Below are 72,089 nucleotides of genomic sequence, written 5' to 3' on the forward strand. Positions count from 1 at the left end.
TGCCAGTATTTTATTGAGGATTATGGTATTGATATTCATCAAGGATATTGGCTTCAAGTTTTCTTTTCTTGTTGTGTCTCTGCTATGTTTTGATATCAGGATGATCCTGACCTCATAAAATGAGTTAGAGAGGAGTCCCTCTTTTTCTATTGTTTGGAATAGTTTCAGAAGGAATGGTACCAGCTCCTCTTTGTACCTCTGGTAGAATTCGGCTGTGAATCTGTCTAGTCTTGGACTTTTTTTGGTTGGTAGGCTATTAATTACTGCCTCAATTTACTGGTGTATTCAGGGATTTGACTTCTTCCTGGTTTAGTCTTGGGAGGGTGTATGTGTCTGGGAATTTATCCATTTCTTCTAAATTTTCTTGTTTATTTGCCTAGAGGTGTTTATAGTATTCTCTGATGGTAGTTTGCATTTTTGTGGGATCAGTGGTGATATCCCCTTTATCATTTTTTATGTGTCTATTTGATTCTTCTCTATTTTCTCCATTATTAGTCTGGCTAGTGGTCTATTTTGTTGATCTTTTCAAAAAACCAGCTCAAGGATTCATTGATTTTTTGAAGGGCTTTTTTGTGTCTCTATCTCCTTCAGTTCTGCTCTGATCTTAGTTATTTCTTGTCTTCTCCTAGCTTTTGAATTTGTTTGTTCTTGCTTGTCTAGTTCTTTTAATTGTGGTGTTAGGGTGTTGATTTTAGATCTTTCCCACTTTCTCCTGTGGGCTTTTAGTGCTATAAATTTCCCTCTAAACACTGCTTTTGCTGTGTCCTAGAGATTCTGGTATGTTGTGTCTTTGTTCTTATTGATTTCAAAGAACTTATTTATTTCTGCCTTAATTTTGTTATTTACCCAGCAGTCATTCAGGAGAAGGTTGTTCAGTTTCCATGTAGTTGTGCGGTTTTGAATAAATTTCTTTTTTTTATAGTTTAATATATTTTAATAGCATACTTCCAGGAACAGCACAGCAGATAGACAACATTAAAAACATGTACTTGCCTGGGTACAGTGGCTCAGGCCTGTAATCCAACCACTTTGGGAGGCTGAGGCAGGCGGATCATGAGGTCAGGAGATGGAGATCATCCTGGCTAACACGGTGAAACTCCATTTGTACTAAAAATACAAAAAATTATCCGGTGTGGTGGCACATGCCTTTAGTCCCAGCTACTTAGGAGGCTGAGGCAGGAGAATCGCTTGAACCCAGGAGGTGGAGGTTGCAGTGAGCCAAGATCTTGCCACTGTACTCCAGCCTGGGCGATAGAGCAAGACTCCATCTCCAAAAAAAAAAAAAGGAAAACAAACAAACATGTACTTGCATAAGACAACTCAGAAAAATATAGTAAATGGATGGAATCTACTGTATGATAAAAATGCTGCAAATACCATTTAGTTGCTGTCACTAAGAAATTTACTTGTTTTAAAAAAATGCTAATGCTGGCATTGTCTAGAAAAATTTAACAGATTTGTTCATAATTATTATAAAATTGAACCACTGAAACGTGTTCACTGAAACATTTTAACTTGCATTAATGCTTTACATCTCCACATTTATATTAAAAATTTACACACAAATGAAAATTGAAAAACCACCATTACCTGATTTCTGTCCCCTATTTTTCCACTTACAATCATATGCTTCAGTATCTTTTTACCCCATGGAAAAAGATCTAACCTTCAGAACTACCAATAACAGGAAGAAGATAATTGTTTTCTTTTTGAGAATTAAATGTTTCCCATCGTAGTGGATTCTTAGGCACGTTTTCCATTTATGTGGCCTGCTAGCTGGATGTCTTTTGGCATAATCGTTACACGATTGGCATGGATAGCACACAGATTGCTGTCTTCAAAAAGGCCAACCAGATAGGCCTCACTTGCCTCCTGCAAAGCGCCGAAAGCTGCACTCTGGAAGCCCAGATCTGTTTTCAAGTCCTGAGCAATTTCTCGCACCAGACGCAGGAGGCGAAGTGTGCGAATCAGAAGTTCGGTAGACTTCTGGTAATGTCTGATTTCCCGGAGTGCCACACTACCAGGCCTGTAACGATGAGGTTTCCTCACCCCTCCAGTAGAGGGCGTACTCTTGCCAGCGGTTTTTGTAGCCAGTTACTTCCTGGCTGCTTTACCGGTCCATTTGCAGGCAGTCCGCTTTGTAGGAGCCCTGGTATAGAGACCTCCTTACTTACCTCCCTTATCCTTCAGCTGGAGCTCTGCGAGCCAGAGGCGGCGCTGGCCTTGGAGAGTGAGGGCAGCATGGCGGCGCGGCGGCGGCTGCGAATACCTTTGAGTGAGTTCTTAATCCTCAGTTCTAATTTTATTGCAATATGGTCTGAGAAACTTTGTTATGATTTCTGTTCTTTTGCATTTGAGGAGCGTTTTACTTCCAATTATGTGGTCGATTTTAGAATAAGTTCTATGTGGTGCTGAGAAGAATGTGTATTCTGTTGATTTGGCGTGGAGAGTTCTGTAGCTGTATATTAGGTCTGCTTGGTCCAGAGCTGAGTTCAAGTCCTGAATATCCTTGTTAATTTTCTGTCTCCTTGATCTGTCTAACATTGACAGTGGGGTGTTAAAGTCTTCCATTATTATTGTGTGGGAGTCTAAGTCTCTTTGTAGGTCTCAAAGACCTTGCTTGATGAATCTGGGTGCTCTTGTATTATTTTATTTTGTTTATTTATTTTTTGAGACGGAGTCTTGCTCTGTCGCCCAGACTGAAGTGCAATGGCAGGATCCTGACTCACTGCAATCTGTGCCTACCGGTTGCGAGCGATTCTTCCACCTCAGCCTCCCAAGTAGCTGTGACTACAGACGTGCACCACTATGCTGGCTAATTTTTTTTTTTTTTTTTTTTTAGAGACAGGGTTTCATCATGTTGGCCAGGCTGCTCTTGAACTCCTGACCTCAAGTGATTCGCCCACCTCAGCCTCCCAAAATGCTAGGATTACAGGCGTGAGCCACTGCGCTCAGCCTAATTTTTATATTTTTTGTAGAGGTGGGGTTTCACTATGTTGTCCAGGCTGAGGACTCATCTTTTAAGGAAGTATAGCTATTTGTTTCTGACTAAATATTTTGAATTAAAAGATTACTTTTTTTTTATATCAATGGCTTTTTGTAAATCCATGCCTCTATTTAACCAAGAGGACAGTACTAAGAGTTCATACTAAGTTATAAATGGGCCGGGTGCAGTGGCTAACACCTGTACTCCCAGCACTTTGGAAGGCCGAGAGGGGAGGATTGCTTGAGTCAAGCAGTTTGAAACCAATTTGGACAACATAGGGAGACCTCCATCTCTACAAAAAATAAAAAGAAAATTAGCTGGGCTTGTTGGCATGTGCCTGTGATCCCAGCTACTCAGGAGGCTGAGCTGGGAGGATCACTTGAGCCCAGGAAGTTGAGGCTTCTATGAGCTGTGATCAAGCCACTGCACTCCAGCCTGCGTGACAGAGTGAGACCCTGTCTCAAAAAATTGTATATATTAATTAATATATAATAATATATTAAATATTATAATATATAATACCTTATATATAATATGTATATTTATATATAATATATAAAGGAAGGAAAAAAGACTATACAGGTCCAATTTCCTGACACATACCTCACTCTGGGTCACGTTTAGATAGCTTTGGATGGTCTCAGGGGTTAGGCATTTCTGGGATTCAAAAAGATCACTTTTTTCTGTTATTTGTCATATTTACAATTTTAATAGCAACATGATCATTACTACCGTTTTCCACATGTTAGATTCTAGGTTCTGATTTCCAGGTTATAAGCGACCTAGAAAATGATAATATTTAGAGTCGATGTGATAATCAGCTTTTGTGTATTTTGTATATTGGGGAGTAAAATCTTGAGTTAGCCATAACGTACAGTCTAGGACTACCGTTTTGTTATCATTTTCTGATCCTTCTCAGTTCTCTTTGTTTTGCTACACTAGTGTCAATGTATTCCCTTGTTTCAATATAATAACCCCACATGGCCATAGGCCCCTGAAAACACACAACAAACAACAATACAGAGTTTACTATTCTAAAGTGTTTAAGATTTCTACTCAGATGCTTTGATTTGCTTCCACAATCAGATACTGAATGTATCCCCTGTTTAAAGAATAGAGATGAGGAAAACAGCACTCTGTGTGTGTGTGTGTGTGAAATAGACTGATGTGATGGATTGGGACAACAGGTTGGGTTAATGACATCCTCTTTTTATAAGGACACCAGTCATATTGAATTAAGGCCCATTCTAATGACATTGTTTTAACTTACTTCTGAAAAACCCAATCTCCAAATACAGTTACTTTGTGAAGTACTGGGGGTTAGAACTTAAGTGTATGAATTTTGAGGGAACACAATTCAGCCCATGACACATCCATAAAAGTGGAGAAACAAAAGGAATAATTTGAAATTACCAACCATTAAAGGCTTACAATAAGGGCCCTGCAGATCTAACACTCAGACCTTTGAGAAAAAAGGGGAGTTGGTCTGGTGCTTATATCTCAGCGTTTAAAAACCACAGCACAAATTTAAGATACAAATATCTTACTACCAAGATGGAATCAGAAGTACTGGAGTTTACTGTCTTCTATGAAACACCAAAGGAAAAAAACCCAAATAATAGACAAAAATATATAAAACCAGTTTTTAAGACATCAAGCAATGAAGGGCAGTAATCTTGGAGAATGGGAAACAAATGAGCCCTGCGATTACACAGCCTCCTGAACTGAGAGAGATCCCAGGCTGTGACAAAGAGAGGGGGAACCCAGGTGGGTCTGGTAGACTGTGTATGTTGAGGAGACGGAGTTGAGAGTCTGGGGAAAAGCAGGCAGCTAGCATTCTCAGGACAGAGTGCCGCAAGTGAAGGAGCTGTCCCAGAGAGGACTCTGGAGATCTGTAGAGGGTGTCCCTTAGTATTCAGGAGAAAGCTGGTCAGCACATCCATGAGAGGAAATGACTCAAAGCTGGGGGAAAACCGTTGAGAGGATTAGAGAGAAGAGCATATAACACTCACACAAGGCCAGGGAAACTGCTCTCTTACTAGCTAGACTGGAGAAGCTCACAATTCATAGGATGCTGAGGACAATACTGAGAAGGGCCTTGACTCAGTAGTGCGGAATAGTTAAGTTAACCCAAGACTAATCATGGCTCTGGTCATTCCTAATTTTTTTTTTTTTGGAGTCTTATTCTGTTGCCCAGGCTTGTGTGCAGTGGTGTGATCTCAGCTCACTGCAGCCTCCACCTCCTAGGTTCAAGTGATTCTTGTGCCTCAGCCTCCCCAGTAGCTGGGATTACAGGCATGCACCACCATGCCTGGCTAATTATTGTATTTTTAGTAGAGATAGGATTTCATCATGTTGGCCAGTCTGGTCTTGAACCCTTGACCTCAAGTGATCTGCCTGCCTTGTCCTCCCAAAGTGCCGGTATTACAGACATGAACCCACACACCCGGCCCATTCCTAATAAGTCTTAAAAGCAAGACCAAAAGAGGATCCAACCATTTCCAAGTAACTTAGCTATATCTGAAAACAAAGCTTAAGAATATTTAGAAAATATTCTAAATATTTTCAGAAAAGATGCAGAACTCATCAAGATGAAATTCACAATTTTACTAGGCATGAAAAGAGGCAAAAAAACCCCAAAAAACAAAAACCTGATGCATGATGAAGAGAAAATCAATCCATTGAGTTGGAATAAGAAGTGATACAGAGGCCGGGCACGGTGGTTCACGCCTATAGTCCCAGCACTTTGGGAGGCGAGGTAGGTGGATCACCTGAAGTCAGGAGTTTGAGACCAGCCTGGCCAACATGGTGAAACCCCGTCTCTACTAAAAACACAAAAATTAGTACCGGGTGTGGTGGTGGGTGCCTGTAATCCCAGCAACTTGGGAGACTGAGGCAGGAGGATCACTTGAACCTGGGGGGTGGAGGTTCAAGTGAGTGGGGAGATCACGCCATTGCACTCCAGTCTGGTGACAAGAGTGAAACTCTGTCAGAAAAAAAAAAAAAACAACAAAAAAAATTCAGATGTTGGAAGTAAAAGTAAAGAACATTGAAGCCAGTTATTATAACTCTATTTCATATGCTCAAAAAGATATTTTTTTGTAAAGACCTAAAGTGAGTTTCTACAGGTAAAAATGACAATGCCATCACAACAGCTTTATTTGTAATTACCAAATAAAGGGGAAATAATCCATATGCCACGAACAGGTGAATGGTAAACTGTGGTATAACTGTACAATGAAATACTGCTCAGCAATAAAAGGGGCAAACTATTGATACATACAACAACATGGATGAGTCTCAAAATAATTATGCTAAGTGAAAGAAACTGGGCAAAAGGAGAACACACAAAATGTGAATTTACCTACAGTGATAGAAAGTAGATTAGTAGTTGCCTGGAGATGGGAGTGGGTAGGGATTAAAAAAGGTTATGAGAAACTTTCAGGGGATGGTTGGATTTGTTCATTATCTGGATTATGATGATGGTTTCATGAATATACATACATCTGTCAAAACTTATAAAATTGTATACTTCGAATATGTGATGTGCAGCTTTTGGCATGTCAGTTGGTAAAGCTGTGTGTGTGTTTTTTTTAAAATAATGATTGACATGAATATTTAAGGTCTGTCTTAAAACTGATCTCTTCTGGAGGTTGCTACACACCAACCTGTGACTTGTACTTTATACTCGGAAGCACTAATGTGCAGTTGCCCTATCAGTAACTTGCTTTGATGGGTAGTTCTACCCACAGACTCTTAGTAGGAACGTTAGCTAGCCTTTGCCTTCAGCTTTGCTTCCAGTGACTCTTCTCTTCCTGACAGGATTTTTGCAGCCCCAATAACCTCATATGATATTTACAGGGTGAGACATTTAATATTAACTCACAGCATTCTCACTAACTGGGTCAATGGAAAGAAGTATGGACAAGGAATAGAGTCTTGCTGAAATTATGCTGCCACTAAGCAGACACACATACAGGTAAAGTGTTCACTGCATGGTGATGGTCTGTTCTCAGCTTTCTAGTATTGTATTGTCTTCTGCAATTGTGCAGTGTCTTCTGCCTGGAAATCTTCCAGCTGTCCCACAAGATATTTGATTTTACAAGATCCATGTGAAGAAAAGTTACAATAATCAAGACTTGCTAACCTCAACAAGGTCAACAACAGGTTTTTAAAATCTTTCTTTCTCTTTCCTTATCTCCGCTGTTGTTAAATAATTCAGGAAATACCTAGTAAGGGCTTAGTGCAGGGCACGCTTAGCTGTCATGTACGTCTACAGTCTTGTTATTCAAAGGGTATTTAATGGAGGACAGTCTCCGCATCAGCTGGGAACTGATTAGAAATGCAGAGTCTTAGTCCTCCTCCAGACATACAGGATCAGTTTGTGCATTTTAACAAGATCCCTCGGTGATTTGTATGTACATTTAAGAAGCTGTGTGCTGGAGAATTCTCCTTAGCTCTGCCACTTAAATTCTGCCATGACTTTGAGAAAGAGGCTTCACTTCTTTAAGTCATTAACAAATGAGGGGTGTGGGAATAATAGTAGAACCCACCTCATATTTGTTGGGAGGATTTAGTGAGACAAACCTTCTAAAACTCTTAACATACTAGCTGCTAAGTGCTTTTAAAAAATTACCCTTTATTGTTATTACTATTATTATTTTGTAGTTGAAAGAAAAAACACTTTTTAAATAAAACATCTGTCATAGGTACTTACTCCCTAGTTCATTTATGTGTTCATAATGATGACAGAGAGACATTATTGCAACAAACATGAAAAATAAATATGACACTTGATCCTGAATTAGAACTGGAAGAAGAAAGGAAATGAGGGAAAGGGAATGTCTTAGCTTGAACTCTCATAACAAAATACCACACACTGGGTGGCTTAAACAACAGATGTGTATTTTATTTATTTATTTATTTTTTTGAGGCGGAGTCTCGCTCTGTCGCCCAGGCTGGAGTGCAGTGGCCGGATCTCGGCTCACTGCAAGCTCCGCCTCCCGGATTTACGCCATTCTCCTGCCTCAGCCTCCCGAGTAGCTGGGAGTACAGGCGTCCGCCACCTCGCCCGGCTAGTTTTTTGTATTTTTTAGTAGAGACGGGGTTTCACCGTGTTAGCCAGGATGGTCTCGATCTCCTGACCTCGTGATCCGCCCGTCTCGGCCTCCCAAAGTGCTGGGATTACAGGCTTGAGCCACCGCGCCCGGCCATATTTATTTTTTTTGAGATGGAGTCTCACTCTGTCGCTCAGGCTGGAGTGCAGTGACGTGATCTCGGCTCACTGCAACCTCCAGCTCCCTGGTTCTAGTGATTCCAGAGTAGCTGGGACTATAGGCATGTGCCACCATGGCTGGCTAAATTTTGTATTTTTAGTAGAGATGGGGTTTCATCATATTGTCAGGCTGGTCTCAAACTCCTGACCTCAAGTGATCCGCCCTCCTTGGCCTCCCAAAGTCCTGGGATTACAGGCATGAGCCTCAGTGCCTGGTCTCTTCCTCGTATAAAGCACTAAGCCCATCAGGAGGGCCCCACCCTCAACCATAATTGCCCTCAGAGGCCTCATCTCCAAACACCATTACGTTGGGAGTTAGAATTTCAACATATAAATTTTGGAGGGACACAAACATTCTGTCCATAGCTGAATGTTATTCTCTAATTCTTTTTTTCCCTTTTTTGAGATGGAGTCTCACTGTGTTGCCGAGGGTGGAGTGCAGTGGCACAATCTCAGCTCACTGCAACCTCCGCCTCCTGGGTTCAAGTGATTCTCCTGCCTCAGCCTCCTGAATAGCTGGGATTACAGGCACCTGTCACCATGCCTGGCTAATTTTTGTTTTTTTAGTAGAGATGGGGTTTCAGCATGTTGACCAGGCTTGTCTCAAACTCCTGGCCTTAAGTGATCTGCCCGTCTCAGCCACCCAAAGTGCTGGGATTACAGGTGTGAGCCACCACGCCTGGCCTTGTTATTTTCTAATTCGGCCATTTCTTGTACATTTAGTAGTTGGCATTGTACCGTAAGATAGATCTTTTTTTTGAATATCAGTTTGGTCTCATGGATTCTTATTTTGTTGAATCAGTTATACTCTATTATTATCCTTAACTATTATCTTATTACAGCTTTATTGACATATATTTGACATACAAGAAATTGCATATACATAAAATACACAGTTTGAAGAATTTTCTGTACTTATAGAGTGAGTAAACCACCACTGTAATCAATAAAGTAAACATTTTCATTAATCTCCAAAAGTTTCTTTGTCCTTCTTAGTAATCCAATCTCCTTTCCTCTCTCTCCATCCTCTGGAAAGCACTAATTTGATTTCTGACACTGTAGATTAATTTCCATTTTCTCTAGAATTTCATGTAAATGGAATTCTACAGTATGCATTTTTGGAGTGAGGGTTCCGGCTTCTTTCACATGGTGTAATTATTTTGAGATTAATCCATGTCGTTGAATCTATCAGTGGTTTGTTATTTTTATTGGTGAGGAGTATTCCATTGTATTGATTTACCACGGTATGTTCACCCATTCACTTATTGTTGGGTATTTTTTTTTTTTCTAGTTTGTGACTCTTACTAATGAAATTGCTATGAGCAAGTAGAAGTCTCTGTACAAGTCTATGTCTGTGTCTTTGTATGGATATATTCTTTGATTCTCTTGGTAAAACATCTGGAGTTGGAATGGCTGTTATACAGTAGATCTATGTTGAACTTCTATGAAGCTGCTAAGTTATCAAAGTGTTTGTACCACTTTACAGTCTCCCCAGCAATATATGAACATGTTCATTGTTTGATGTCTGCACTAGTGCTTGGTATGGTCATTCTCTTTAATTTTACCCATTACACGATGGGTGTACTGGTACTACTTCATCGTTTTGATTTTCATTTTCCCAATAACTAATGATGTTAAACATTTTTAAATGTACTTATTTACCATTCATGTATCTTCTTCAGTGAAGTGTCTGTTCAAAGCTTCTGCCCATTTTTACTGGGTCATTTGTCTTCTTATTGAGTTGTAAGAATTTTTATTTTTTATTTTTATTTATTTATTTTTTTTGAGAGGCAGTCTCGCTGGGTCGCCCAGGCTGGAGTGCAGTGGCGCAATCTCAGCTCACTGCAAGCTCTGCCTCCCGAGTTCTCGCTATTCTCCTGCCTCAGCCTCCCGAGTAGCTGGGACTACAGGCGCCCACCACCACGCCCGGCAAATTTTTTTGTATTTTTAGTAGAGACGGGTTTCACCATGTTGGCCAGGATGGTCTCAATCTGCCAACCTTGTGATCCACCCGCCTCGGCCTCCCAAAGTGTTGGGATTACAGCCATGAGCCACTGCGCCCAGCCTGAGTTGTAAGAATTTTTCTTACATTCTAGAAGTAAGTAATATATCAGATTGTATGTTTTGCAAATATTTTCTCCACTCCTGCCTTTTCATTTTCTTTTCTTTCTTTCTTTCTTTCTTTTTTTTTTTGGAAACAGAATTTCACTCTTGTTGCCCAGGCTGGAGTGCAATGGCATGATCTCAGCTCACTACAACCTCCACCTCCCGGGTTCAAGCAATTCTCCTGCCTCAGCGTCCCGAGTAGCTGGGATTACAGGCGTGCGCCACCACACCCGGCTAATTGTGTATTTTTAGTAGAGATGGGGTTTCTTAATAGTGTTATTGGAAGAGCAAAGGTTTTTTGATTTTGATGAAGTCAGCTTGGAAGTAGATCCTCCAGTCGCAGATGACTACATCCCAGGCCAATAGTTTGCCTGAAACCCTGTGAGAAACCCTGAGCCAAAACCACCCAACTAAGCCACTCCTGGCTTTCTGACTCTCAGAAACTATGTGGAATCATAAATATTTGTTGTTTTTAGCTACTGAGTTTTGGATAAAATGATATGCTGTGATAGATAACTAATATACACTGGTTTAAAGTGAATATGCCTTGTAATTTTCTTCATATAGAAATTTTTAATAATTTCAACTATTATTTTATATTCAGAGGGTGCATGTGTAGGTTTGTTAGCTGGGTATATTGCATGACGCTGAGGTCTGAGGCATGTATGATTGATTCCATCACCCAGGTACTGAGCATAGTACCCAATAATTAATTTTTCAACCCTCCCTTCCAATAGTCCCTAGTGTATATTGTTACCATCTTTATGTCCATGAGTACCCATCATTTAGCACACACAAGTGATAACATGCTGTATTTGGCTTTCTGTTTCTGTGTTAATTTACTTAGTGTAAAGCCTCCAGATGCATCCATGTTGCTGCAAGGGAAATGATTTTATTCTTTTTTATGGCTGTGTAGTATTCCATGGTATATGTATAGCACATTTTCTTATTCCAATCCATCGCTGATGAGAACCTAGGTTGATTCCATGTCTTCACTATTGTGGATAGTGCTGCAATTAACATACAAGTGCATATGTCTTTTTGGTAGAATGAGTTACTTTCTTTTGGATACATACTTAGTAATGGGATTGCTGGGTTGGCTGGTATAGTTCTAAGTTCTTTGAGAAATCTACAAACTGCTTTCCACAGTGGCTGAACTAGTTTATATTCCCACCAACAGTGCATAAGCATTCTCTTCACTGTAGGCTCACCAGCATCTGTTATTTTTTGATATTTTAGTAATAGCCATTCTGACTGGTATAAGATGGTATCTGGTGTGGTTTTGATTTGTATTGATTTGTATTTCTCTGATGTCTAGTGATGTCGATCATTTTTCATTAGTGACAGTGAGCATTTTTAATTATTTCAGTATATATGTTATATAAAATACATATTTTTTGTTTGCTGTTCATTGAGCTCCTTTGATCTGTGGGTCTTTTTCTTTTTTCCATTGCTTTCTTCAAGTTCACTAACTTTTTCTTCTGCAGTGTCTGGTGTTAATTTAATCTGGAACATTTTTTCCAGATACTGCATTTATTATCTCCTGAAATCAGTTTGTGCCTTTTAAGTATTTTAGCATGCTTACCATTTACCATGCTCTTTACCATACTTACCATTTACATTCTTTTATATGGAGTATGTTTACAGTAGCTGTTTTAATAACTCTATTAATTTTATTATCTGTGTCATTTCTGTGTCCCTTTCCAATCATTAATTTAATCTTTATTATAAATTATATTTTCTTGCTTTTTGCATGCCTTTTAAATTTTATTGGATGCCAGATATTTTGAATTTTATGTTGGTTGCTGGGGTTGTTTGCATTCCTTTAAATAGTTTTGGTCTTTTTTTTTTTTTCTGGCAGGCAGATATCTGGAAACCATTTTATTTTTTTAAGGTTTGCTTTTAAATTTGTTAGGTGCGTCCTAGGGCTAATTCGGCTCTAATACTGAGGCAACACCTTCTGAAAATTCTGCTTGATGCACCTTGTGTTAACAGGCCTTCCCACACTGGCCAGTGGCCATATGAACTCTTGACCTGTGTGAGCTCTGGTGATCGTTCCACTTGTTTCTTTCTGAAGTTCTTTCCCTGGCCCTGGGACGTTTCCTCAGACACATGTGCTAATCAATGGGCAGCTGAAGAATCAAGGGCAATTGTCTATAGATCTCTGGAGCTTTTGCTCTATCAGCCCTCTCTTCTCTGGTCATCTGGTCTGTAAATTCTAGCTGTCTTGGAGTCCCCAAGCTCTAAACTTTGTTTCCTCACCTCAGGGAACCCTCATGAATTCCCTTTAGGGGCTTCCTTCCTGAGCTGCACCTTGTAAACTCTCTCTAGGCAGTGAAGCAATTTTAGGGCTCATATTGTTTGCTTTCTTTCAAGAATCGTGTCCCTGTGCTGTTTTGACATATCTGAAAACCATTGTTTCATATATTTCTCATTTTAAAATACTATATATAATATATATACACACACATATAACATGTGTGTATGTATATATATGTGTGTGTGTATATATATATATTTTAAGACAGAGTCTCACTCTGTTGCCCAGGCTGGAGTGCAGTGGTGCGATCTCGGCTCACTGCATCCACAGCCTCCCGGGTTCAAGCGATTCTCCTGCCTCAGCCTCCTGAGTAGCTGGGATTACAGGCGCCCGCTACTACACCTGGCTGGTTTTTGTACTTTTAGTAGAGACGGGGTTTTACCATGTTGGCTAGGCTGGTCTCGAACTCCTGGCCTCTAGTGATCCACCCTCCTTGGCCTTCCAAAGTGCTGGGATTACAGGTGTGAGCCACTGTGCCTGGCTCAGATTTTAATTTTCATAGCAGTTTTAGATTTTCAGAACAATTAAGAAAGTAGTACAGAGTTCCTATATACCCCACATCCAGTTTTCCCTCTTATTGTCTTACATTTGTATGATACATGTCATAATTAATGAACCAATATTGACACATTATTATTAACTAAAGTCCATAGTTCTTTTTATTTCCCTAGTTTTTACCTTTTTTTTTCTTCTTTTCTTTCTTTTATTTTTTTGAGACGGGTCTTGTTCTGTCACCCAGGCTGGAGTGCAGTGGCGTGATGATGGCTCACTGCAACCTCGACCTCCCAGGTTCAAGTGATCCTCCCACCTCATCCTCCTGAGTAGCTGGGACCATAGGCACACACCACCACACCTAGCTAATTTTTAAATTTTGAGTAGGGACAGGGTTTTGCCATATTGTACAGGCCAGTCTTGAACCCCTGGGCTCAAGCGATCCACCCACCTTGGGTTCCTAAAGTGCTGGAGTTACAAGCGTGAGCCACCACGCCCAGCCCCTAATGCTCCTTTTCTATTTTAGAATCCCATCCAGGATACTGCTTCACTTTTAGTTGTATCTCTCTAGGCTTCTCCTGGCTGTGACAGTTTTTCAGACTTTCCTGTGGTTCTGATGACCTTTACAGTTTTAAGAAATACTAGTCAGGTGTTTTACAGGATGTCCTGCTATTTGACATACAGACCAATGGAATAAAATGGAGAATGCAGAAATTAATTCACATATTTATAGCTAACTATTTTTTTTTTTTAATTTCCATAGGTTATGGGGAACAGGTGGTGTTTGGTTACCTGAGTAAGTTCTTTAGTGGTGATTTGTGAAGCTTTGGTGCATCCATCACCCAAGCAGTACACACTCTACCCTATTTGTAGTCTTTTATCCCTCACCCCCTACTTCTACTCCTTCCCCCAGAGTCCCCAAAGTCCATTATGTAATTCTTATGCCTTTGCATCCTCATGGCTTAGCTTCCACTTATAAATGAGAAGATACAATGTTTGATTTTCCATTCTTGAGTTACTTCACTTAGAATAATTGTCTCCAGTCTTATCCAGGTTGCTGCAAATGCCATCAACTCATTCTTTTTTATGGCTGAGTAGTATTCCATCATATATATATATACACACACACACACACTATATATATACACACCACAATTCTTTCTATATATATATACCACAATTATATATACACACACACACACACACACACACGCGCGCCACAATTTCTTTATCCACTCGTCGTTTGATGGCCATTTGGGTTGGTTCCACATTTTTGCAATTGCAAATTGTGCTGCTATAAATGTGTGTGCAAGTATCATTTTTGTATAATGACTTTTTTTCCTCTGGGTAGATACCCAGTAATGGGGTTGCTGGATCAAATGATGGTTCTACTTTTAGTTCTTTAAGGAATCTCCACACTGTTTTCCATAGTGGTTGTACTAGCTTACATTACAATTAGCAGTGTAGAGGTGTTCCCCGTTCACCACATCCACACCAACATCTATTATTTTTTAATTTTTTTGATTATGACCATTATTGCAGGAGTAAGGTGGAATTGCATTGTGGTTTTGATTTGCATTTCCTTAATAACTAATGATATTGAGCATTTTTTCATATGTTTCTTGGCCATTTGGATATCTTTTTTTGAGCATTGTCTATTTCTGTCCTTGGCCCACTTTTTGATGGGATCATTTGATTTTTTTTAATTGCTAATTTGTTTGAGTTTGTTGTAGATTCTGGATATTAGTCCTTTGTCAGATGTATAGATTGTGAAGATTTTCTCCCACTCTGTGGGTTGTCTGTTTACTCTGCTGACCGTTCCATTTGCTGTGCAAAAGCTCTTTAGTTTAATTAAGTCCCAGCAATTTATCTTTGATTTATTGCATTTGCTTTTGTGTTCTTGGTCATGAAATCCTTGCCTAAGCCAATGCCTGGAGGGATTTTTCTGTTGCTATCTTCTATAATTTTTATAGGTTGAGGTCTTAGATTTAAGTCCTTGATCCATCTTGAGTTAGTTTTTGTATAAAGTGAGAGACGAGGATCCAGTTTCAGTCTCCTACATGTGGCTTGCCAATTATCCCAGCACCACTTGTTGAATACGGTGTCATTTCCGCATTTTATGTTTTTGTTTACTTTGTTGAAAGTCAGTTGGCTGTAAGTATTTGGCTTTATTTCTGGGTTCTCTATTCTGTTCCATTGGTCTATGTGCCTATTTTTATACCAGTACCATGATGTTTTGGTGACTATGTCTTTATAGTGTAGTTTGAAATCAGGTAATGTGATGCCTCCAGATTTGTTCTTTTTGCTTAGTCTTACTTTGGCTATGTGGGCTTGTTTTTTGTTCCAAATGAATTTTAGGATTGTTTTTTTCTAGTTCTGTGAAGAATGATGGTGGTGTTTGCAATGGAAATTGCATTGAATATGTAGATTGCTTTTGGCAGTATGGTTATTTTCATAATATTGATTCTACCCATCCATGAGCATGGCCTGTGTTTCCATTTGTTCATGTTGTCTATGATTTCTTTCAACGGTGTTTTGTAATTTTCCTTGCACAGGATGTCTTTTACCTCCTTGGTTAGGTATGTTCCTGAGTATTGTATTGTATGGTATTGTATTATATTGTATTATTACAGCTATTTTAAAAGGGGTTGAGTTCTTGATTTGATTCTCAGCTTTGTTGCTGTTGGTGTACAGCAGAGCTACTGATTTGTGTGCATTAATTTTATATTCGTATATTTTGCTGAATTCTTTTAACAGTTCTAGGAGCTTTTTTGAGGAGTCTTTAGGGTTTTCTAGATGTACAATCATATAAGCAGCAAACAGTGACAGTTTGACTTCTTCTTTACCGATTTGGATGCTCTTTATTTCTTTCTCTTGTCTGATTGCTCTGGCTAGGATTTCCAGTATTATGTTGAAGAGGAGTGGTGAGAGTTGGCATCCTTGTCTTGTTCCAGTTCTCAGAGGGAATGCTTTCAACTTTTCCCCATTCAGTATTATGTTGGCGGTGGGTTTGTTATCGATGGCTTTTATTATATTGAGGTATGTCCCTTTTTTTTTTTTATTATTATACTTTAAGTTCTAGGGTACATGTGCACAACGTGCAGGTTTGTTACATATGTGTACATGTGCCATGTTGGTGTGCTGCACCCATTAACTCGTCAGTTACATTAAGTATATCTCCTAATGCTATCCTTCCCCCGTCCCCCCTCCCCACAATAGGCCCTGGTGTGTGATGTTCCCCTTCCTGTGTCCAAGTGATCTCGTTGTTCAATTCCCACCTATGAGTGAGAACATGCGGTGTTTGGTTTTCTGTTCTTGCGATAGTTTGCTGAGAATGATGGTTTCCAGCTGCATCCATGTCGCTACAAAGGACACGAACTCATCCTTTTTTATGGCTGCATAGTATCCCATGGTGTATATGTGCCACATTTTCTTAATCCAGTCTGTCACTGATGGACATTTGGGTTGATTCCAAGTCTTTGCTATTGTGAATAGTGCCGCAATAAACATATGTGTGCATGTGTCTTTATTAGCAGCATGATTTATAATCCTTTGGCTATATAACCAGTAATGGGATGGCTGGGTCAAATGATATTTCTAGTTCTAGATTCTTGAGGAATTGCTACACTGTCTTCCACAATGGTTGAACTAGTTTACAGTTCCACCAACAGTGTAAAAGTGTTCCTATTTCTCCACATCCTCTCTAGCACCTGTTGTTTCCTGATTCTTTAATGATTGCCATTCTAATTGGTGTGAGATGGTATCTCATTGTGGTTTTGATTTGCCTTTCTCTGATGGCGAGTGATGATGAGCATTTTTTCATGTGTCTGTTGACTTTATGAATGTCTTCTTTTGAGAAGTGTCTGTTCATATCCTTTGCTCACTTTTTGATGGAGTTGTTTGTTTTTTTCTTGTAAATTTGTTTGAGTTCTTTGTAGGTTCTGGATATTAGCCCTTTGTCAGATGAGTAGATTGCAAAAATTTTCTCCCATTCTGTAGGTTGCCTGTTCACTCTGATGGTAGTTTCTTTTGCTGTGCAGAAGCTCTTTAGTTTAATGAGATCCCATTTGTCAATTTTGGCTTTTGTTGCCATTGCTATTGGTGTTTTAGACATGAAGTCCTTGCCCATGCCTATGTCCTGAATGGTATTGCCTAGGTTTTTTTCTAGGGTTTTTATGGTATTAGGTCTAACATTTAAGTCTCTAATCCATCTTGAATTAATTTTCGTATAAGGAGTAAGGAAAGGATCCAGTTTCACCTTTCTACTTAGGCTAGCCAATTTTTCCAGCACCATTTATTAAATAGGGAATCCTTTGCTTTTGTCAGGTTTGTCAAAGATCAGATGCCTGTAGATGTGTGGTATTATTTCTGAGGGCTCTGTTCTGTTCCATTGGTCTATATCTCTGTTTTGGTACCAGTACCATGCTGTTTTGGTTACTGTAGCCTTGTAGTATAGTTTGAAGTCAGGTAGCATGATACCTCCAGCTTTTTTCTTTGTTAGGATTGTCTTGGCAATGCGGGGTCTTTTTTGGTTCCATATGAACTTTAAAGCAGTTTTTTCCAATTCTGTGAAGAAAGTCATTGGTAGCTTAATGGGGATGGCATTGAATCTATAAATTACCTTGGGCAGTATGGCCATTTTCACAATATTGATTCTTCCTATCCATGAGCATGGTATTTTCTTCCATTTGTTTGTGTCCTCTTTTATTTCACTGAGCAGTGGTTTGTAGTTCTCCTTGAAGAGGTCCTTTACATCCCTTGTCAGTTGGATTCCTAGGTATTTTATTCTCTTTGAAGCTATTGTGAATGGGAGTTCATTCATGATTTGGCGCTCTGTCTGTTACTGGTATATAAGAATGCTTGTGATTTTTGCACATTGATTTTGTATCCTGAGACACTGCTGAAGTTACTTATCAGCTTAAGGATATTTTGGCCTGAGACGATGGGGTTTTCTAAATATACAATCATGTCATCTGCAAACAGGGACAATTTGATTTCTTCTTTTCCTAACTGAATGCCCTTTATTTCTTTCTCTTGCCTGATTGCCCTGGCCAGAACTTCCAACACTATGTTGAATAAGGGTGGTGAGAGAGTGCATCCCTGTCTTGTGCCAGTTTTCAAAGGAAATGTTTCCAGTTTTTGCCCATTCAGTATGATATTGGCTGTGGATTTGTCATAAATAGCTCTTATGATTTTGAGATATGTTCCATCAATACCGAATTTATTGAGAGTTTTTAGCATGAAGGGCTGTTGAATTTTGTCAAAGGCTTTTCCTGTATCTATTGAGATAATCATGTGGTTTTGTCTTTGGTTCTGTTTATATGCTGGATTATGTTTATTGATTTGCATATGTTGAACCAGCCTTGCATCCCAGGAATGAAGCCCACTTGATCATGGTGGATAAGCTTTTTGATGTGCCGCTGGATTCGGTTTGCCAGTATTTTGTTGAGGATTTTTGCATCTATGTTCATCAGGGATATTGGTCTAAAATTCCCTTTTTCTGTTGTGTCTCTGACAGGTTTTGGTATCAGGATGATGTTGACCTCATAAAATAAGTTAGGGAGGGTTCCCTCTTTTTCTATTGATTGGAATAATTTCAGAAGGCATAGTACCAGCTCCTCCTTGTACCTCGTAGAATTTGGCTGTGAATCCGTCTGGTCCTGGACTTTTTTTGGTTGGTAGGCTATAAATTATTGCCTCAATTTCAGAGCCTGCTATTGGTCTATTCAGGGATTCAAGTTCTTCCTGGTTTAGTCTTGGGAGAGTGTAAGTGTCCAGGAAATTATCCATTTCTTCTAGATTTTCTAGTTTATTTGCATAGAGGTGTTTATAGTATTCTCTGATGGTAGTTTGTATTTCTGTGGGGTCAGTGGTGATATCCCCTTTACCATTTTTTATTGCATCTATTTGATTCTTCTCTCTTTTCTTCTTTATTAGTCTTGCTAGCAGTCTATCAATATTGTTGATGTTTTCAAAAAACCAGCTCCGGGATTCATTGATGTTTTGGAGGGCTTTTTATGTCTCTATCTCCTTCAGTTCTGCTCTGATCTTAGTTATTTCTTGCCTTCTGCTAGCTTTTGAATGTGTTTGCTCTTGCTTCTCTAGTTCTTTTAACTGTGATGTTAGGGTGTCAATTTTAGATCTTTCCTGCTTTTTCTTGTGGGCATTTAGTGCTATAAATTTCCCTCTACACACTGCTTTAAATGTGTCCCAGAGATTCTGGTATGTTGTATTTTTGTTCTCATTGGTTTCAGAGAACATCTTTATTTCTGCCTTCATTTCGTTATGTACCCGGTAGTCATTCAGGAGCATGTTGTTCAGTGTCCATGTAGTCGAGTGGTTTTGATTGATTTTCTTAGTCCTGAATTCTAGTTTGATTGCACTGTGGTCTGAGAGACAGTTTGTTATAATTTCTGTTCATTTACATTTACTGAGGAGTGCTTTACTTCCAACTATGTGGTCAATTTTGGAATAAGTGCAATGTGGTGCTGAGAAGAATGCATATTCTGTTGATTTGGGGTGGAGAGTTCTGTAGATGTCTGTTAGGTCTGCTTGGTGCAGAGTTAAGTTCAATTCCTGGATATCCTTGTTAACTTTCTGTCTCGTTGATCTGTCTGATATTGACAGTGGGGTGGTAAAGTCTCCCATTATTATTGTATGGGAGTCTAAGTCTCTTTGTAAGTCTCTAAGGACTTGCTTTATGAATCTGGGTGCTCCTGTATTGGGTGCTTATATATTTAGGATAGTTAGCTCTTCCTGATGAATTGATCCCTTTACCATTATGTAATGGCCTTCTTTGTCTCTTTTGATCTTTGATGGTTTAAAGTCTGTTTTATCAGAGACTAGGATTGCAACCCCTGCTTTTTTTTGTTTTCCATTTGCTTGGTAGATCTTCCTCCATTCCTTTATTTTGAGCCTATGTATGTCTCTGCATGTGAAATGGGTCTCCTGAATACAGCAAACTGATGCGTCTTGACTCTTTATCCAATTTGCCAGTCTGTGTCTTTTAATTGGACCATTTAGTCCATTTACATTTAAGATTAATATTGTTATGTGTGAACTTGATCCTGTCATTATGATATTAGCTGGTTATTTTGCTCGTTAGTTGATGCAGTTTCTTCCTAGCTTCGATGGTCTTTACATTTTGGCATGTTTTTGCAATGGCTGGTACCTGTTGTTCCTTTCCATGTTTAGTGCTTCCTTCAGGATCTCTTGTAGGGCAGGCCTGGTGGTGACAAAATCTCTAAGCATTTGCTTGTCTGTAAAGGATTTTATTTCTCCTTCACTTATGAAACTTAGTTTGGTTGGATATGAAATTCTGGGCTGAAAATTCTTTTCTTAAGAATGTTGATTAGTGGCCCCCACTCTCTTCTGGCTTGGAGAGTTTCTGCGGAGAGATCTGCTGTTAGCCTGATGGACTTCCCTTTGTGGGTAACCCGACCTTTCTCTCTGGCTGCCCTTAAGATTTTTTCCTTCATTTAAACTTTGGTGAATCTGACAATTAAGTGTCTTGGAGTTGTTCTTCTCGAGGAGTATCTTTGTGGCGTTCTCTGTATTTCCTGAATTTGAATGTTGGCCTGCCTTACTAGGTTGGGGTAGTTCTCCCGGATAGTACCCTGCAGAGTGTTTTCCCACTTGGTTCCATTTTCTCCATCACTTTCAGGCACAGCCATCAGTCGTAGATGTGGTCTTTTCACATAATCCCATATTTCTTGGAGGCTTTGTTCATTTCTTTTTACTCTTTTTTCTCTACACTTCTCTTGTCACTTCATTTCATTCATTTGATCTTCAATCATTGATACTCTTTCTTCCAGTTGATCGAGTCGGTTACTGAAGCTTGTGCATTTGTCACATAGTTCTCGTGTCATGGTTTTCATCTCTATCAGTTCTTTTATGGTCTTCTCTGCATTGATTATTCTAGTTATCCGTTCATCCATTCTTTTTTCAAGGTTTTTAGTTTCTTTGCACTGGGTATGTAGTTCCTCCTTTAGCTCTGCGAAGTTTGATTGACTGAAGCCTTCTTCTCTCAACTCGTCAAAGTCATTCTCCGTCCAGCTTTGTTCCGTTGCTGGTGACGAGCTGCGCTCCTTTGGAGGTGGAGATGCGCTCTGCTTTTTTGAATTTCCAGCTTTTCTGCCCTGCTTTTCCCCCATATTTGTGGTTTTATCTGCCTTTGGTCTTTGATGATGGTGATGTACTGATGGGGTTTTGTTGTGGGTATCCTTTCTGTTTGTTAGTTTTCCTTGTAACAGTCAGGACCCTCAGCTGCAAGTCTGTTGGAGTTTGCTTGAGGTCCACTCCAGACCCTCTTTGCCTGGGTATCAGCAGCAGAGGCCGCAGAAGATAGAATATTGCTGAACAGTGAGTGTTGCTGTCTGATTCTTGCTCTGTAAGCTTCGTGTCAGAGGTGTACCCAGCCATGTGATGTATGAGGTGTTGGTCTGCACCTAGTGGAGGATGTCTCCCATTTAGGCTACTCAGCAGTCAGGGAACCACTTGAGCAGGCAGTCTGTCTGTTCTCAGATCTCAACCTTCATGCTGGGAGAACCACTGCTGCCTTCAAAACTGCCAGACAGTGACGTTTACATCTGCAGAGGTTTCTGCTGCTTTTTGTTTAGCTATGCCCTGTCCCAGAGGTGGAGTCTACAGAGGCAGGCAGGCCTTCTTGAGCTGCGGTGGGCTCCACTCAATTCGAGCTTCCCGTCGGCTTTGTTTACCTACTTAATCCTCAGCAATGGCGGGCGCCCCTCCCCCAGCCTTGCTGCTGCCTTGCGGTTAGATCTCAGACTGCTGTGCTATCAATGAGGGAGGCTGCATGGGTGTGGGACCCTCCGGGGCAGGTGTAGGATATAATCTCCTGGTGTGCCGTTTGCTAAGACCCTTGGTAAATCACAGTATTACAGTGGGAGTTACCAGATTTTCCAGGTGTTGTGTGTCTCAGTTTCCCTTGGCTAAGGAAAGGAATTCCCTTCCCCTTTGCGCTTCCCAGGTGAGGCAATGCCTTGCCCTGCTTCAGCTCTTGCTGGTTGGGCTGCACCTGCTGATCAGCACTGACTGTCCTACATGCCCCAGTGAGATGAACCTGGTACCTCATTTGAAAATGCGGAAATCACCAGTCTTCCGTGTCGCTCGCGCTGGGAGCTGGAGGCTGGAGCTGTTCCTATTTGGCCATCTTGGGCGCCCCCCTTGAGGTATGTCCCTTGTATGTTGATTTTGCTGAGAGTTTTAATCATAAAGGGAAGCTGGATTTTGTCGAATGCTTTTTCTGCATCTACTGAGATGATCATGTGATTTTTTGTTTTTAATTCAGTTTATGTGGTGTATCACATTTACTGATTTGCATATGTTAATCTTACATCCCTGGTATGAAACTCACTTGATCTTGGTGTATTACATTTGATATCTTATTGGATTATGGTTAGCTAGTATTTTGTTAAGGATTTTAGCATCTATGTTCATCAGGGATATTGGTCTGTAGTTTTCTTTTTTAGTTATGTCCTTTCCTGGTTTGGTATTAGGGTGATACTGGCTTCATAGAATGATTTAGAAAGGGTTCCTTCTTTCTCTATCTCATGGAATAGTGTCAAAAGGATTGGTACAAATTCTTCTTTGGATGTCTGGTAGAATTCAGCTGTGAATTTATCTGGTCCTGGCCTTTTTTTCCTTGGTAATTTAAAAATTACTATTTCAATTTTGCTGCTTGTTATTTGCCTGTTCAGGGTATCTAATTCTTCCTGATTTAAGCTAGGAGGGTTGTATCTTTCCAGGAATTTATCCATCTCCTCTAGGTTTTGTTGTTTGTGTGCATAAAAGTGTTCATAGTAGTCTTGAATAATCTTTTTTGTTTATATGTTCTTAGTTGCAATATCTCCCATTTCATATCTAATTGAGCTTATTTGGATTTTCTCTCTTCTTGGTTAACCTTGCTAATGGTCTATCAATTTTATTTATCTTTTCAAAGAATCAGCTTTTTGTTTCATTTATCTTTTGTATTTTTTTTTTGTTTCAATTTCATTTAGTTCTGCTCTGATGTTGGTTATTTCCTTTCTTCTGCTAGGGTTGGGTTTGGTTTGTTCTTGTTTCTCTAGTTCCTTGAGGTGTGACTTTAGATTGTCTGTGGTCTTTCAGATTTTTCAATGTAGGCATTTAGAGTTATAAACTTTCCTCTTAGCATCACCTTTGTGGTATCCTAGAGGTTTTGATAGGTTATGTGACTATTGTCATTCAGTTCAAAGAGTTTTTAAATTTCCTGCCGGGCGCAGTGGCTCACGCCTGTAATCCCAGCACTCTGGGAGGCCAAGGCAGGCAGATCAACTGAGGTCAGGAGTTCAAGATCAGCCTGGCCAACATGACGAAACCCTGTCTCTACTAAAACTACAAAAATTAGCCAGGCATGGTGGCGGGCGCCTGTAATCCCAGCTACCCAGGAGGCTGAGGCAGGGAGAATTGCTTGAATCTGGGAGGTGGAGGTTCCAGGTAGCCAAGATTATGCCACTGCTTGGGCAACAGAGTGAGACTCCATCTCAAAAAAGAACGAATTTTAAAATTTCCATCCTGATTTCATTGTTGAACCAATGATTGTTCAAAAGCAGGTTATTTGATTTCCATGTATTTGCATGGTTTTGAAGGTTCCTTGCGGTGTTGATTTCCAGTTTTATTCCCCTGTGGTGTGACAGAGTGCTTGATATAATTTCAGTTTTCTTAAATTTATTGAGGCTTGTTTTGTGGCCTATCATATGGTCTATCTTGGAGAAAGTTCCATGAGCTGATGAATAGAATGTATATTCTGTGGTTGTTGGCTAGAATGTTCTGTTAATATCTGTTAAGTCCATTTGTTCTAGGGTATAGTTTAAATCCATTGTTTCTTTGTTGACTTCCTGTCTTGATGACCTGTCTAGAGCTGTCAGTGAAGTATTGAAGTCCCCCACTATTATTGTGTTGTTGTCTATCTCATTTCTTAGGTCTAGTAGTAATTGTTTTATAAATTTGGGAGTTCCAGTGTTAGGTGCATATATATTTAGGATAGTGATATTTTCATGTTGGACAGGGCCTTTTATCATTATATAGTGCCCCTCTTTGTCTTTCTTAACTGCTGTTGCTTTAAAGTTTATGTCTGATATAAAAATAGTGAATCCTGCTTGCTTTTGGTGTCCATTGGCATGGAATATCTTTTTCCACCCTTTTACCTTAAGTTTATGTGAGTCCTTATGTGTTAGATTAGTCTCTTGGGGGAAGCAGATGGTTAGTGAATTCTTACCCATTCTGCAATTCTGTATCTTTTAAGTGTAGCATTAAGGCTATTTACGTTCAATGTTAGTATTAAGATATGAGGTAGTATTCCATTCATCATGCTATTAGTTGCCCGTATACCTTTTTTTTTATTGTTTTTTTTTGTTTTGTTTTGTAGGTCCTGGGAGGTTTATGCTTAAAGAGGTTCTGTTTCCATATGTTTCAGGATTCATTTCAAGATTTAGAACTTCTTTTAGTAGTTCTTGTAGTGTTGGCTTGCAATTCTTTTAGCATTTGTTTGTCTGAAAAAGATTGTATCTTTCCTTCATTTATTAAGCTTTGTTTAGCTGGATATGAAATTCTTGACTGATAATTGTTTTGTTTGAGAAGGCTGAAGATAGGGCCCCAATCCCTTCTAGCTTGCAGGGTTTCTGCTGAGAAATCTGCTGTTAATCTGATAGGTTTTCCTTTATAGGTTACCTGGTGCTATTGACTCACAGTTTCTAAGATTCTTTCCTTCATCTTAACTTTAGATAACCTGATGACAATGTGCCTAGGCGATGATTTTTTTGAGATGAATTTCCCAGGTGTTCTTTGTGCCTCTTGTATTTGGATGTCTACGTCTCTAGCAAGGCTCGGAAAGTTCTCCTTGATTATTCCCCCAAATACGTTTTCCAGACTTTTAGATTTTTCTTCTTTTTTGGGAACTCTGATTATTCTCAGGTTTGGTTGTTTAACATAATCCCAGACTTCTTGGAGGCTTTGTTCATATTTTCTTTCTTTCTTTGTCTTTGTTAGATTAATTTGAAAACCTTGTCTTCAAGCTCTGAAGTTCTTTCTTCTGCTTGTTTGATTGTATTGCTGAGACTTTACAGGGCATTTTGCATTTCTATAAGTGTGTCTGTTGTTTCCTGAAGCTTTGATTGTTTTTTATTTATGCTATCTATTTCATTGAAGATTTCCCCTCTCATTTCTTGTATCATTTAAAAAAATTTCCTTATATTGGGCTTTTCCTTTCTCTGGTGTCTCCTTGATTAGCTTAATAGTTGCCCTTCTGAATTTTTTTTTTGGGTAAATCAGGGATTTCTTCTTGGTTTGGATCCATTGTTGGTGAGCTAGTGTGATTTTTTTGGGGTGTTAATGAACCTTGTTTTGTTATATTGCCAGAGTTGGTTTTCTGGTTTCTTCTCATTTTGGTAGGCTCTGTCAGATGACTGAAGGCTGTTGTTCAGATTCTTTTGTCCCACAGGTGTTCCCTTGATGTAGTACTCTTCCTCTTTTCCTAGGGATGAGGCTTCCTGGGATCCAAGCTATAGTGATCGTCATCTCTCTTCTGGATCTAGCCACCCAGCAGGTCTACCAGGCTCTGGGCTGGGACTGGGGGTTGCCTGTACAGAGTCCTGTGATGTGAACCATCTGTGGATCTCTCAGCTGTGGATACCAGCACCTGCTCTGGTGGAAGTGACAGGGAGGTGAAACGGACTCTGTGAGGGTCCTTAGTTTTGGCTGTTTAATTCAGTATTTTTGTGCTGGTGGGCCTCCTGCCAGGAGATGGTGCATTCAATAGAGCATTAGCTGTGGTAGTATGGGGAGGATCAGGTGGTGGGTGTGGCCCTAGAACTCCCAAGAGTATATGCCCTTTGTCTTCAGCTACTAAGGTGGGTAGGGGAGGACCATCAGGTGGGGGCAGGGCTAGGTGTGTCTGAGCTCAGACTCTCCTTGAGCGGGTCTTGCTCGGGCTGCTGTGCGGGACGAGGGTGTGGTTCCCAGGTCAATGCAGTTATATTCCCAAGAGGCTTATCACAGGCTCTGCTGTGTCATGCAGGTTGTCATGGAAGTGGGGGAAAGCCAGCAGTCACAGGCCTCACCCTATTCCCTTGCAATTCAAAAGGCTGGTCTCACTTCCACTGTTTCCCGTACCCCCACAACAGCACTGAGTCTGTTTCCAGGCAGTGGGTAAGCAGGGCTGAGAACTTGCCCCAGGCAACCAGTCTCCCAGCTGCAAAAGCAAGTAGGACTTTCGTACTTTCCCGCCTGTGGAGTCTGCACACCAGATTTGCGCCCTCCCCTGAGTTCCAGCCAGGAGACTTCTCATTTGGTTGAAATTATTACAAAGTTCAGCTGGAGGTTTCCTTCTCCCTGTGGCCTTTTCCTAGTACCCTCAGGCAGCCTGCTCCAGGGACCCCTGTGAGGCAAGGCAGAAATGGTTTCTTAGGAGACCCAGAGAGCTCACAGGGCTTTTCCTGCTGCTTCTTCTACCCCTGTGTTTTGCTCAGCTCTCTAAATTGACTCAGCTCCAGGTGAGGTCAGAATCTTCTTCCATGCGCTAGACCTTGAGGTTCCACAGTGAGGGTGTATGTTTGAGCGCAGACGATCCCCCTTTCCCATTTCCACCATTTGGGCACTCACAGTATTTGCAGTGTCTCCCGGGTCCTGCAGGAGCAATTCGCCTCCTTCAGTGGGTCTTTGGGTTCTCTCGGCTTTCCTGATTTATTCCTGCAGCAGTTCTAGAGCAAAAGTTCATGATGTGAGTCTCCACATGCTGCTCTGTCCATCCGAGTGGGAGTTGCAATCCAGTCCTGCCTCCCGTCCACCATGATCCTCTCTAGCCCCCACTATTTGAATTTGACTGATGTTTTCCTCATGATAAGACAGGTTGGTGAGTTTTTGGGAGGAAGACCACAGAGGTAAAGTGCCATTTTCATCTCATCATATCAAGGATATGTATTATAAACACAGTTTATGGTTGCTGATGTTCACCAAAATCTCTTTATTTATGTTTGCAGGGACTAGGATATTTATTTTATACTTTGAGTTATAATCCAATACAACTTTATTTATTTATTTTTGCTTAACTCCTTCCATTTTTGGCTACTGAGAGCTCTTTCAGTGGCTACTGTTGTTACAGAACTGAACTGGGGTCCACTTACCTGGCACAGTAAAAATAGATGCCTACACTGAAGTTTTTGCAGTGCTAGAAAGGAAGACGGTTATTGCATAGTACTACACAAGGAAGATCGGACAGCTAAATGCCCAAGTCTAGACTCCCCAGTGAGTTTTTTAAGGCAAGGGTAAATTTCAGAATGCAGAAGTTACAGGCAAAATAATAATATGGTGGTTACATATTGGTTTGAGCTTAAAAGGGCAGGATATCTTGCAGTGGGGGTTTACAGGTTGTAGGTAGATTCAAGAGCTTCTGATTTGCCATTGGTTAAGGAAGAGAAGCTTTGTTTAAAAATTTGGAGTCAGTGGAAAAATGTTAACTGGCCTGGCTATGGGGACTTTTTTTCTTTAAGCCCTTCAGAAAGAAACAGAATAAAGGGTGAATAAAGTTTAGTCTTCACGTCCTCTTTATTGGGATACACATGCCAGTGGATCCATTTGTGGGGGTCCGAAGTGGGAGTACAAGCTCATGAAAGATAACTCAGTGACATACGTTGTTATTCTTAGTTTCTATAGGGAAAGCAAACATCTCTGGAACTTTAATTTCCTTGGCTATTGTTTTAGGCTACGATTTGCTTACTTCTGGGGCTAACTAGATGCCTGGAATTTCACTTGAAGGAATTTCAGGATTCTCCTTTATGTTCATGCTTGAGATTCACAGGACCCCCAAAAGAGACCCCCTGCTGTGTCTCACTGTGTCTGTAGCAATGTGGCTTTTTGTTTTTATTTTCAGCTCTTCCTTACTTTTTGACACAAGATGCTCCAGGCTCATCTTGTGTATTTCCTCCCCCAGGCTTAAGCCAGCCATTTCTTCAAAGATCCCTTATTCCTTTTGTTGGAAATGATTGGCACTTGCCTGTAATCCCAGCTACTTGGGAGGGTGAGGTGGAAGAATCGCTTGAACCCAGGAGGTGGAGGTTGCAGTGAGTCAAGATTGCCCCATTGGACTCCTGCCTGAGCAACAGAGCAAGACTCCGTCTCAAAAAAAAAAAAAAAAAAAAAAACAAGTTCTGGGACCTAATGAGTTTCTGTTGCTGCAGGATATTGTTATTTCTTTAGGCCTGCAGAGCAAAAAGTATATGTGCATATACTAGCCCATGCATACACTAGCCCATGCATACATAGGTATCTGTACATCTTTGTATCTATTTTAAGCTAAACATGAATTTAGATTGCTATATAGAACTGAAATCCATTATTACTACACAGGTTACTCTTGATTTTGATTTTTTTTCTAGTTTTATTAAAATATAACTGCAAATAAAAATATATATATTCAAGATTTGCAACATGATGATTTGATGTATGTATACGTTGTGAAATAATTGCTACAACCAGATTAACCCATTTATCATCATCCATAATTACTATTTTCTGTGTAAGTGCTGTGTGTGTGTGTGTGTTTGTATGAAGAAGACACTGAAAAATAGTTCTTTTATCAAATTTTAAGTAAACAACACAGTATTATTAACCATGGCCACTTTCCTGTACATTAGATCCTCAGAACTTACTCACTTTGTAACTGAAAATTTGTACCCGTTGACCAACATCTCTTCAGCTCCTCCACCCCCAAGCCCTTGGCAGCCACTGTTCTAGTCTCTGCTTCTATAATTTTGACTTTTAGGGAAATGAAATCAGTATCTCAAAGAGATATCTGGCTGGGCGTGGTGGCTCATGCCTGTAATCCCAGCACTCTGGGAGGCCGAGAGGGGTGGATTGCTTGAGTCCAGGAGTTTGAGACCAGCCTAGGCAACATAGTGAAACCCTGTCTTTACTAAAACTACAAAATGTTAGCCTGGCATGGTGACATGTGCCTGTAATCCCAGTTACTCCAGAGACTGAGGTAGGAGAATCACTTGAGCCCAGGAGGTTGAGGCTGCAGTGAGCCGAGATCACACCACTGCATTCTAGCTTGGGTGACAGAGTGAAACTCTGTCTCAAAAAAAAAGAGATATCTGGAGATACCTGTACTCCCATTTTCATTGCAGCATTATTCACAATAGCCCAGATATGGAAACAACCTAAGTGTCTATGAACAAATGAATATTTATAGAAAATGTGCTGTATAGATTCAATGGAGTATCATTCAGCTCTGAAACAAGGAAATCCTGCCATTTGTAACAACATGGATGAAACTGGAGGAAATTATGTTAAATGAAATAAGACAGACACAGAAAAACAGATACTGTATGATCTCACTTATATGTAGAATCTAGAAAATTATTTTTAAAAATTAAATTTTATTTATTTCTTTGATCAGTTAATTTAGTTACATGACTAAAAAAGTAAAAGGGGCATGTGGTGAAAATTCTCCCTCTCTTTCCTTTCCTATAGTCACACTGATTGCCTTCTGAAGGTGACTAACATTACCAGTTTCTACAGCGGAATTGAGATGAGAAGATCATCTTTCTTTCTTTGTTTTTTTAGAGGTAAACTCTCACTTTGTTGTCCAGGCTGGAGTGCAGTGTTGCGATCCTAAGTTACTGCAGCTTTATACTCCTGGGCTCAAGCAATCCTCTTGCCCCAACCTCCCAGGAAGCTCACTACAGGCACGTGCACCATGCCTGGCTAATTAATTTTTTTTTTTTTTTTTTTTGTAGAGATGATATCTTGCTATGTTGCTCAGGCTGGTCTCGAATTCCTGGCCTCAAGTGATCCTCTCACCTCAGCCTTCCAAATGCTGGGTTCACAGACTTGAGCCACTGCACGCTCTACTTTAGTAGAGCTATCAGTTGAAGAAGATAGTACCAATCAGTTGAAGTACTATCAGCTGAAGAAGATAGTACCAATACCATTTTAAGAGTAAGGAGAATGGGAAATAAAAATTTGTTTTTCTTCTAAATAAGAAAATTGTATAAATTCATAATGTGGACAATTTGAGAAGTACTATGGAAACACTCAGACTTTAGAATCAGGATTTGACTGTAGTATAAATCCCATCTCTGCTGGTTCATAACTATTTAAACTTGACATATCTTTTAAACAATCTGAGTCTCAATATTTTCATCTGAACATTGGACTAAAAGTACCTATTTAATAGAGTTGTTAATTATATTTATAATGTGCTGAAGCTAGAGCCTGCCACAAACAAATCGCTCAATGAATGGTAGCTATTATAATTTTAAGTTGTCTTAGTGGTTGACCATGAGAACAATTGTTTTATTGTATGTCAGTAATATTTATGTATGTTAGCCTCAAATATTGGATGGAGAGATCGCTAGCTATTTTTTTCCTTAGCCATCTAGTGAGGGCCATTGCTGGAAAGTGGCATGTTCCTTATTTTAACAGCAAATCTTTGGAGGACAATTCTGGCTTCTTCCTCTCCATAGAAATGCAAAGTCAAATTTTTGGAAGATAAATGTTAAAATTGTCTTTTTTCCTCCAATAACTATATATTGGAACTCTCTTCAAGTATATAAAGCATTTTTGGGATGCCTTTATAAAACAGGTAATTTATGCCCTGAGAGAAAAACCTTAAACATGGATAAGATTCTAAATAAGTCTAAGGGACAGTTTGCAGTAAGAGAGGACATTTCTATCTACCTAAGCTGCTCTCGACAATGGACATTTAAGCAGGCTAATCAAATGTGACTTCTATCATCAAAATTAGTAGGGCATGAAAAATTTTTATGAGATCATTCATTACATTGCTTGTTTGAAAATATGATCTCATGTGCTTTCTTAAGAGTTGTCACTTTGGGCTCCCTCTGCAAGGTGAGGGTTTCAGATTTTCAGGATGTTGCTAAGCAGACCAGGATTTGCTAATCCCTATGAAAGTTATTTAATGTTTTTTGTTTGTTTGTTTTGTTTTTTTTTGAGACAGAGTCTCACTCTGTTTCCCAGGCTGGAGTGCAGTGGTGCCATCATGGCTCACTGCAGCCTCTACCTCCTGGGCTCAGGTGGTCCTCCCATCCCAGTCTCTTGAGTAGCTGGGACTACAGCTGTGCACCACCATGCTCAGCTGATTTTTGTATTTTTTTGTAGAGATGGGGTTTCACCATGTTGCCCAGGCTGGGCTCAGACTCCTCAGCTCAAGCAGTCTGCCCATCTTGGCTTCCCAAAGTGTTGGGATTACAGGTGTGAGCCATCATTCCCTGCAATGTTTGTGTTTTTGAAGGAGCAATAGACTTCTTGCATTTGGATAGTCCCATTATTAGAACTCTTTCTCTTTTACTCTTTTTAACCTGGGCAGTTTGTAAATAATTAGTGCTATTTTTACCAAAGGTCATATTCTTTTCCAAGTTTATCTTCTTGATTTTGTATTACTGCTATCTAGAAGAGGGAAATCCTAATTCAGTAGGAATAAGTTAAGTAAGACAAAGAATGTATGCGAGTATTTCCAAATTTATTCATATCTAATAATTTTTTTTTTTATTCAACAAATATAGCCATCAAGTCTTAGATGTTATAGCACACCTAGGGACGCATATATAACATAATAACACATATACATTTGTTTTATTTTTCATCCCCAGGAGTTTTCACTTCAGTCTCTAATTTGGTCAAAAAGTCGTTCATTTTTCTAATTACTCATCATGCAATGGTGTTTCCCCTGTTTATGTCTTACTTTTAAACAATAATTTAACAAGGGATTTCTAGCTAAATAAACCTCAGTGAGCTTGTTTTTGATTTAGGAAAGTGCAAATTTTATTTAATTGGTGAATCAGTCTTTGTCTATTAGATATCCTCCTGAAGTGCAAAGTCTAGGGAATAATTTAATACCAGAGACTTGTCAGTTTGGGTACACATGCTTCTGTGGACCTTTAGAAATAAGATGCATATTTATCTGTCTAATTGTGGCTTGGCAGATGTGCTGCTGAGGTCTAGTACATAGTCAGTTCTAAAGGTGAATTGTCAAGACTTTCAACCAATGCCCGTCGGAGGAATGCACAAGTCCACAAATGCCAGGGGTTAACAGATATAACCTGAAGAGATAGTCTCGGGCTTTGAAGGACTGAATAAAAAGAAGTGGTTGATGATGTCATATGGTGCTGGGGTTTCTCAGTGGTTGCTAGACTTTAAATAAATACAATTATTTGTACTAAATAAATGAAAATATTTGGGATAAAGTTAGATCAGAGAAAATATTGATTTGGTCACTCTAGATGATGGGTTGATATGGAGCACTTTATATAACTGTGTGTGTGAGCTTGTGTCTTATTTCTCTAACTTGTAAAATTCTGGCTGCTTCTATGTTGTAATGCGTCATAGTATGAACCAGAGTCATAAAATAGGATTTTCTATGATGATGGACATGTTCTACCTCTGCACTGCCTAATATGATAGCCATTAGACTCATGTGGCTGTTGAGCACTTGAAATATGGCTAATGCAAATGAGTTATATAATTTTTAATTTAATTTCAATGAAAAGAACCACATATGGCAAGTGGCTACTATATTGGACAGTGCAGTTCTAGTCATTGGCATACAATAAATACTCCTTTTCTAAGCCCAAGTGAAAAAAATTGCTGGTTTCACATGCGTTGTAGAGGAGTAGCTACTAAATACTTGTATTTCAAATGTAAAATCACAGAATTTTCTCTTGTCTTAACACCAGAGTAAACTATATCACTGATCTGTAGCTGTATCACTTATTTGATTAGTATCATGTGTTTTTTCAGCTCTTTTTTTTTTCTGTGTCTTTTCTCTATGACAAAAATTAATAGCCCATGGTTTCTTTGTATTTCTCTTTGATTTAACACATGTTTATTGAGCATCTTCTATGTGTCAGGCACTGTCTTGGTGATGGATATGTGGCAGTGAATAAGACTGATCTCACTGAAATTACTTTAAAACATAATTATGTAAAAATTATTTGAGAACAATTATGGTAAGGTTTTAGTGTATTTACCTAGAAATAGCTAAAAAATTGTTGATTGATTGAGAATTGTCACTGTCTGCAAACTCTGTTTCTATTAGGCATTGATCTTGACTACTTTTTTTTTTTGAGACAGAGTCTCACTCTGTCTCCAGTCTGTAATACAGTGGCATGATCTTGGCTCACTGCAACCTCTGCCTCCCGGGTACAAGTGATTCTCCTGCCTCAGCCTCCTGAGTAGCTGGGACTACAGGTGTGCCCCACCACGCCCAGCTAATTTTTGCATTTTTAGTAGAGACGGGGTTTTACCATATTGGCCAGGTGACCTTGACTACTTTAAAAGGGCTCCCAGTTTATTTTATTTTTTTTAGAGAGGAGGTCTTGCTTTATCACCCAGGCTGGAGTGCAGTGGTATGATTATAGATCACTGCAGCCTTGAACGTCTGGGCTCAAGTGATCTTCTTGTCTCAGCATCCTGGTAGCTGGGGCTCCTCAGTTTAAATTAGGTATGTAGGAGTGGGGAAAAGATGAATGGTAGAGCAGGGGGAGAGAAAAAAGGGAATAACATTTCTTCTTTAGTTCTGCATAACTCCACTTGAATGTAACCTTCTTGCAGGAGGAATTAGCCTATTCCCTTCCATAATCCTCAACTAGCCTGTGTCCCCAGCACCTGAGCTAGTGTCTAGTGAGTGTTACTAAAACAAAACCAAACACCACATAAAATCTTTCTGGATTTTCCTTTTAGATTGTTTCTAATTTTGTGAGGAACTTAATGATTTCTTAAATCGTTCTTCTACAGTCATTTTTGTTTTGTTGCCTTTTTTCATTCAACCGATTAAATGCTTCAGGTGTCCATATTGGAGTGGCTGAAAATCATTATAGAGCTGCCCTTTGATCATCCCATTTCCTTCTTTCTTCCCCTGTTGGTCTTTGCTATGGTGTGAATGTTGGAGTCCTTCAAAAATTCCTATGTTGGAACCTAATACTCAGTGTGATAGTATTAAGAGGTGGGTCCTTTTGGGAAGTGATGAAGTAGTAAAGCCTCAACTCTCATGAATGGGATTGGTACCCTTATAAAAGAGTTAATAGGGAATTGCCTTGCCCCTTCTGCCATGTATGGATACAGCAAGAGGTGCAATCTGTGAGGAATAGGCTCTCACCTGACATCAAATCTTTGGCACCTCGATCTTGGACTTCCCAGCCTTCAGAACTATGAAAAATAATTTTCTATTGTTTACAAATTACCCAGTCTAAGATATTTTGTTATAGTAGGCTGAACAGGCTGAGACAGTCTTTTTTCTTATTTTCTCCATTAAGTTTGAAGTAGGAGATGAGGAAGGAAGCAGATAAATGGTCAGAGTTCTGAAGTTAATAATTCCAGTTCTTTTTTCTTTACTTTCCTTTCTCTTCCCATCAAGCTATGAATCCACAGCTGACTTTTCCCTTCATTTGCGTTTCTTATATTTTAAGGCTATTTCCAAATTCTCAATATCTATCTCCTTCTGTTCTAAGATGCTGGCTCACTCTTCTTTGAAGAGCAGGTCAACATAAAAGAAAACTAAAAGTCAACCTTGATGTCATTGGTTGCAAAGTGTATGTCCTGCTTGATTCACATCATATTCTTATCACATTCTTTTAATCAACTTAACATTTTGGGGAAATGTCCCTATAGGAATTTTCTTCTGTAGTTTTCAGCTTTGTGGTAATTATCAATGTAGACATTAAACTAGATTTACAGAAAATCTATATTTATTCCAATGAGAACACCTTTATTTTGTTTGGATAAGCCAATGCTCTCTGGTGTGAAAATATACTCAAAGTAATTACACCATTAAAAGTTAATTTTGGCTCCACTTTAGAATCAAATCTGAGATTGGATTCATGTTTTCAATAACTTCACTCCTGAAGCTTTGCATTTTTTAGTAATTGTAGAGATCCATTTAGGTGGTTGAGCTTCTTGTTATAACTGGTTTTGAATTGTTCATGGGAACTATAATCATTAGGAACAATAATCATAAGCAGTTGTAAGTGCCAGAATGATAACTGCTTCCTTTCCTACTGCTGTTGTAACAAAATATTATGAACTGAGTTGCTCATCGCAACACAAATTTTTTTTCTTAAAATTCTGGAGTCAAAAGTCCAAAAATCAAGCTGGGTAGGCTAAAGTCAGCAGGGCCATGTTCCTTTTTGAGGCTCTGGGGGAGAATTTGTTTCCTTGTCTTTTCCATCTTTTATTGGCTGCCCACATCCCTTGGCTCCTGCCCCTTTCCCTGCATCACTCTGACCTCTATTTCTGTTGTCACTTCTTATCTCTCACTTCGACCTCTTTCCTCTGTCTTTTGAGAATCCTTGTGATTACATTGGGCTGTCTGGATAATCCAGGATAATCTCTCCCTGCCAAGATGCTTAGCTTAATCACCTCTGCACGGTTCCTTTTACCATATAAGGTAACATTCATAGGTTCTGGGGATGCAGAAGTGGGCATCTTTGGGGACCATTTTTGTGCCTGCCACACCAACTCTAATTTAAACAAGAAAATAGCACATCTAGTTCAGAGCCCCACGTGGTGTCACTAGGGCTCCCTCTCTCTCATTTCTGTTCTTTTGTGTTGGTCTCCTTTTCAGGCAAGATCTTCCTATAAAGTGAAAAAAATGGTCACTGGAAAACATGACCTAAAATTCTATCAGTACAGAGTTTTTTTTGACAGAGTTTATATTTTCATGCTTCTTCTGTAGCCAATCTGCAATCTCTGACTCCTATTTGGCTGTCTGAATTGAGGAGGGGAACAAGTTTATCCTTACTTAAGCCTCATGAACTTAATTGTGAAGAAAGGGTGGTTTGCCTAATGAAAATTGAGCTGCTTTTACCAGAAGAAGAGAAAGTGGGATATTGTGTAGAAAAACTAATATTCGTTCACTACATACTCCTTAGGATGTAGGAATCTATGTGTTTTCTTTGAAAGTTTTATGATTCACAGAACACTTTAAAGCCCAAGAAACTTTATTATCGGGCTCACGAAGTTGATCTAATTCCTCTAGAAAGACTCAGCATGGATTCCTGTGGGTGAAAGGCACTAATTCATTATCAATCATCATTATCAGGGTGCACACATGATTTAGATGCTTTGCCATTTCTCTGCTAGGCAGTAATGAAAGTAGCTAAACATGGGAATTTCTCTGTGCCTTGTCTATAAAGCATTGCTCAGAAGAGAAGGGTTACTTCAAAAAAGGTTTCTTTTTATTCACAGTAACAAAAATACATTCCCCTCACACCTCCCTCATATAAAAAGTGAATAATAAAAATGAAACTTTATAGATAAGGCCAAATTTCAATAGATGACCCTCTCCTACTTCATAGTGGTCCCCTTCTGATTCCACAGACAACAGCTGGGTTTTCAGACATTGGTCTGAACGTATAAACTAGGTTATATGTAGGTTACTTTGAAAGCTTTAAATGACGTAGTGTTTAGCCTACATTAGAAGTTGTAATTTATTTGATTATAATTGATTCAATCTTCTATTAGAAGTTATAATCAATCTTATTACCTATTCTATTCTATCATGCAAATTTTTACAATGAAGAAAAGTTTTCTTGTCTTCAATTACTTGGGGAATGAGAAAGAAAACAAAGTTTGTTTATTATATAACCATTCCAGATACTTGATCAGATTGACTTTCACTTGCATCTGGGCAAAGCTGATACTAATTCTTTCAGTTTTTTCCTCTAGGTCAACTTTCTAATTCTTTCATTATCTTTGGTTGGGGAAATGTCAAAGATACTTTTAGACAAGTAGATAATTTATTAAAACATTTTCATTTCTGAAAATTTAACCATGTACAAACCCACATATAAGCTACAAAGATGACTCTTATATACTTATTCTTCAGTTTCAGTACTTACCAACTCATGACTAAATTATTTTAAAACAAATCTCACACAAAAATTTAATTATAAAGATAATTCTTTATTAAAAAAATACTATTGACCAAGGAGGTGGAGCAAGATGGCTGCATAGACGCCTCCACTGATTACCCTCCTGACAAAAACACCAAATTTAACAACTATCTCCACAAAAAAACACCTTTGTAAGAACCAACAATCAGGTGAATGATCACAATACTTGGCTTTAACGTCATATCACTGAAAGGTACTGAAGAGGGTAGGAAAGACAGTCTTGAATTGCCTGCACAACCCCTTCCTCATCTCTTGGCAGTGGCAATGTGGCACAAAGATGGGTGCCACACGGGGTGTGCTTGGCGGAGGGAGACTACAGCAATTGTGGGACTTTGCATTGGAACTCAGGACTGCCAACACCAGGCAGAGCTCAGTCAAAACCCACAGAGGAAGCATTTAGACTATCCCTAGCCAGAGGGGAATTGCCCGTTCCAATAGTCAGAACTTGAGTTGCAGCAAGCTTTGCCACTGTGGGCTAAGAGGCTCTGGTGTCCCAAATAAACCTGAAAGGTAGTCTATGTTGTAATTCTAGGCAAGACTATAATTCCTAGGCAAACTCCAGTGCTGCGCTGGGCTTGGAGCCAGTGGACTTGGGGGACACTCAAGGCTTGTGAGTCACAAGCTAGAGTGGATAAGGGAGTACTTACATCACCCCTCCCCTCAACCCCAGGCAGCACAGCTCACAGCTCCAAAAGAGACCCCTTCCTTGCGCTTGAGGAGAGGAGAGGGAAGAGTAAAGAGGACTTTGTCTTGCAACATGGGAACCGATTCAGCCATAGTAGGACAGGACATCAAGCAGAGTTGTGTGGTTCCCCATTCCAGGTCCTAGCTCCCAGATAACTTAACTTTTCTTTTCTTCTCTTTTCATTTCTTTTATTTTTTTCTTTCTCTTTGCTTCTTGCTTTCCTTTTTCTTTCTTCCTCCTTCCTTTCTTTCTTTTTGAATATACCATTGAGCTTTTTTTTTTTTTTTTTTACAGAGTCGGGCTCTCTGGCTCTGTCACTCTCCCCTAGGCTGGAGTGCGGTGGCACAATCTCAGTTCACTGCAACCTCCACCTCCCAGGTTCAAGTGATTCTCCTGTCTCATCTTCCCAATTAGCTGGGATTACAGGTGCCCACCACCACAAAAAATACAATTTTTTTGAACTTTTAGTAGAGATGGGGTTTAACCATGTTGGTCAGGCTGGTCTCGAACTCCTGACCTCAAGTTATCCACCTGCCTCGGCCTCCCAGAGTGCTGGGATTACAGATGTGAGCCACTGAGCCCAGCCACCATAGAGCTTTAATTATGATTCAGCATACAAAATTGCATTTACAGCCAAATGTTTAGTTATTAATGGAAGGAATGTGTCTATCATTGTGGGCCCAAGGTTCTGAAAACTTCATACCCTGCCCCACCAGCAGCAAGCAAAATGGAACAGGTGAGTTTTGTTAAAGAAAAAGTTCTTTTTTAAAAATTTATTTATTTATTTATTTAGAGATGGCATCTCGCTCTGTCACCCAGGTTGGAGTGCGGTGGCATGATCTCAGCTCACTGTAGCCTGCACCTCCCAGGTTCAAGCGATTCTCTTGCCTCAGCCTCCTGAGTAGCTGAGATTACAGGCATGTGCCACCATGCCTGGCTAATTTTTGTATTTTTAGTAGAGACGGGATTTCACCATGTTGATCGGGCTAGTCTCAAACTCCTGACCTCGTGATCCATCCGCCTTGGCCTCCCAAAGTGCTGGGATTACAGGCGTGAGCCACTGTGCCTGGCCAAAAATTCATTTTTTGTTTCAATAGATTTTTATGGAGCAGGTGGAATTTGGTCGCATGAATAAGGTTTTTGGTGATAATTTCTGAGATTTTTAGTGCAACCATCACCTGAGTAGTGTACACTGTACCGAGTGTGTAGTCTCTGATGACATTTCTAGACACACCCTGTGCTAGAAGGAAACTCGCTGCCTTAAAGGGAAGGACCCAGTTGTGGCAGAATTCATCACCTGCTGACTAAAGAGCTCTTGAGTCCTGAATAATCAGCAGCAGTAACCAGGTAGTGCATAATGTGAGCCTTGGGTGATACTCTGAGATGTGCTGGCTTCAGGTGTGACCCAGCATATTCACAACTGTGGTGGCTACGAGGAAAAACTCCTTCTGAGAAAAGTAGAAGGAAGAATAAAGGGGATTTTGTCTTGCAGCTTAGGTACCAGCTCAGTCACAATGGGGAAGAACACCAAGTGGGCCCTTGGGGTCCCCGATTCCAGGCCTTGGCTCTTGGATGGCATTTCTAGACCTACGTTGGGCCAGAGGGCAGTCCACTGCACTGAAGAGTGAGTCCCAGGCCTGGTAGCATTTCACACAAGCTGATTGAAGAGCCCTTGAGCCTTAAATGAACATCAGCAGTACTGTCCATGGCCTCAGGTGGTGGTGGATATGGAGACAGACTTCCCTGGTTGGAGAAACAGGTGGGGGGGAGGGGGCAAAAGGACTTTGTCTTGTAGTTTTGGTGCCAACGTAGCTACAGCAGAATAGAGTACCAGGTAGACTTTTAAAGTTTACAGCACAAGGCCCTGGATCCTGGACAGCAACTCTGGACCTGCCAGGGCCCAGGGGAACTTAGCACGCCGAAGAGAAGAACACAGACTGGCTGGTTTTGCCATCAGCTGATTGTAGAGCCCTAGGGCCTTGAGCAACCATAGGCAGTAGCCAGGTAGTGGTTGCATTGGGCCTTGGGAAGATCTAGTACCATGCTGGCTTCAGGTCAGATCCAGCATAGTCCCAGTGGTGGTAGCCCCAGGGGTGCTTGTGTCAGTGCTCCTCCAGCCTCAGGCAGCTCAGCACAGAGAGAGGGACTCCATTAGCTTGAGAGAAATAAGGGAAGAGAACAAGAGTCTCTGCTTGGTAACCCAGAGAATTATCTTTAAAAAAAACTATTTTTTATTTGTTTGAGACAGAGTCTCACTGTGTCTCCCAGGCTGGAGTATAATGGCATGGTCTCAGTTCATTGCAACCTCCATCTCCTGGGCTCAAGTTATCTTTCTGCCTCAACCTTCCAAGTAGATAGGACTTACAGGTGCAGACTACCATGCCTGGCTAATTTTTGTATTTTTTGTAGAGATGAGGTTTTGCTATGTTGCTCAGGCTGGTCTTGAACTCTTGGGCTCAAGCAATCCACCTGCTCAGCCTCCCAAAGTGCTGGAATTGCAGGTGTGAGCTACTAGCCTCAGAGAATTCTTCTGGCTCTTATCCAATACCATCAAGGCAGTACCTCTATAAATCTGTAAGAACCACAGCATTCCTGGGCTTGCAGTGCCCCCTAATGCGGACACAGCTACAGTAACTAGAAACTTAGATTACAAAAGCAAAGTCCCTTTGAATAGATGAAAAGCCTTCCCAAGAAGGAAGGGTACAAACAAGCCCAGACAGTGAAGACTACAATACCTAACTTTTCAATGTCTAGAAACTGACAAACATCCACAGACATCAAGATTATCTAGGAAAACATGACCTCACCAAATGAACTAAATAAGGCACCAGGAGCAAGCCCTGGAGAGAGAGAGATGTGTGACTTTTAAGACAGGTAATTCAAAATAACTTTTGAGAAAACTAAGAAATTCAAGATAACACAGAGAAAAAATTTAGAATCCTATGAGATAGATTTAAGAAAGAAATTACAGTAATAAAAATAATCAAATAAATTCTGGAGTGGAAAAATGCAATTGACCTACTGGAGAATGCATCAGAGTCTGTTAATAGCAGAATGGATCAAACAGAAGAGAGAATTAGTGAGCTTGAAAGCTGGCTACTTGAAAGTACATGGTCAGAGGAGACAAAAGACAAAAAAATAAAAAACAATTAAAAGATCTAGAAAATAGCCTCAAAATGGCAAATCTGATAATTATTAAACTTATAGAGGAAGAAGAGAGAGAGAGATAGGGATAGAACATTTATTCAGAGAGATAATAACAGAGAACTTCCCAAACCTAGAGAAAGATATCAATATCCCAGTACAAGAAGGTTATCGAACACCAAGCAGATTTAACCCAAAGAAGACTACCTCAGGAGATTCAAAAAACTCCCAAAGGTCAAGAATAAAGACAGGATCATAAAAGCAGCAAGAGAAAAGAAACAGATAACATACAATGGAGCTCCAGTACAACTGGCAGCAGATTTTCAGTGGAACCCTTACAGGCCAAAAGAGAGTGGCATGACATATTTAAAATGCTGAAGGAAAAAAAATTACACTAGAATAGTATATCTGGCACAAAATATCCTTCAAATATGCAGGAGAAATAAAGACTGTCCCAGACAAACAAAAGGTGAGGTATTTTATCAATACCAGCCACATCCTATAAGAAATGCTAAAGGGAGTACTTCAATCTCAAAGGAAAGAATGTTAATGAGCAATAAGAAATAATCTGAAGGTACAAAATTCACTGGCAATAGTAAGTACACAGAAAAACACAGAACATTATAACACTGTAACTGTGGTGTGTAAACCATGCTAATCTTAACTAGAAAAATGAAAAGGTGAACCAATCAAAAATAATAACTGCAACAACTTTTCAAGACATAAACCGTACAAGGAGGAATAAATAGAAACAATAAGTTAAAAAGCAGAGAGATGAAGTTAAAAAGCAGGGAGATGAAGTTAAAGTATAAAGTTTTTCTTTTTCTTTCTCTTTGAGACGGAGTCTCCCTCTATCACCCAGGCTGGAGTGTGGTGGCGCATCTCAGCTCACTGCAACCTTCACCTTCTGGGTTCAGGCAATTCTCTTGCCTCAGTCTCCTGAGTAGCTGGGATTACAGGTGCCTGCCACCACACTCAGCTAGTTTTTGTATTTTTAGTAGAGATGGAGTTTCACCATGTTGGCGAAGTTGGTCTTAAACTCCTGACCTCTGATGAGCTGCCTGCTTCGGCCTCCCAAAGTGCTAGGATTACAGGCGTGAGTCACCACACGTGCCTAGTTTTCTCTTTACATGTTTATTTATGCAATCAGTGTTAAGTTGTCATGAATTTAAAATAATGGGTTATAAGATATTATTTGCAAACCTTACAGTAACCTCAAATCTAAAAACATATAATAGATACACAAAAAATAAAAAGCAAGAAATTAAAACATACCACCAGAGAAAATCGCTTTCACTAAAAGGAATACAGGAAGGAAAGAAAAGACCACAAAACAAACAGAAATCAAATCATAAAGTGGCAGGAAAAGTCCTTACTTATCAATGATAACATGGAATGTGAATGAACTAAACTCTTCAACCAAAAGACATGGAATGGCTAAATGGATTAAAAAAGAAAGACCCAATGATCTTTTGCCTACAAGAAGCCATTTGCATTGAAATGGTTTGGAAATAAAGGGATGGAAAAAGATACTGCATGCAAATAGAAACCTAAAAAGATCAGGAGTAACTATACTTATATTAGACAAAATAGATTTCTATACAAAGTAAAAAAATAGAGAAAAAGAAGACCCTTATATAATGGGTCAATAAAGAATAAATAAAGCAAAAGGGCATACTAATTGTAAATATATATGCAGCCAACACTAGGGCACACAGATATATAAAGCAAATGTTATTAAAGCTAAAGAGAGACACAGACCCTAGTACAATAATAGCTGGAGACTTTAACATTCCACTTTCATCATTGGACAGATCTTCCGGACAGAAAATCAACAAAGAAACATCAGACTTAATCTGCACTATAGAGCAAATGGACCTAATAGATATTTACATACTATTTCATTCAGTGGCTGCAGAATACACATTCTTCTCAGCACATGGATCATTCTCAAGGATAGACCATATGTTAGGCCACAAACAAAGCTTGAAATATTCAAAAAAATTTAAAATAATATCAAGCATCTTCTCTGACCACAATGGAATAAAACTTGAAATCAATAGCAAGAGGAATTTTTTGAAACTATTGAAAAACATAGAAATTAAACAATATGCTTCTGATGACCAGCAGGTCAGAGAGGAGATTAGGAGGGAAACTGAAAAGTTTCTTGAAACAAATGATAATGGGAACACAATATACCAAAACCTTTGAGATACAGCAAAAGCAGTGCTAAGAGGGAAGTTTATAGCTATAAGTTCCTATATCAAAAAAGAATAAAAACTTCAAGTAAACAACCTAATAATGCATCTCAAAGAACCAGAAAAGCAAGAGCAAACCAAACCCAAAGTTAGTAGAATAAGAAATAATGAAGATCAGAGCAGAAATAAATGAGATTAAAATGAAGAAAACAATATAAAAGATTAATGAAATGAAAGTTTTTTTAAAGATAAAGAAAATTGATAAACCTTCAGCCCAACTAAGAAAAAAAGAAAGAAGATCCAAATAAATAAAATCAAAGATGAAAGAGGAGACATTCCAGCTGATAACGCAGAAATTCAAAGGATCGTTAGAAACTACTATGAGTAACTATATACTAATTAATTTTAAAACTTAGAAGAAATGGTCAACTTCCTAGATCCATACAACATACCAAGATTGAAGCATAAAGAATTATAAAACCTGAACAGGCCAATAATAAGTAATGAGATTCAAGCTGTATCTGTTATCCCTTTGAATAAATATACACCTGTCTCTCTCTCTTCTTCCTCTTTAAGGCCAACAGTTCTTACATTTGCCATTTTGAGGCTAATTCCTAGATCCCGTAAGCATATTTTATTGTTTTTTATTCTTTTGTCTACTCTGGCTGTGTATTTTCAAATAGCCTGCCTTCAAGCTCACTATTTTTTTTCATCTATTTGATTCATTCTGCTATTAAGAGACTCTTATCTTTCATGATAAGAATCTTTAAAAAATTGGGTATAGAAGGAACATACCTCAACATAATAAAAGTCATATATAACAGACTCACAGCTAGTATGATACTGAATGGGGAAAAATGGAAGCCTTTCCTCTTAAGATCTAGAACACAACAAGAATGCCCATTTTCACCACCGTTATTTGATATTGTACAGGAAGTCCTAGCTACAGAAATCAAACAAGAGAAAAAAATAAAGGGCATCCAAATTGGAAAGGCAGAAGTCAAATTATCCTTGTTTGCAGATTATATGATCTTATATTTACAAAAATCCAAAGACTCCACAAAAGAACTATTGGAACTGATAAATTTAGTAAAGTCACAGGATTCAAAATCAACATACGAAAGTCAGTAGCATTTCTATGTGCCAACAGCAAACAATCTGAAAAAAAAATCAGGAAAGTAACCCCATTTACAATAGCTACATATAAAATTAAATATTTAGGAATTAACCAAAGACGGGACAGATCTCTACAATAAAAACTATAAAACACTGATGAAAAAATCGAAGAGGACACCAGAAAAGTGGAAAGAGATTCCACGTTCATGAATTGGAAGAATCAATATTGTTAAAATGTTCATACTACCCAGAGCAATCTATAGATTCAATGCAATCTGTATCAAAATACCAATGACATTCTTCACAGAAATAGAAAAAAATCCTAAAATTTATGTGGAACCACAAAAGACCCCAAATAGCCAATGCTATCCTAAGCAAAAAGAACAAAACTGGAGGAATCACATTACCTGACTTCAAATTATACTATAGAGCTATAGTAACCAAAACAGCATGCTGCTGGCATAAAAACAGACACATAGACCAATGGAGCAGAATAGAGAACCCAGAAACAAATTTGTACATCTACAACAAACTAATTTTCAACAAAGATGTCAAGACACACATTGGAGAAAAGACAGTCTCTTCAATAAATCACGCTGGGAAAAAACACATGTACATGTTTGCATTATTATTGCATGCACGCATTATTCACATGCAGAAGAATGAAACTAGACCCCCATCTCTTGTCATACACAAAAGTAAAATCAAAATGGATTAAAAACTTAAATCTAAGACCCCAACTATGAAACTACTAAAAGAAAACTTTGGGGAAAATCTCCAGAACATCGGTCTAGTCAAAGATTACTTCAGTAATACCCCATAAGTGTAGGCAGCCAAAGCAAAAGTGGACAAATGGGATCACATCAAGAAAAAAAGCTGCACAGCAAAGGAAACAATCAACTAAGTGAAAAGACAACCCACAGAATGGGAGAAAATATTTGGAAAGTACCCAACTAACAAAGTTTTTTTCTTTTTTCTTTTTTTGTTGTTGTTGTTGGTTTTTTTTTTTGTGACGGAGTTTTGCTCTTGTTGCACAGGCTGGAGTGCAATGGCATGATCTCTGCTCACGGCAACCTCCGCCTCCCAGCTTCAAGCGATTCTCCTGCCTCAGCCTCCTGAGTAGCTGGGATTACAGGCACGTGCCATCATGCCCAGCTAATTTTGTATTTTTAGTAGAGACGAGGTTTCTCTATGTTGCTCAGGCTGGTCTTGAACTCCCGACCTCAGGCGATCCGCCCACCTCGGCCTCCCAAAGTGCTGGGATTATAGGCGTGAAACGCCGCTTCCGGCCCTAACAAAGTATTAATAACCAGAATATATAAGAAGTTCAAACAACTGTACAGGAAAAAAAAAATTGAATAATTTGATTTAAAAATGGGCAACAGATTTGAATAGACATTTCTCAAAAGAAGACATACAAATGGTGAACCGGTATGTGAAAATGTGAAAAGGTGATCATTATCATTGATCATTAGAGAAATACAAAATGAAACAACAATGAGATATAATTTCACCCCAGTTAAAATGGCTTTTACTGAAGGGAAGCATGTTTTGGTCTGGATAGGAGTATTAAAAGATGTTAAATTGGGACTTTATTTTGAGTATTTGTTTTGAAAGACATCACAAAGGTGAAGAATAATATAACAGATATCAAGTGTCCTCTAATGAAATTCTTTATTTTCTCTCCTCCCCTGCATTTTTGGGGATGGTGGTAGTATTGGAGGATTTTCAGAAGAAACAAGCTAACCCTATTGCCATTTGTCTTGTGTCACAAAAGAGGGGTGGGCCGGGGAGTGTACTGATTAACCCTATAACTTAGAAACACGGATTCCTGTGGAGGACAAACCCTAATATGTCTTGAAGAATAACAGAATAGATAAAAGAGAGCTCAATCTGGTCATAAATCCCTTGACCACTGCCATCAATTACCATGAGAAATTCCCTGATGAGGCACCTGCCTCTTTTCCAGACAATTCTGTTTCCTGGATTCTGGAGGCTTTCTACCACTGAAGAATTCTGCCTCCTTGTTGGATAGTGCATTGGTCAGGGTTTTCGTTGTATGTGACAGAAGCCAGCTCTAACGGATACAAGCAAAAAATAATTTATAGAAATACGTCAGAAAAAGAAAAGAAGTTATACTGGGTAGTTCACAGAGACACCAGGAAGCCAGGAGAACCAGGCTGGGGCTGTGAAGGTGGAAAATGTGCCCTTGATTATGCCACTAAACTAGTCCAGGGATATGCCTGGGACATCCTTGGGAGCTTGAGGCTTGCAGTGTGTGCTGGTGACACTGGTGCTTGTGGACTCTGGTGTCACACCTTATGGTGCCATTGGAAGAAGGTGTTTTCTTTATTGCTTTTCTCAAATTTGGATGAGGTGAATCTAACTCCACAAGGTGGTGTAACAGGGGCAATGTAATGCCATTGAACATCTCATTGAACATCTTTCTGAAGTGTCCATTTTACTTGAATGTTTCATGCAAAAAATTATATTAAAAAATTAATATACACACTAGAAATGGCTTTTATTCAAAAGTCAGACAATAACAAATGCTGCAAGGATGCAGAGAAAAGGGAACTCTTGTACATCTTTTGTGGGAATGTAAATTAGTACAATCACTATGGAGAACAGTTTAGAAGTTTCTCAAAAACCTAAAAGTTGAGCTAACATATGATCCTGCCATTCCACTGCTGGGTATATACCCAAAAGAAACGAAATCAGTATATCAAAGAGATATCTGCGCTCCTATGTTTATTGCAGCACTATTCACAATAGCTAAGATTTGGAAGCGACCTGTGTCCATCAACAGACAAATGGATAAAGAAAATTTGGTACTTATACACAGTGTAGTACTTTTCAGCCATAAAAAAGAATGAGATTCTGTCATTTGCCATTACATGGTAGGAACTGGAGTTCATTATGTAAGTGAAATAAGACTGTCACAGAAAGACAAACTTCACATTTTCTCGCTTATTTGTGTGAACTAAACAAAACAATATGATTCATGGAGATAGAGAGTAGAAGGATGGTTACCAGAGGCTGTGAAGGGTAGTGGGAGGGTGTGTGTAGGAGGAAGTGGGAATGGTTAATGGGCACAAAAAATAGAAAGAATGAGTTAGACAGTATTTGCTAGCACAACAGAGTGACTATAGTCAATAATAATTTAATTATACATTTATAAATGATTAAAAGAGTCTATTTGGACTGACACTAAGAATAAATGCTTGAAGGGCTGGATACCCCATTTACCCTGATGTGATTGTTACACATTGTATTTCTGTATCAAAATATCTCATATAGCCCATAAATATATGTACCTACTTTGTACCCACAAAAATTAAAAATATAAAAAATTATCCCTCTCACAAAACACGATTATCACTGTATTAGTCTGTTTTCATGCTGCTGGTAAAGACATACCCAAGACTGGGCAATTTACAAAAGAAAGAGATTTAACGGACTCACAGTTCCACGTGGCTGGGGAGGCCTCATAGTCATTTTGGAAGGCGAAAGGCACATCTTACATGGCAGCAGACGAGAAGAGAGCTTGTGTAGGGAGACTCCCATTTTTAAAACCATCAGATCTCGTGAGACCCACTCACCATCACGAGAACAGCTCAGGAAAGACCTGACTGTGAGGAAGAGTTCCTTGGTGGATTCAACCACCTCCCACCGGGTCCCTCCCACAACATGTGGGAATTCAAGATGAGATTTGGGTGGGGACACAGCCAAACCACATCAATTACTAATAAAAATAACTCCTTGAAGCAATAATTTATCTAGTAAATATTTAAAATTTCTTTCGTATCTCCTTTTTAAAATAATTTTTTGAGCAAATGAGGTTGCTCTCCCTTAGTTGATCTAACTCTTACATGTCTTTTGACCAATAGATTCCCCTCCTCTTCATCTTCCTTTTTCGCTTTCCTGTCATTTATTTATTTATTTATTTATTTATTTATTTCCTTGCAAATTATTTGTGGAAGCAAGTGGTTGTTTGTGCTGCAGAGATTCTGAGAGATTATACTTTGCTGATTGTATCACCTGTTTGACTTATTCTTTGATCTACATGTTTTCTGTGCATGGATTATTAGAGCTATGTTCAGTTTATTATTTTTCTTTTGGCAAGACAAAATTGTGGTGTTACCAGAAACCTTCTGGGGACTTACCAATATAGTAAAAAAAAAAATTAATGTAATTTACTTTGCCAGAAGCAGAAATATTGAGGAAAAATATTTAGAAATATGAATACAACCACTCTACTTGCGAGGTAAATACATTTATCTCAAAGTGGACACAGCCTGCACAAGTTGATCTTGGAAATGTTCCTTGCCTTTAATTATTTCCTGTTTATTCTAAAGATCTGTTCTTAACATATTCTTCTTCTAAAAAACCTATATAAAAATCAGTCATACAAAAGAACACATATGTTACATAATAAACTTTAAATAAGAATAATGAAACATCCACCCCTATGCTTATCTTCCCGTTAAGGAACTAGAATGTTGCCAGTGTCTTTGATTAAAGACAGGCCAGGCACAGTGGCTCATGCCTATAATCCCAAAACTTTGGAAGGTCGATATGGGCAGATACTTGAGCCCAAGAGTTCAAGACCAGCCTGGATAAAATGGCAAAATCCTGTCTCTACAAAAAAATACAAAAATTAGCCAGGCATGGCAGTGGCATGCACCTGTAGTCCCAGCCACTCAGGAGGCTGAGGTGGGAGGATTTCTTGAGCCCAGGAGGTCAAGGCTGCAGTGAGCTGTGAAGCTATGATCATGCCACTGCACTCCAGCCTGGGCAATGGAGTGAGACCGTGTCTCAAAAAAAAAAAAAAAAAAAAAAGATTAAACACTTAATAGCCAAATACAAATGGTAGACCTCATTTTGATATTCATTTGAATACATCAATCAGTTGAAAAATTGGTAGAGGCAGTGTGTTAAATTTGAATATGGGTTGGCTATTGAATGTTGCAAGGAAATTTCATTAAATTTGGCAAATGTGATAATGATGTTATGGTTATATTTTCAAAAATTCATGTAACTCTAGAAATATATTCTGAGTTATGTTAGGGAAATTACATAATGTCTGAGATTTGCTTTAAATATTTTAGCAAAAGAGGAGGAGGAAAAGAAAGGAGGATAGAAGAAGGAAGGGGGCAAATTCTTGATAGTTATAAAATCTAGGTAATTGAGATACAGGGATTCAGTATAGTATTTCCTCTACTTTTGTGGCATGTTTGAAGGTTTTTTTTTAAAAATCATAATCATTCTATACCCCATCTCCTCTTTCAATCCCATCTCTTCTCCCAGAAAACCCTTCCTATCCTTTGCCTTTTCCACATACCTGCGAAGCCAGAACAACCCCCTATTCCTTACTCTTGGATACTCTGTGCTTCTACATGATATTCCTGCTGCCAGTATTCCCTACAACCACCACAAAAACTCCTAGAGACCCTTCACAGCCCAGCTCTCCTATTAACCTTCCTATTCCCCAAACGTGCCAAGCTGAGTTCTACCTCAGAGTGTCTGCATTTCCTGTTCCTTTTGCCTAGTATACTTTTTCTCTAGACTTTCACATTACCCTCACTCCATTCATGAACCTGTTTAAATATTACCCCAGCAAAAATGTTGGGCCTGCCCCTGTCGTCTTCCCTCCATAAACCTCTCTATCCTACCTTATTATAACCAACTGGAATCATATATATTGATTTGTGTTTGTTTACTGTCTGTCTCCCCCCACTAGAAAGTCAGTCCCATGAGAGTGTGACTGCTTTGTTGACTTGGTAGCATATTCACAGTCCCAAAACAGTGCCAGGAGCACAGCAAGAACACAATAAATATGTGTTGAATTAATGAATGAATGAATGCCATTCTTCTGTGAAGTTATTCTTGACCCTTTTAACTGAATTTGGCACATCATTTGTACCCTTCTGGCCCTTTTTCTTTGTTCATATCTTGGTATTTTAAATTTAATTGTTAATATATCTCTAGCTGACTAATACGAGTTTCTTGAGGAAGGAATGGTGTTTTATTCATCATGATGACTCTGACAGTGCCAAGCAGATAGTAGAGGATCAGCAATTATATAATGAATAAAAGAAGGAAAATTTTAGAGCTTCACAATTCTGGTTTGCTTCATCCTTAGTATTATTTCCTACACCACAATTGTGGGAAGATAGACATGAGATTTTGAGCTCCAGAAATGCTAAACTAAACTGATCATCTTCTAGCATCTTAGAAAAGAAACTTTGACTTTACCATCATGTTTATTTCTATTGGGTGCATGCATACTATGGTCCTGTGTTAAATAGTTACAAAACAAGAGATTAGGAAATGTGTGCATGTGTGTAATTTTCCTGAGGCCTCCTCTGCCATGCAGAACTGTGAGTCAATTAAACCTCTTTTCTTTATAAATTACCCAGTCTCGGGTAGTTCTTTATAGCTGTGTGAAAACAGACTATTCATAAGTGACACTTCATAAGTGGTCTTGGATGCTGCATGTGTTTCATGTCATGAAGCATATATTTTTGGTTGCCCTACTTTAATGATGCAAAGATTCCTCATTGAAATTCACATGACACTGTTTCCCTCGTATATAAGTTCACCATGGGGGGCGGGCTGCCGCCGTGGCGGGAAAACGGCGGCCGCGGCGTCTCCTCCCGGACACTGAGGAGCCCGAGGACACCGTGAGGCTCTGGCCTGCCGCTCGCGCCGCCATGGACGCTGCCGAGGTCGAGTTCCTCGCCGAGAAGGAGCTGGTTACCATTATCCCCAACTTCAGTCTGGACAAGATCTACCTCATCGGGAAAAGTTGGAGAAGATGAGGGATCATGAACGAAAGGAAGAAACTTTTACCCCAATGCCCAGCCCTTACTACATGGAACTTACCAAGCTCCTATTAAATCATGCTTCAGACAACATCCCGAAGGCAGATGAAATCCGGACCCTGGTCAAGGATATGTGGGACACTCGTATAGCCAAACTCCGAGTGTCTGCTGACAGCTTTGTGAGACAGCAGGAGGCACATGCCAAGCTGGATAACTTGACCTTGATGGAGATCAACACCAGCGGGACTTTCCTCACACAAGCGCTCAACCACATGTACAAACTCCGCACAAACCTCCAGCCTTCGGAGAGTACTCAGTCTCAGGACTTCTAGAGAAAGGCCTGGTGCGGGCGGCTTGCCGGGGGATGTGAGTGCTCAGGACGTGATGAGGTACTCGTGGTTCTGGAGCTCTAGAAACACTTTGAATGCATGAAAAACGTGATGGTGCAAGGAATGGATTCAGGACATTGTTGGAGAAGCAACAAGTTTGTGATTAGTCCTTAAAACTTAGCTCCCTGGAACATTGTTCAATTCCACATTTGTTTCTAGAAACCAGCCTTTTTTCCCCCCCCTTTTGAGAAAGAAAAAAGCTTTAGGCAAATAAGTTATTCTCCCTAGCAGAGCCACATGGGTCTCCTGCGTGGAATCTGTCACACTCGGGCAAGTGTTCAGTGACTGGTAGGTATAGATACAGCAGGAGTGGCCATGTGGCCCACAGCTTTTTTCTGCCTTCTTAATCCTGGTTTCTTGGGCTGAATTTGGACTCTCCCGGAGGTGGCTCACAGGGAAGGATGGCAGATGGTGCAGCTAACAATGCTGACCAGTGCTTTTCCTCTAAGCCCGGATGCACAATAAACATGGACCCAACCCAAAAAAAAAAAAAAAAAAAAAGTTCACCATGAAACTTTCATTTATTTTTTTCACCAGCTGTTTTATTAAAAGTTGTAAATGCTTTTTCTTATTTTTCCATCCACATTTTAAGCTATAAACATTTTGTAGAGAAGTGTCATTCTTTAGTTGTACCCCTTTGGTTATCCAAAATAAACTTCACAAAAAAGGTTAGATAATTTCTCAATTCTTTCCCTAAAATTCTGCCTTAGAAAGAGTGTTTAGGGAACACCGCATGTTCTCACTCATAGGTGGGAATTGAACAATAAGAACACTTGGACACAGGATGGGGAACATCACACACCGATGCCTGTCATGGGGTGGGGCGGCGGGAGGGATAACATTAGGAAATATACCCAATCTAAAATACGAGGTAATGGATGCAGCACACCAACATGGCACATGTATGTGTATGTAACAAACCTGCATGTTGTGCACATGTACCCTAGAACTTAAAGTTTAATAACAAAAAAAAGAAAGAGTGTTTGGGGTCTCAGTTACTGCCAGTGGTGACCAGTGTTCTGTCTTCTCTCTCATACACATTAAAAACCTCATGTGTTTTTATATATTCATGTGTATGAACCAATACAGTTATTATCAAACTGTTTTTCAATGGTGATAATAATGAGCTTCTCTGGGATTAAAAAAAGAATGATATGGATTTCGAGGAAATAGGAAATTACTAGGTAGAAGAAGTTAAAATTCTGCATACAAAAATGCTGAGATGGCATGGAGGGAATTGGTTGTCTCTCTTTATTACCAATAGAACTGCACTGAGACTCTCTATACGATCAAAGATGTTTAAACTCCAGGTAATGCCTAGTTGCTTTCACAGGTATTTGATGCAACATAGATAAATCATAAGACAAACTAACATTGTCCTTTGGGGCTGATTCTGAGGAAGAAATAGGGAAAACAGTAAAGATAGTGAAGGGAAAGCTGAAGTGCTATATACCAAAAAAATGGAGATTAAAGTTCTGCTCACATATTGTACTGTCCACCACAGTCTAGAACAAAATTCCATTTCCGAATGAAATGATCCATATACAGGCCATTAGAGTTATGAAGAATATTTCCTTTGAATAATACAACATAGACCATTGGATCCTAGACATCATGTCCTGAATTTCTCATTTCACCAATGTGGAAACTGAGGCTACAAGATATTATTATATTTCACACAATAATTATATATCTTTCACACAATAATAATTATAATTCACACAATAAAAGGACAATTTTCCTGAAAAAATTATCTCCTCTACTAGATTTTTCCCATCAGCATAAAAGGTACTGTTATTTCCCTTCTTTTAAAACACATACACATACCTCTTGATTCTAGTTCTCCCCATAGGTTTATAGATAAACTGGAAATAGTTCCTGGGCTCTGACCTCCTTATTCTATACCTAATATTCCATTTATTTCACCACTTGTCTGTCTAATGCAAACCTCAAACTTAACATGGCCATAACAGAACTCTTAATTTTTCTCCTCAGTCTTCACCTCCAGCTCTTCACATCGTAGCAACAACATTATTTTTGCAGTTGCTTAGCCCAAATACATTTGGGTTATCCTTGGCTCTTTCCCACTTCATATCCTTTCCACTGGGCAACCCTGCACTATGTACCTTTCCAATATTCTAGAAACTTTTTGCCACCTTTGCTGTTTCCATCATGGTCTGAGCCACCATCATTTCTCACTGCAATTGAAAAACCTGTTAATACATTCTCTCTATCCATTACATTCTACTCTCAACACAGCTGTCAATGATCTTTACAAAAGTCATATTGTTTCACTGCTTTGCTCAAAAGTCTCTAATGGTCTCTTACCTCACACTGAGTAAAAGGCAAAGTCATTATAATGACCCACAAGGCCCTGTTTAATCTGACTCCTGTTACTTTTCTGACCTCATCTGCTCCTCTGCCCGTCTGATTACTGTCCTTTGGTCACACTTACCTCCCTACTTATCCTAGACTGCTTGCTCCTTCTTCTTGCACACATTCACTCCTCTATCTCTGGTTCTTTTTCTCCAAATACCTGGTTGGATGTCTTCCATATTTCTCTTGTCCTCATCCATCACCTATTCAGTGAAGCCCTACCTGATTGCTCTGTTTAAAATCTTCATCCCTATCCCCTATCAATAATTAGCTCTCTCTTCCACTTTAGTTTTTCTTCCATTAAATTTATCATCTTCTGCTACATAAAACTCAAACAAATGAAATCAATAATCTACTGAAAAAAATCCACTGATATGGCAGCTTTATGTGGTTAAATAAATAATTTGTTTACTTGCTGTATTTCCCACTGGAATGTAAACTCTGTACTACTCATTAGTGTCTGGTATAAAATAAGCATTCAATAATTGTTGGCTGAATTAAATACCTAGGAATACATTAAGCAAAGGATTTGAAATATATCTACAAGGAAAACTACAAAACACTGATGAAAGAAATCATAGGTGACACAAACAAATAGAAAAAATCCCATGCTCATGAATCGGAAGCATCAATATCATTAAAGTGACAATAGTGCCCAATGCAGTCTACAGATTCAATGCAATCCCTATAAAGTTACCAATGTCATTCTTCATAGATTTAGAAAAAATAATTCTAAAGTTCATATGAAACCAAAAAAGGGCCAGAATAGCAAAAGCAATCCTAAGCAAAAAGAATAAAGCTAAATGCATCACATTACCTGACTTCAGATTATACTACAAGGCTGTAGTAACTAAAACAGCATGGTACTATTACAAAAATAGACACATAGATCAGTGAAAACAGAATAGAGAACTCGGAAATAAAGCCACATATCTACAACCAGCTGATTTTTGACAATGTCAACAAAAATAAACAATTACGAAAGGACACCGTATTCAATAAATGGTGCTGGGAAGATTGGCAGAAGAATAAAACTAGACCCCTGTCTCTCACCATATATAAAAATTAATTCAAGATGGATTAAAGGCCTAAATATAAGATCTGAAACTATAAAAATTCTAGAAGAAAACCTAGGAAAAACTCTTAGACATTGGCCTGTGCAAAGAATTTATGACTAAGATCCCCAAAACAAATGCAACAAAAACAGAAAGAGAAATGGAATTCAATTAAACTAAAAAGCTTCTGCACAGCAAAATAAATAACCAACAGAATAAACAGACAATCTACAGAATTGGAGAAAATATTTGCAAATTATGCCTCTGACAAAGGACTAATATGCAGAGTCTACAAGGAACTCAGTTAACAACAACAACAACAAACAACAACAAAACCAATAATCCCCTTAAAAAAGAGCAAAGGATGGGAATAGACATTTCTCGAAAGAAGACATACAAACGTCCAACAAACATATGAAAAAATACTCAACATTAATCATCAGAGAAATGCAAATTAAAACCACAATGAGATATCATCTCACATCAGTCAGAATGACTACTATTAAAAAGTCAAAAAACAACAGATGTTGGCATGGATGCAGAAAAAAACCTTATACACTGTTAATGAGAATGTAAATTGGTACAACATCTGTGGAAAACAGGATGGCAGTTTCTCAAAGAACTAAATGTAGAACTCCATTTGACCTAGCAATCCCACTGGATATCTACCCAAAGAAAAATTATTATATAAGAAGACACCTGCACTTTTATGTTTACTGTGGTACTGTTCACAACAGCAAAGTCATGGAATCAACCTAAGGGTCCATCAACATATGATTGGATAAAGAAAATTTTATATATATATGTAAAATTTATGTAATGTAATATATATAATTTATGTAATGTAATACACACACACACACCATGGAATCCTATGTAAGTGTCAAAAAGAATGAAATCGTGTTCTTTGCAGCAACATGGATGGAGCTAGAGGCCATTATCCTATGTGAATTAATATGGAAACAGAAGATCAAATACCACATGTTCTCACTTTTAAGTGGGAGCTAAACAATGGGCACACAAGGACACAAAGATGGAAATAATAGATACTCGGGACTCCAAAAAGGGGAGAGGTTGAGAGTTGGGGTAAGGGTTAAAAGATTACTTATTGTATACAATGTTCACTATTTGGTCGAGGGGTATACTGGAAGCCCAAACCTCATCATTGTGTAGTATATCCATGTAACAGATTTGCACATGTACCCCTGAATCCAAATTAAAAAAAAATCAAAAACCAAATTATTGGCTAAATGACTGAATGAATAAATGGTCATCTAGAGACTTCTATTATGTAGAAAAGAAAGAAAATAAACTCAATAGTAAAGCTGGACATAATTTATATTGAGACTTTTTGATAAATGATTTGAATACCTTGGAAAGAAGAGATTCTTGTCCTGAAATAACCTATTTTATTTCCTTCAAGACTATGGCATCTTTCTCATTTTCTGACTTTTAAAGAATTCTCCAAAGTTTATGGGTTTGGATATCAGTGAGGGATGGATTTCAGATGTCAGGGCAGAGTGCTGGTTAGCTTATTAAATCTATTCACTTCTTGTTCCATTGCAATGAGCCCTGATTTTAAACGGTGAGGCAAAGTGTACAGCTAAGACACCAAATTTTATAGCTTTTGATAACTAGATTTGGCCAATGAAATGTAAGTGGAAGATGTTTCCAAGAGCTCTTTAAATCAAGCTACCTTGATTGGAAACATTCTGTTTGCATTTCTCCTCCCCTCCCCCTTTTTTCCAATCTAAAGTTAAAAAATCATTTCCAGGAGTTTCAGCAATCCTGTTGAATTAGGAGGTAACCTGAGGATGAAAGCCTTTTCTCAAGAGGCAAAATACAAAGATGAAGGAAATATGGCCTAATGATTGATGTCACAGAGCTGCCATTCATATTCTGGACTGTTTATCTGGGCATCTCTTATATGCAAAAAAGGCCATATATTTTTTCTCAGCTACTGTTTTTGATTTTTGTTTTGAGACAGGGTCTCACTCTGTCACACAGGCTGGAGTGCAGCAGCATGATCACAGCTCACTGCGGCCTTGACTCCCCAGGCTCAGGTGATATTCCTGCTTCAGTCTTCTGAGTAGTTGGCACTACAGGTGCACACTACCACATCTGGTGATTGGTTTGGCTGTGGACCCCCACTCCCTAAGGCACATCTTGAATTGTAGTTCCCACAATCCCCAAGTGTTGTGGGAGGGACCCTGTAGGAGGTAATTGAATCATGCTGGTGTTTTTACCGATGCTGTTCTCATGATAGTGAAAAAGTCTCATGAGATCTGATGATTTTATAAAGGGCAGTTCCCCTGCACATGCTCTCTTGCCTGCTGCCATGTAAGACATGCCTTTCTTCTTTCTTTGCCTTCCACTATGATTGTGAGGCCTTCCTAGCCATGTGGAACTGTGAGTCCATTAAATCTCTTTTTCTTTATAAATTACCCAGTCGTGGGTATTTCTTCATAGCAGTATGAAAATGGACCAATACAGTAAATTGGTACTGGTAGAGTGGGGTGCTGCTATAAAGATACATAACAATGTGGAAATGACTTTGGAACTGTGTAACAGGCAGAGGTTGGAGCAATTTGGAGGACTCAGTAGAAGACAGGAAAATGTGGGAAAGTGGAACTTTCTAGAGTCTTGGAGGACTCAGAAGACAGGAAGATGTGGGAAAGTATGGAACTTCCTAGAGACTTCTTGAGTAGCTTTGACCAAAATGCTGATAGTGATATGAACAATAAAGTCCAGGCTGAGTGGTCTCAGATGGAGATGAAGAACTTTTTGGGAACTAGAATAAAGGTCACTCTTGATATGCAAAGAGACTAGTGTTATTTTGCCCCTGCCCTAGAGATCTGTGGAACTTTGAACTTGAGAGAGATGATTTGGGGTATCTGATGGAAGAAATGTCTAAGCGGCAAAGTGTTCAAGACGAAGCAGAACGTAAAAGTTTGAAAAATTTGCAGCCTGATGATGCAGTAGAAAAGAAAAACCCATTTTCTGGGGAGAAATTCAAGCTGGCAGCAGAAATTTGCATAAGTAATGAGAAGCCAAATGCTAATCACCAAGACAATGGGGAAAATGTCTGCAGGACATGTCAGAGACCTTCCTGGCAGTCCCTTCCATTACAGGTCCAGAGGTCTAGGAGGAAAAAAAAGGGTTTCCTGGGCTGGGTCTGGGGCTCCCCTGCTACATGCAGTCTCTGTGTCCCAGCTGCTTCCGCTGTGGTTAAAAGGGGCCAAAGTACAGCTCAGGCTGTGGTTTTGGAGGATGCAAGCCCCAAGCCTTGGCAGCTTCCACATGGTGCTGGTCCTGTGGATGGGCAGAAGACAAGAATTGAGGTTTGGGAACCTCCACCTAGATTTCAGAGAAAGTATGGAAATGCCTGGATCTCGAGGCAGAAATTTGCTGCAGGGGCAGGGCAATCCTGGAGAATCTCTGCTAAGACAGTGTGCAGAAGGGAAATATGGGGTGGGAGCCCCCACACAGAGTCCCTACTGGGGCACTGCCTAGTGGAGCTGTGAGAAGAGGGTCACTGTTCTCAAGACCCCAGAATGGTAGATCCTCCCACAGCTTGCACTATGCACCTGGAAAAGCTGCAAACACTGAATGCCGGTCCATGAAAGCAACCAGGAGGGAGACTGTGCCCTGCAAAGCTACAGGAGTGGAGCTGCCCAAGACCACGGAAATCCACCTCTTGCATCAGCATGACCTGGATGTGAGACGCAGAGTCAAAGGAGATCATTTTGGAGCTTTACGATTTGACTGCTCCTCTAGATTTCAGACTTGCATGGGACCTGTAGCACCTTTGTTTTTACCAATTTCTCCCATTTGGAATGGCTGTATTTACCCAATGTTTGTACCCCCATTGTATCTAGGAGGTAACTAACTTGCTTTGATTTTACAGGCTCATAGGTGGAAGAGATTTGCCTTGTCTCAGATGAGACTTTGGATTGTGGACTTTTGAGTTAATGCTGAAATGGGAAGGGCCAGGGTTAGAATGATATGGTTTGGCTGTGTCCCACCCAAATCTCATTTTGAATTGTAGCTCCAATAATCCCCACATGTTGTAGGAGGGTCCTGGTGGGAGGTAACTGAATCATGAGGGTAGGTTTTTCCATGTTGTTCTTGTGATAGTAAATAAGTCTCCTGAGATCTGATAGTTTTATGAAGGGCAGTTCTCCTGCACACACTCTCGCCGGCTGTCATGTAAGATGTGCCTTTCCTCCTCCTTTGCATTCCACTATGATCATGAGGCCTTCCCAGCCATGTTGAACTGTGAATATATTAAACCTCTTTTTCTTTATAAATTATTCACTCTTGGGCATTTCCTCATAGCAGTATGAAAATGGACTAATACACCTGGCTATTTTTTTTGTGTTTTTTTGTAGAGATGGGGTTTCTCCATGTTGCCCAGGCTGGTCTGTAACTCCTGGGCTCAGCGATCAGCCTGCCTTAGCCTCCCAAAGTGCTAGGATTACAAGAATGAACCACCACTGGTTTAATTTGTATATTGCCTTTTTTTTTTTTTTTTTAGTGCGAGGCAGTTCTGTTACTCATAGCTGATTGCAGCTCTTTATTTATTTTAATTTTTAATTTTTTTGTTATTTGGTTTTATTTCATAGTCATAAAGTTAACTCTGCAATCCAGCTAGGCATGGAAGGGAACAAGGAAAACATGGAACCCAAAGGGAGCTGAAGCAAGAGCACAAATATTCTAGGATACTGTGAACAAATGGGGTGGAGAGGTGCTCACCTGAAAGAAAGAATGGTCTGGTGGTTAAGATAAAACACAAGTCAAACTTGTTAGAATTGTCCATAGTCTGCAATGGTAATCTTCTTGCTGGTATTGCCATTTCTGAACCCAAAGCGCTCCATGGCTTCCACAATATTCTTGCCTTCATTTACCTTGCCAAAGACCACGTCATTGCCATCCAGTCACTCAGTCTTAGCAGTGCAGATGAAAAACCGGGAACCGTTTGTGTTGGGTACAGCATTTGCCGTGGACAAGATGCCAGGACCTGTATGCTCTAGGATAAAGTTCTCGTCATCAAATTTCTCACCAGTCATCAAATTTCTCCCCACAGATGGATTTGCCACTAGTGCCATTATGGCATATGAACTCGCCACACTGACACATAAACCCTGGAATAATTCTGTGAAAGCAGGAACCCTTATAACCAAATCCTTTCTCTCCAGGGCACAAAAGTTTTCTGCTGTCTTTGGAATCTTGTCTGCAAACAGCTCGAAGGAGACGCAGCCCAAGGGCTCGCCATTGACGGCAGTGTCGAAGAACACGGTGAGGTTGACCATGGCTGATAGTATGGAGTTCCCAGTGGTGGTGGCATCTGCAAAGCCTGCAGTTCTTAACAAAAAGAATGGTGTTGTCATGTTAACAAGAAAATTCAGAAAGCGTACCTAACAGAAAATATGAAACATTTAGAAGAAATTCTACCTTACCTATTTGTGTACATAAGTCATACCCAGTACTAAAATATCTCAAGAAAATGGTTGGAGAAACTCCTGATTACAGATAAGTTTCTAACTTACATATGAAAAGGTCAATTTATGGCATAGCTTCTATTCTTTTTCTTTTCACAGCTTTATTGATGTATGTTTTATATAGCATAAAATTCATCCATTTTAAGTGTACCATTCAATTTAGTATATTCACAGAGTTGTGCAACCATTTCCAATTTAACTTTAGAACTTTTTTTTTTGAGATGGAGTTTCACTCGTGTTGCCCAGGCTGGAGTGCAATGGCATGATCATGGCTCGCCACACCCTCTGCCTTCTGGGTTCAAGCGATTCTCCTGCCTCAGCCTCCTGAGTAGCTGGGATTACATGCATGTGCTACCACGCCTGGCTAATTTTGTATTTTTAGTAGAGACGGGGTTTCTCCAACACTCTAAAGAGAAACCTCATACCCTTTACAAACCTATTTTCCATTTCTTACCCTTACCTTAAAACCCTTTGCCTCCAGCCCTGGACCTAGCCATAGCTCCTGATGAGGACTAATTTACTTTCCATCTCTATGGATTTGCCTATTCTGGACATTTTACATACATGAATCCATATCATATGTAGTATTTTTGTGACTGACTTCTTTTTCTTAGAATATGTTTTCAAGGTTTATCCATGTAGAATGTAACAATACTTCATTTTATTATTATTATTATTATTTTTATTTTTATTATACTTTAAGTTCTAGGGTACTTGTGCACCATGTGCACGTTTGTTACATATGTATACATGTACAGTTGTGTTGCACCCATTAACTCGTCATTGACATTAGGCATATCTCCTAATGCTATCCCTCCCCCTCCCTCTTCCCCACTACAGGCCCTGGTGTGTGATGTTCCCCACCCTGTGTCCAAGTGTTCTCATTGTTCAGTTCCCACCTATGAGTGAGTATATGCAGAGTCTGATTTTCTGTCCTTTGTGACAGCCTGCTGAGAATGATGGTTTCCAGTTTCCATCCATGTCCCTACAAAGCGACATGAACTCATCCTTTTATGGTCATGAGTATTCCATGGTGTATATGTGCCACATTTTCTTAATCCAGTCTATCATCGATGGACATTTGGGTTGGTTCCAAGTCTTTGCTATTGTGAGTAGTGCCGTGATAAATGTACGTGTGCATGTGTCTTTATAGCAACATGATTTATAATCCTTGGGGTATATACCCAGGAATGGAATAGGTGTCAAATGGTATTCTAGTTTTAGATCCTGAGGAATCGGCCAAGACTGTCTTCCACACAATGGTTGAACTAGTTTATAGTCCCACCAACAGTATAAAGTGTTCCTGTTTTCCACATCTTCTAGCACCTGTTATTTCCTTGATTTTTTAATGATTGCCATTCTGACTGGTGTGAGATGATATCTCATTGTGGCTTTGATTTGCATTTCCTTTGATGGCGAAAGTGATGATGAGCATTTTTTCTTGTGTCTGGTTACGTATAAATGTCTTCTTTTGAGAACTGGTCTGTTCATATCCTTCACATTTTTGATGGGGTTGTCGATTTTTTTTTTTTTTTTTTGTAAATTTGTTTAAGTTCTTTGTAGATTCTGATATTATTTTGTCAGATGGGTAGATTGCCAAAAATTTTCTCCCATTCTGTAGGTTGCCTGTTCACCTGATGGTAGTTTCTTTTGCTGTGCAGAAGCTCTTTAGTTTAATTAGATTCCATTTGTCAATTTTGGCTTTTGTTGCCATTGCCATTGCTTTTGGTGTTTTAGTCATGAAGTCCTTGTCCATGCCTATGTCCTAAATGGTATTGCCCAGGTTTTCTTCTAGCGTTTGTATGGTTTTAGGTCTAACATTTAAATCTTTAATCCATCTTGAATTAATTTTTGTATAAGATGTAAGGAAGGGATCCAGTTTCAGCTTTCTACATATGGCTAGCCAATTTTCCCAGTACCATATATTAAATAGGGAATCCTTTCCCCATTTCTTGTTTTTGTCAGGTTTGTCAAAGATCAGATGGCTGTAGAAGTGTGGTATTATTTCTGAGGGCTCTGTTTTGTTCCATTGGTCTATATCTCCATTTTGGTAGCAGTACCATGCTGTTTTGGTTACTATAACCTTGTAGTATAGTTTGAAGTCAGGTAGTATGATGCCTCCAGGTTTGTTCTTTTTGCTTAGGATTGTCTTGGTAATGCAGGCTTTTTGAAGTTTAAAGTAATTTTTTCCAATTCTCTGAAGAAAGTCATTGATAGCTTAATGGGGATGGCATTGAATCTATAAATTACCTTGGGCAGTATGGCCATTTTCACGATATTGATTCTTCCTATCCATGAGCATGGTATATTCTTCCATTTGTTTGTGTCCTCTTTTATTTCACTGAGCAGTGGTTTGTAGTTCTCCTTGAAGAGGTCCTTTACATCCCTTGTAAGTTGGATTCCTAGGTATTTTATTCTCTTTGAAGCAATTGTGAATGGGAGTTCACTCATGATTTGGCTCTCTGTTTGTCTGTTATTGGTGTACAGGAATGTTTGTGATTTTTGCACATTGATTTTATATTCTGAAACTTTGCTGAAGTTGCTTATCAGCTTAAGGAGATTTTGGGCTGAGACAATGGGGTTTTCTAAATATACAATCATGTCATCTGCAAACAGGGACAATTTGACTTCCTCTTTTCCTAATCGAATACCCTTTATTTCTTTCTCCTGCTTGATTGCCCTGGCCAGAATTTCCAACACTATGTTGAATAGGAATGGTGAGAGAGGGCTTCCCTGTCTTGTGCCAGTTTTCAAAGGGAATTTTTCCAGTTTTTGCCCATTCAGTATGATACTGGCTGTGGGTTTGTCATAAATAGCTCTTACTATTTTGAGATACATCCATTCAATACCTAGTTTATTGAGAGTTTTTAGCAGGAAGGGGTGTTGAATTTTGTCAAAGGCCTTTTCTCAATCTATTGAGATAATCATGTGGTTTTTGTTTTTGGTTCTGTTTATATGACGGATTACGTTTATTGATTTGAGTGTGTTGAACCAGCCTTGCATCCTAGGGATGAAGCCAAATTGATCATGATGGATAAGCTTTTTGATGTGCTGCTGGTTTTGGTTTGCCAGTATTTTATTGAGGATTTTTGCATTGATGTTCATCGTGGAATCACAGATATGGGTCTTAAATTATCTTTTTTTGTGCCTCTACCAGGCTTTGGTATCAGCATGATGCTGGCCTCATAAAATGAGTTCAGGAGGATTACCTCTTTTTCTATTGATTGGAATAATTTCAGAAGGAATGGTACCAGCTCCTCTTTGTACCTCTGGTAGAATTTGGCTGTGAATCCGTCTGGTCCTGGACTTTTTTGGGTAGGTATGCTATTAATTACTGCCTCAATTTCAGAGCCTGTTATTGGTCTATTCAGGGATTCAGCTTCTTCTTGGTTTAGTCTTGGGAGGGTGTACGTGTCCAGGAAATTATCCATTTCTTCTAGGTTTCCTAGTTTATTTGTGTAGAGGTGTTTGTAGTATTCTCTGATGGTAGTTTGTATTTCTGTGGGATCGGTGGTGATATCCCTTTTATCATTTTTTATTGCATCTATTTCATTCTTCTCTCTTTTCTTCTTTATTCGTCTTGCTAGCAGTCTATCAATTTTGTTGATCTTTTCAGGCTACCAGTTGCTGGATTCATTGATTTTTTTGAAGGGTTTTTTGCGTCTCTATCTCCTTCAGTTCTGCTCTGATCTTAGTTATTTCTTGCCTTCTGCTAGCTTTTGAATGTGTTTGCTCTTGCTTCTCTAGTTCTTTTAACTGTGATGTTAGGGTGTCAATTTTAGATCTTTCCTGCTTTCTCTTGTGGGCTTTTAGTGCTATAAATTTACCTCTACACACTGCTTTAAATGTTTCCCTGAGATTCTGGTACGTTGTGTCTTTGTTTTCATTGGTTTCAAAGAACATCTTTGTTTCTGCCTTCATTTCGTTATGTACCCAGTAGTCATTCAGGAGCCGGTTGTTCAGTTTCCATGTAGTTGAGCAGTTTTGAGTGAGTTTCTTAATCCTGAGTTCTAGTTTGATTGCACTGTGGTCTGACAGACAGTTTGTTATAATTTCTATTCTTTTACATTTGCTGAGGAGTGCTTTACTTCCAACTATGTGGTCAATTTTGGAATAAGTGTGATGTAGTGCTGAGAGGAATGTATATTCTGTTGATTTAGCGTGGAGAGTTCTGTAGATGTATATTAGGTCTGCTTGTTGCAGAGCTGAGTTCAATTCCTGGATATCCTTGTTAACTTTCAGTCTCTTTGATCTGTCTAATGTTGACAGTGGTATGTTAAAGTCTCCCATTATTATTGTGTGGGAGTCTAAGTCTCTTTGTAGGTCTCTAAGGACTTGCTTTATGAATCTGGTGCTCCTGTATTGGGTGCATATATATTTAGGATAGTTAGTTCTTCTTTTTGAATTGATCCCTTGACCATTATGTAATGGCCTTCTTTGTCTCTTTTGATCTTTGTTGGTTCAAAGTCTGTTTTATCAGAGACTAGGATTGCAACACCTGCTTTTTTTTTTGTTTGTTTTGTTTTCCATTTGCTTGGTAGATCTTCTTCCATCCCTTTATTTTGAACCTATGTGTGTCTGTGCACGTGAGATGGTCTCCTGAATACAGCACACTGATGGGTCTTGATTCTTTATCCAATTTGCCAGTCTGTGTCTTTTAATTGGAACTTTTAGCCCATTTACATTTAAGGTTAATATTGTTATGTGTGAATTTGATCCTGTCATTATGATGTTAGCTGGTTATTTTGCTCATTAGTTGATGCAGTTTCTTCCTAGCATTGATGGGTTTACAATTTGGCATGTGTTTGCAGTGGCTGGTACTGGTCGTTCCTTTCCATGTTTAGTGCTTCCTTCAGGAGCTCTTGTGAGGCAGGCCTGGTGGTGACAAAATCCCTCAGCATTTGTTTGTCTGTAAGGAATTTTATTTCTCCATCACTTATGAAGCTTAGTTTGGCTGGATATGTAATTCTGGGTTGAAAATTCTTTTCTTTAAGAACGTTGAATGTTGCCCCCTACTCTCTTCTGGCTTGCAGAGTTTCTGCCGAGAGATCCGCTGTTTTCTGATGGGCTTCCCTTTGTGGGTAACCTGACCTTTCTCTCTTTCTGCCCTTAACATTTTTTCCTTCATTTCAACTTTGGTGAATCTGACAAGCATATGTCTTGGAGTTGCTGTTCTCGAGGAGTATCTTTGTGGTGTTCTGTGTATTTCCTGAATGTGAATGTTGTCCTGCCTTGCTAGGTTGGGGAAGTTCTCCTGGATGATATCCTGCAGAGTGTTTTCCAACTTGATTCCATTCTCCCCATCACTTTCAGGTACACCAATCAGATGTAGATTTGGTCTTTTCACATAATTCTGTATTTCTTGGAGGCTTTGTTCATTTCTTTTTACTCTTTTTTCTGTAAATTTCTCTTCTCACTTCATTTCATTAATTTGATCTTCAATCACTGATACCCTTTCTTCCACTTGATCGAATCAGCTGCTGAAGCTTGTGCATGCATCACGTAATTCTCGTGCCATGGTTTTCAGCTCCATCAGGTCATTTAAGGTCTTCTCTATACTGTTTATTCTAGTTAGCCATTCATCTAGTCTTTTTTCAAGGTTTTTAGCTTCTTTGCAATGGATTCTAACATCCTCCTTTAGTTCAAAGAAGTTCGTTATTACTGATTATCTGAAGCCTTCTTCTCTCAACTCATCAAAGTCATTCTCCATCCAGCTTTGTTCCATTGCTGATGAGAAGCTGCATTCCTTTGGAGGAGAAGAGGCGCTCTGGTTTTTGGAATTTCCAGCTTTTCTGCTCTGGTTTCTCCCCATCTTTGTGGTTTTATGTATCTTTGGTCTTTGATGATGGTGACATATAGATGGGGTTTTGGTGTGGATGTTCTTTGTGTTTGTTAGTTTTCCTTCTAACAGTCAGGACCCTCAGCTGCAGGTCTGTTGGAGTTTGCTGGAGGTCCACTCCATACCCTGTTTGTCTGGGCGTCACCAGTGGAGGCTGCAGAACAGCAAATATTGTAGAATGGCAAATATTGCTGCCTGATCCTTCCTCTGTAACCTTCGCCTCAGAGGGGCACTCAGGTGTATGAGATGTCAGTTGGTCCTTACTGGCAGGTGTCTCCCAGTTAGGCTACTCAGGAGTCAGGGACCCACTTGAAGAGGCAGTCTGTCCGTTCTCAGATCTCAAACTCCATGTTGGGGAAGCCACTACTCTGTTCAAAGCTGTCAGGGACGTTTAAGCCTGCAGAAGTTTCTGCTGCCTTTTGTTCAGCTATGCTCTGTCCCCAGAGGTGGAGTCTACAGAGGCAGGCAGGCCTCCTTGAGCTGCGGTGGGCTCCACCCAATTTGAGCTTCCCGGTTGCTTTGTTTACCTACTCAAGCCTCAGCAATGGTGGAGGCCCCTCCTGCAGCCTCATTGCCGCCTTGCAGTTCGACCTCAGACTGTTGTGCTAGCAGTGAGTGAGGTTCTGTGGGCATGGGACCCTCTGAGCCAGGCACAGGATATAATCTCCTGGTGTGCCGTTTGCTACGACCTTTGGAAAAGTGCAGTATTAGGGTGGAAGTGTCCTGATTTTCCAGGTACCATCTGTCACGGCTTCCCTTGGCTAGGAATGGGAATTGCCCAACTCCTTGTGCTTCCTGGGTGAGGCGATGCCTTGCACTGCTTTGGCTTACACTCCGTGGGCTGCACCCACTGTCTGACAAGCCCCAGTGAGATGAACCCAGTACCTTAGTTGGGAATGCAGAAATCACCTGTCTTCTGCGTCACTCACACTGGGAGCTGTAGACTGGAGCTGTTCCTATTCAGCCATCTTGGAACCTCCTTCAATACTTCATTTTTTATGGCCAAATAATATTCCACTCTATGGATGTATGACATTTTGTTTGCCTGTTCACCTGCTGATGGATACTTAGATTGTTTCTGCATTTTGGCTATTATGAATAATGCTTCTGTGATTGTTCATGCATAAGTCTCTATGTGGACAAATGCTTTCATTTTTCTTGGGAGTTTTCATCTCTTTGGAGTGGATTTGCTGGTCATATGGTTACTTTATGTTTAACATCTGAAAAATTTCCAAATTGTTTTCCAAAGTGGCTTTGCTGTTTTATAATCTCAACAGCAATATATGAGGATTCTAATTTTCTACATTCTCTACAATGCTTGTTATTATTTCTCTCTCTCTCTTTTTTTTAAATAGTCATCCTAGTGAGATTGAAATGTAATCCCACTGTGGTTGTGATTTGCATTTATCTAATGACTCATGATAGTGAGCATCTTTTCATGTGTTTATTGGCCACTTATGTATCTTCTTTGGAGAAATGTTTATTTAATCCCTTGCTCATTTTATTTTATTTTATTTTATTTTATTTTATTTTTTTGAGACGGAGTCTCGCTCTGTAGCCCAGGCTGGAGTGCAGTGGCCGGATCTCAGCTCACTGCAAGCTCCGCCTCCCGGGTTCACGCCATTCTCCGGCCTCAGCCTCCCAAGTAGCTGGGACTACAGGCGCCCGCCACCTCGCCCGGCTAGTTTTTTGTATTTCTTAGTAGACACGGGGTTTCACCGTGTTAGCCAGGATGGTCTCGATCTCCTGACCTCGTGATCCGCCCGTCTCGGCCTCCCAAAGTGCTGGGATTACAGGCTTGAGCCACCGCGCCCGGCCTCTTGCTCATTTTAAAAATTGGTTCATTTATTTTGTTATTGTTGAGTTCTATTTTTATTTATTCTAGATGATTGCATTATGAGATATATGATTTAGAAGTATATTCTTTGGTTCTGTGGGTTGTCTTTTCAAATTTTTTTTTCTGTCCCATCTTTTATTTTAAGTTCAAGGGGGTACAAGTGCAGGTCTATTACATGGGTAAATTGTGTGTCATGGGGGTTTAGTGTACAGATAATTTTGTCACCCAGGTAATCAGCATAATACCCGATAATTGGTTTTTCAGTCTTCTGCCTCTTCCCACACTGCACCCTCAAATAGGCCCCAGTGTCTATTGTTCTCTTCTTTGTGCCCATGTGTACTCAGTGTTTGCATTGTACTCATAAATGAGAATATGTAGTATTTTGTTTTCTATTCCTGCAATTATTCACTTAGGATTACAGCCTCCATCTCCATCTATGTTGCCGAGAAAGCCATGATCTAATGTTTATAGCTGCATAGTATTCCATGGTGTATACGTACCACATTTTCTTTATCTAGTTCACTGTTGATGGGCATCTAGGTGGATTCCATGTCTTTGCTATTGTGAGTAATGCTGCAATGAATATATACATGCATGTGTCTTTATGGTAGAACAATTTGTATTCCTTTGGGTATATACCCAATAATGGAGTTGCTGGGTCAAATGGTACTTCTATTTTAAGTTATTTGAAAAATCCCCAGACTGTTTTCCACAGTGGCTGAACTAATTTACATTCCCACCAGTGGTATATAAGCATTCCCTTTTCTCCTAGGATCTTTATAGTTTTAGGTTTTGCATTTAAGTCTTTAATCCAGTTTGAGTTGATTTTTTATATGGTGAAAGATAGGGGTCCAGTTTCAATCTTCTGCAGATTCTTAGCCAGTTATCCCAGCAGCATTTATTAAATAGGGAGTCCTTTCCCAATTGCTTTTGTTGGCTTTGTCCAAGATCAGATAGTTTTAGGTGTGTGGCCTTATTTCTGGGGTTTCTAGCCTGTTCCTTTGGTGTATGTGTCTATCTTTGTACCACTACCATGCTGTTTTAGTTACTGTAGCCTTGTAGTATAGTTTGAAGTTGAGTAGTGTGATGCCTCTGGCTTTGTTCTTTTTTCTTAGGATTGCTTTGGCTATTCAGGCTCTTTTTTGGTCGCAAATGAATGTTAGAATTTTTTCCCCCTAATTCTGTGAACATGTCATTGGTAGTTTGATAAGAATAGCATTGAATCTGTAAATAGCTTTGGTCAGTATGGCCATTTTAACAATATCGATTCTCCTATCCATGAGTATGGATTGTTTTTCGATTTGCTTGGGTAATCTCTGATTTCTTTAAGCAGTGTTTTGTAATTTTCATTGTAGAGATCTTTCACCTCTCTGGTTAGCAGTATTGCTAGATATTTTATTCTTTTGTGGCTACTGTGAATGGGATTGCATTCTTTTTTTGTTTTTTTGAGATGGAGTCCCACTCTGTCACCCAAGCTGAGGTGCAGTGGTGCAGTCTCAGCTCACTGCAAACTCCGACTCCTGGGTTCAAGCGATTCTTTTGTTTCAGCCTCCTGAGCAGCTGGGATTACAGGCAGACCACCATACCCAGCTAATTTTTTTGTGTTTTTAGTAGAGACAGGGTTTCATCATGTTGGCCAGGCTGGTCTCTAACTCCTGACCTCAGGTGATCCACCTGCCTCGGCCTCCCAACGTGCTGGGATTATAGGCATGAGGCACCACGCCTGGCCAGGGATTGCATTCTTGATTTGGCTCTCAATTTGGATGTTTTTGATTGGTGTACAGAAATGCTACTGATTTTTGTACATCAATTTTGTATCTTAAAACTTTACTGAAGTTGGTTACAAGATCTAGAAGCCTGTGGGCAGAGACTATCAGATTTTCTAGGTATAATATCATATTGTTTGACTTCCTGTGTTCCTATTTGGATGCCTTTTGTTTGTTTGTTTGTTTGTTTGTTTTTTGAGATGGAATTTCACTCTTGTTGTCCAGGCTGCAGTGCAATGGCATGATCTCGGCTCACTGCAATCTCCGCCCCCCAGGTTCAAGAGATTCTCCTGCTTCAGCCTCCCAAGTAGCTGGGATTACAGGCACCCACCACCATGCCTGGCTACTTTTGTACTTTTGGTAGAGATGGGATTTCACCATGTTGACCAGGCTGGTCTCGAACTCCAGACCTCAGGTAATCCATCTGCCTTGGCATCCCAAAGTGCTGGTATTACATGCATGAGCCACCACACCTGGCATGAGTGCCTTTTATTTCTTTATCTTGCCTGATTGCTCTGACAAGGACTTCTATTCTTTTCTTCTCTTTTTTACATTTTTTTTATTAAAAAAAAAATAAAGACAAGATCTCACTATGTTGCCCAGGCTGGTCTCAAACTCCTGAGCTCAAGTGATCCTTCTGCCTTAGCCTCCCAAAATGTTGGGATTACAGTATGAGCCACTGTGACTGGCCAGGAGTTCCTCTTTTCAGTTTTGTATGCACAAAAGTTCTACATCTTAATGAAGCTTAATTTATCTATTTTTTTTTTGTTTCATGTGCTTTTGGTGTTTTATCTAAGAAATCAGCCATTGCCTAATCCAGTGTCTCAAAGATTTGCTCCTATGTTTTCCTTTTGGTGTTTTATAATTTTACCTCTTACACTTAGATCTGTTAGCCATTTTGCATTAATGTTTGTATATATTGTGAGGCAAAGATGTCCAGACTTACTCTTTTTCATGTCGTCTGAACACCATTTTTGAAAATACTATTCTTTTTCCACTGAATTGTTTTTATATCCTTGTCAGAATTCAGTTGACAATAAATGTGAGGGTTTATGTATGGACTCCTAATTCTATTCCATTGATTTTTATGTCTATTTCTTTGTCAGTTTTGCACCATCTTGATTACTGTAGCTTTATATTGTGCAAAAGTAATTGCAGTTTTTGCCATTATTTTCAATTGTAAAACCCGCAGTTACTTTTGCATCAACCTAATAGTAGGTTTGGAAATCAGGAAATGTGTCTTCCAACTTTTTATTTTTCAATATTCTTTTGGCTATTCTTGATCCCTTGCATTCCCATATAAATTTTAGTGACAGCCTGTCAATTTTTGAATTAAAAAAATAGTTGGAATTTTGATAGATATTTTGTTGAATTTGTAGATTTGGGGAGTATTGCTATCTTAACAATTTAAGTTTTCTGATTCATGAATATGGAATGTCTTTCTATTTATTTAGATTCTTCTTTAGTTTCTTTCAACAATATTTGCAGTGTTCAGTGTACAAGGCCTGTGATCCTGTGATTTATTCGGCTAAAATTTTCCTAGGTATTTTATTTGCTGCTAATAAAAATGGGATCATTTCTTAATTTCATTTTCAGATTGTTCATTACTTGTAGATAGAAATACAATTGATTTTTGTATATTGACCTTGTATCCTGGCAAGTTTTTGAACTCATTTGTTAGTTCTACAAGTTTTAAAATCTCATTCCTTAGAGTTTTCTATATACAAATATAGGTAGCTTGCAAATAAAGATAATTTCCTATCTTCTTTTTCAATCTTTTTTCTTGCGCAGTTGCTTTCCTAAAACCTGAAGAGCAATGTGGATTCAAGTGGTGAGTGCAGACATCCTTATCTTGTTCCTGTTCTTAAAGAAATGGCACTCAGTTTTTCTTCGTTAAGCACGTTAGCTGTGGTTTTCCACAGATACCCCTAATCAGACTGAGAACATTCCTTTTTATTTCTAATTTTTAAAAAGTGTTTTTATCATGAAAGTGTGTTGGATTTTTTTCAGCTGTGGTTTCTTTTTTTTCTCGAGACAGGGTCTTGTTCTGTCACCTAGGTTGGAGTGCAGTGGCTTGATTATGACTCACTGCAGCTTCAATGCCTGAGTAAACTTCGAACTTTAGGCACATGCCCCCACGTCTGGTTAATTTTTGTATTTTTTGTAGAGACAGGGTCTTGCCATGGTTGCCCAGGCTGGTCACGAACTCCTGGGCTCAAGCTGTGTACTGAC

At 39.4% G+C, this 72,089-nt stretch overlaps 3 pseudogenes across 1 annotated transcript; 1 reads left to right on the plus strand and 2 right to left on the minus strand.

Moving 5' to 3' along the window:
- Nucleotides 1-1,260: 1,260 nt before the first annotated feature.
- LOC116272800 lies at nucleotides 1,261-50,985 on the minus strand (annotated as a pseudogene).
- LOC101021326 lies at nucleotides 50,889-51,961 on the plus strand (annotated as a pseudogene). Its single transcript, XR_160014.4, has one exon. The product of XR_160014.4 is annotated as a DNA replication complex GINS protein PSF2 pseudogene (transcript).
- Nucleotides 51,962-59,466: 7,505 nt separating this feature from the next.
- On the minus strand, nucleotides 59,467-60,586 carry LOC110742469 (annotated as a pseudogene).
- Nucleotides 60,587-72,089: the final 11,503 nt, after the last annotated feature.

Source organism: Papio anubis, chromosome 2 (genome assembly GCF_008728515.1).
Source record: "Papio anubis isolate 15944 chromosome 2, Panubis1.0, whole genome shotgun sequence".
Classification (NCBI taxonomy): Eukaryota; Metazoa; Chordata; class Mammalia; order Primates; family Cercopithecidae; genus Papio; species Papio anubis.